This window comes from Moschus berezovskii, chromosome 15 (genome assembly GCF_049115385.1).
Source record: "Moschus berezovskii isolate FMDL1 chromosome 15, NW_MosBer_1.0, whole genome shotgun sequence".
Classification (NCBI taxonomy): Eukaryota; Metazoa; Chordata; class Mammalia; order Artiodactyla; family Moschidae; genus Moschus; species Moschus berezovskii.
The window spans coordinates 41308336-41380424 of NC_142474.1; the positions used below are offsets into that span (position 1 = coordinate 41308336).

At 41.8% G+C, this 72089-nt stretch overlaps 2 protein-coding genes and 1 long non-coding RNA gene across 6 annotated transcripts in view; all 3 read right to left on the reverse strand.

Moving 5' to 3' along the window:
- Nucleotides 1-224: 224 nt before the first annotated feature.
- LOC129559450 (aldo-keto reductase family 1 member C3-like) lies at nucleotides 225-15135 on the reverse strand. The gene is made up of 10 exons (XM_055431211.2): nucleotides 15031-15135; nucleotides 13926-14054; nucleotides 10431-10598; nucleotides 10037-10153; nucleotides 8723-8800; nucleotides 8180-8302; nucleotides 7264-7373; nucleotides 6219-6384; nucleotides 3851-3933; nucleotides 225-415 (listed from the first exon to the last, which is right to left on the reverse strand). The coding sequence occupies exons 2-10, from the start codon at nucleotides 14007-14009 to the stop codon at nucleotides 373-375; spliced, it is 972 nt and encodes a 323-aa protein (XP_055287186.2). The 5' UTR covers nucleotides 14010-14054; nucleotides 15031-15135; the 3' UTR covers nucleotides 225-372.
- Nucleotides 15136-31422: 16287 nt separating this feature from the next.
- On the reverse strand, nucleotides 31423-53226 carry LOC129559457 (aldo-keto reductase family 1 member C3-like). 4 transcript variants are annotated; one of them, XM_055431230.2, is made up of 11 exons: nucleotides 53082-53226; nucleotides 52477-52657; nucleotides 51368-51493; nucleotides 46282-46449; nucleotides 45863-45979; nucleotides 44075-44152; nucleotides 43536-43658; nucleotides 42588-42697; nucleotides 36165-36330; nucleotides 33691-33773; nucleotides 31423-31635 (listed from the first exon to the last, which is right to left on the reverse strand). In XM_055431230.2, the coding sequence occupies exons 3-11, from the start codon at nucleotides 51446-51448 to the stop codon at nucleotides 31593-31595; spliced, it is 969 nt and encodes a 322-aa protein (XP_055287205.2). In that variant the 5' UTR covers nucleotides 51449-51493; nucleotides 52477-52657; nucleotides 53082-53226; the 3' UTR covers nucleotides 31423-31592. The 4 variants fall into 4 exon arrangements, with proteins under 4 accessions (XP_055287205.2, XP_055287224.2, XP_055287200.2 ...); XM_055431249.2 differs by lacking the exon at nucleotides 52477-52657 and having other exon boundaries at nucleotides 53082-53225; XM_055431225.2 differs by lacking the exon at nucleotides 53082-53226 and having other exon boundaries at nucleotides 52477-53068.
- A 9607-nt stretch (nucleotides 53227-62833) lies between these two features.
- LOC129559438 (uncharacterized) overlaps nucleotides 62834-72089 on the reverse strand; it is a 9968-nt gene continuing 712 nt past the window's right edge. Inside the window, exons 2-4 of the long non-coding RNA XR_008686539.2 lie at nucleotides 68075-68215; nucleotides 65385-65482; nucleotides 62834-64325 (exon numbers count right to left, since the gene is read on the reverse strand). This is a non-coding gene — a long non-coding RNA (uncharacterized LOC129559438). The remainder of the gene's footprint in view (nucleotides 64326-65384; nucleotides 65483-68074; nucleotides 68216-72089) is intronic.

Sequence of the window (72089 nt, forward strand, 5' to 3'; positions counted from 1 at the left end):
AAAAAAGAAAAAAGAAAACCTGTAATTGAAGATCTTTTCTATTTGTAAATGAAAATACACACACATTTCAACAGGAAAATCATAAGGAAAAGGCACCAAATTTAAGTATTATTAAATGGGTTAATCACAGCTTATCTTTATTCTCTATCATTTCCTTTCAACTTTTGAAACTTTTTGTAATTACATTTTTTAACTATCACAAAAAAAGTATTCTTACTTTGAAGTCTTTATTGCTTCATAAACTTTATTTTTTTAAAGGAAAGGGAAATTTTCAAGCAGACAATTCATTTAAGCACCTCCACCAAGTACAAAAATCCTCTTCACAGTCCTAGAAGCAAGTAATTCTCAAAGAACCACAGTGAGAGCTGATTGTCAATATTCTTCAGAAAATGGATAGCCAGGCTGACCAACACCACTGAAAGAGAGGAGGAGGATTAACTTATTAAATCTGTCATGTTGTAGAAAACTGCTGCTCGATAGATGCAGTCAGGATATATTTGTCTAAATATATAAACACGTCCCTCATTCTCCCCCAACAAGCACACGTGCAGGTGTCTGCTCTGTGTGCACATGGCACCTGCACATCCAGTATCTACATTCACGTGTGATATTCACTCCACGGTAGTTTGAATCAGGTTACAATTTTTATGAGAGCACAAGACTTAGGGCTAACTGTGGAGGTCATTTCAGACACAGGTAGAACTTCTTCAGTCCCTAGTTGATGAGAAGGTGCACAGTGAACAGATTCGCTGTCCTTTTCCACACATCCATGGATGAGCAAATACTGGGCACTCCACACATACAGAGCGCCTCCATAGAGGAACTCGTCGTCTATAGGAGAGCTGCCATGTGCACCTGAGTAACCATACAGTTCACAGTGGGAGTACCACCTTTGTAATTTATAGATTAGTCAAACACTGGTTACGCAGTAATCACTATTACTCCTTTTTTCATTTTTCCTATGTTTCTACTTTTCTTTCAGCACTTACCTTTTTCAATTTGATTCATTAAAGAGTGCATTCTGAGCAATTCCAAGTATCAGGAGCCTGGCTCAGGTCATTACCTGAGCCCACAACAGAGTACAGAAAAGTAACTATCCACCTTTTTTTCAATTATCATGTCTTTTCTCAGAATCATGATAGCTATAAAAACAATAGGGAGAGTTTTGAAATCTTTCATTGGGTAACTTGCATCGACCCTGCACTGGCGATTCATTTCACATATGACAACATACATTTTTCAATGCCATTCTCCCAAATCATCCCACCCTCACCCTCTCCCACAGAGTCCCAAAGACTATTCTATACATCTGTGTCTCTTTTGCTGTCTGGTATACAGGGTTATCATTTGCATCTTTCTAAATTCCATATATATGCATTAGTATACTGTATTGGTGTTTTTCTTTCTGGCTTACTTCACTCTGTATAATAAGCTCTAGTTTCATCCACCTCATTAGAACTGATTCAAATGCATTCTTTTTAATGGCTGAGTAATACTCCATTGTGTATATGTACCAAAGCTTTCTTATCCTTTCGTCTGCAGATGGACATCTAGGTTGCTTCCATGTCCTGGCTATTATAAACAGTGCTGCAATGAACATTGGAGTACATGTGTCTCTTTCAATTCTGGTTTCCTCTGTGTGTATGCCCAGGAGTGCGATTGCTGGATCATATGGCAGTTCTATTTCCAGTTCTAAACAACCCAATTAAAAAAATGGGCCAAAGAATTAAACAGACATTTCTCCAAAGAAGACATACAGATGGCTAACAAACACATGAAAAGATGCTCAACATCACTCAGTATCAGAGAAATGCAAATCAAAACCATAGTGAGGTACCATTTCATGCCAGTCAAAATGGCTGCTATCCAAAAGTCTACAAGCAATAAATGCTGGAGAGGGTGTGGAGAAAAGGGAACCCTCTTACACTGTTGGTGGGAATGCAAACTAGTACAGCCACTATGGAGAACAGTGTGGAGATTCCTTAAAAAACCGGAAATAGAACTGCCATCAGTTCAGTTCAGTTCAGTTCAGTCGCTCAGTCGTGTCCGACTCTCTGCGACCCCATGAATCACAGCACGCCAGGCCTCCCTGTCCATCACCAACTCCCGGAGTACACTCAAACTGCATATGACCCAACAATCCCACTCCTTGGCATACACAAAGAGGAAACCAGAATTGAAAGAGACATGTGTACCCCAGTGTTCATCGCACCACTGTTTATAATAGCCAGGACATGGAAGCAACCTAGATCTGTCCATCAGCAGACGAATGGATAAGAAAGCTGTGGTACATATACACAATGGAATATTATTCAGCCATTAAAGAGAATACATTTGAATCAGTTCTAATGAGGTGGATGAAACTGGAGCCTATTATACAGAGTGAAGTAAGCCAGAAAGAAAAACACCAGTGCAGTATACTAAGGCATATATATGGAATTTAGAAAGATGGTAACGATAACCCTGTATGCGAGACAGCAAAAGAGACACAGATGTATTGAACAGTCTTCTGCACTCTGTGGGAGAGGGCGAGGGTGGGATGGTTTGGGAGAATGGCATTGAAACATGTATATTATGAAATGTGAAAAAAAAAAAAGAAATCTTTCATTGGATACAAAATCTTCATTTCACCAATAATTTGTTTATTCCCTTCTCTCTAAACTCCCTTCCAACATCTCCCTGTTTGATTAGCTCTCTGTCCCTTCAATCCTGACATCTTTCTGCAGTAATTAGGCAGCTGGAATTCAATGTTAGTGACTAAGTCAAAGTCAAGAGGATAGGGGTTCCCCAGGGGATGGACCCCTGATGGACAAATACAACACTGGTGTGAGTCTTGACTCAAGAAACCAGAGAAATCACACAATCTTACCTGAGTGTGTCCTGCTAAGCAGTCACTCACTGGAGGGTCAGTTAAACTCAAGATCTACTTGTAATTCAGTTTTCTGAGATAACAAGGATGAAGACATGGGATTTGTAATAGGGAAGAAAGGGCAGTGAAGAGATCGATTTGTAGGAAGCAGATGGTGTCTTGGTGGAGAAATTGCCATTAGGGAGAATGTCCACCACACACTTAGGGGACAGGGTGAGGCAGGCCCATGTGACATCATAACACTGATGGATGTTGGCCTTTCTAGGACCTTCGTCCATAGAAAACATCTACAATACATTTTATAGTTGTGTTGGGGTTAACATGATTGCAGGCTTCCTAGGTGGCTCAGTGGTAAAGGATCCATCTGCAAAGCAGGAGACATGGGTTTGATCCCTGAGTTGGCAAGATTCCTGGAGAAGGAAATGGCAACTCACTTCAGTATTCTTGCCTGGGAAATCCCAGGGACAGAGGAGCCTGGCGGGTTACAGTCCATGGGGTACCAAGAGTTGGAAATGACTGAGTGACTAAAAACAATGACAAAACTTGAATGAAATTTGTGATAGATTCATTATTATAGTTATTATTAATATAATAATTTTCCACTGATGTAGAAAGAAATAGAGATTTAACATGTTCACAGGACCCTGAAAGAATACAGGGCTGCAGGCACTGTGCCCTCTATGTTTCCTGGGTCCCACAACTTTGAAAGGAGGTACACCAGGCACAGGGATTAGGGGCACAAAGTAGTGAATTCACCACGATGTCAACTCAGGTGATTTTATTGATGGGCTGGTCTCTTGGTCAAAGACAGAGCCCTGGAGGAAACCTCTGGTATGAGGTCTGCAAGAAGCCCCTGGTTTACTCCTACTCTGGAAATCATCACTGTTTTCCTAGAATTAAGCTTTTAAAAAGTTAAGCTCTCCTGCTGACCTGCCTGCTACAGAAAACAGTATTTGTGGGAAACATCGGCAAGTCACTTACAGGTGAAAATCATAGTATCTTATATTTCTGTTGAGGTCATTGACTGCTTTCATGTCTTCTGGAGTCAGTTCAAAGTCAAACACCTGGAAGGAAAGAAGAATCACATTGACTTCTCCCCCAAGGAGCTGGCCTCACCCTGGGGATTGGAGGACTTTTCAGCTGGATGGAGACAAGAAGAGGGCATAGGGAAGCCATATCTGTCCTCAGCTTCCAGATGAACAAGTCTGGGACCTTCTGCTGAGTTCTCACCTCTCCCTTCCCACATATTCTCCTTCTCTGTCCACCTCACAAACATTACAGCACATCAGTTGCTTATCTTTCTAAGTAAATTACTTGAGACAAAAAACAAGAAATCTAAAATCGTTTTTTTACAAACACACTGCTTTTAGACACTCCTGACCTGATACCTGAACCTGAGTTGACATTAAACTTCTTGCCTCTCCCCAACATACCTTAAGTGTGACAGCATTCGGCTGAAGCAATGTGGGAAGCAGGCTCCCCTGAGAAAGCCTGTTCAGGAATCTGATATCAAACTACTCATTACCTATGATTGAATCTAAAAAAAACTATGTATATACCTTCCTGGAGAAAGTTATGAGAAGTGTTTAAACATTCAGTTCAGTTCAGTTAGGGAACAACAAATTATTAAAAATCCACATCATAACAATGAAATGGAAAGCTCAGTTTTGTAAAAAAATTCATTTTCTCTGAAGTGATCTCTTGTTTCAATGCAACATGAGCCAAAGACTTAAACACATATTCTGTTTGGAAGGTGGTATAGTGATACTGAATTTTAAATAAGAGAAGAGCTAGTCAAAAGCAGTCAAGACATCCTTAAAATAGAAGAACGAAGGCAATGGCAAGCCACTCCAGTACTCTTGCCTGGAAAATCCCATGGACGGAGGAGCCTTGTAGGCTGCAGTCCATGGGGTCGCGAAGAGTTGGACATGACTGAGTGCCTTCACTTTCACCGTACTGAAAAGCAAAACTTTTTACTTCAGTAACACAGTACAGAAATAGTTAAATAGAAAAGAGTGGGCAGAAATGTACTTATGGACCCTTGTTATGTGACAGAGTTGACAATGAAAACGTGGAAAATATGGACAGTTGTTGTTATTCAGTCACTTAATATGTCCGACTCTTTGTGACCCCAAAGGAAGAGATTTTTCCCCACTCACTGACTGAGAATCAAATCACTGTGCTGAAAAGAAGACTAGGTTAGTTGCCTTATTCTAGCCAATAAAAACTATGCAGAGAAGTCTTCAGGCCCCTCTGACAAGAGCCACAGTTCAGTTCAGTTCAGTTCAGTCCAGTTCAGTCGCTCAGTCATGTCCAACTCTTTGCGACCCCATGAATCACAGCACGCCAGGCCTCCCTGTCCATCACCAACTCCCGGAGTTCACTCAAACTCATGTCCATCGAGTCGGTGATGCCATCCAGCCATCTCATCCTCCATCATTCCCTTCTCCTCCTGCCCCCAATCCCTCCCAGCATCAGAGTCTTTTCCAGTGAGTCAACTTGTCACATGAGGTGGCCAAAGTATTGGAGTTTCAGCTTTAGCATCAGTCCTTCCAATGAACACCCACATCCACCTGCTAAAGCAGAACTGCCAAGCTGCTCAGCACTGAACTGCAAATGCACGAAACAGCCCAGCCTAGAGGACAACAGTTTAGCTGAGTGCAGGCTGATTTTCAAACCACAGATTCAGAATTACATAAATGAACTCCGCATTAAATCCCAAAACTGGGGAGAATTTCCTGTACAGCTAAGGGTACAATAATGGTCTCCTTCAAATAAATCAAAAGAGAAACAACCTAGCTAAAGTGGACAAAGTCTTGAAGAGAAACTTCACAAAGACAGAAACTCAAAAGGATTAAATGTATGAAGATAAAAACCTATTAGTATTCAGGGAAATACAAAATAAGACCACAATGATTTGGAAGCTAAAGATCGCTGCCATAATTTTTGTGTCCCCAAATTCACATGTTATGGTGTTAAAAATGGAGCCTTTGAGGGAGGAGTAGGTCATGATGGCAGAGCCTGCACAAATGAGATTTCAAGAATATCATACTCATATAAGAGACTTGGGAGAGCTCTGTTGCCCCTCCAACATGTAAAGGTACACGGAGAAGCCTGTGACCTGGAAGAGAGACCTCACCCAATCACACAGGGACCCTCATCTCAGATCTACAGCTTCATAACTGTGAGAAACAAATTTAATTTTTTTCACAGCCACTCAGCCTGTGGTGTTTTCATAGAGCAGTTCAAACAGTCTAAGAAAAATCACATGATGCAATTTTATCAATTGAGAACAGAGAAACTAAGATATTTTCCATAGGAGCCCTCTGCCCACAGCCCTGCTCATCACCTGCATGTTCTCTTTGATCCACTTCTTGTTGTTACCCTTGGCCAGAACCACAACTCCACGTTGTATCTGGTAGCGAAGGGCAACCAGAGCTGCTGTTTTCTTGTGCTTTTGGGCAATGGCAGAGAGAACCGGGTCCTCCAGGAGAACGGGGTGGTTTGGGTTCACCCTGCAAGGAATTTCAGAAACGCTGAGGAGCTGAGACTAAGTACGCAGTTTCTGAGGAGGCTTTTCACACAGACCAAGTAGGTCCACTCTAGACCAGTGCTTCCCAAAGTCTGGTCCAGGGACCGGCAGCATCAGCATCACTTGGGATCTTATTAAAATACAAATTCCATGGCTGAGCTGAAGACAAACTGAATCAGAACCTCAACTGTGTCACTTCCCAACTGTGTTTACAGAGCTCTGCAGGTGATTCAGAAGCACTATTGAGTTGAGACCAGAATGCCAAATTGTGGATTATTTTCTTTAATTCTCAGGGATTGTTTTTCTTCTACAGTCAAGGGCGTGAATAGAGAAACAGTAGGGAGAGCCCAGGAATTCTTCTTAAATTTCACTTTTTAAGGTATTGATAAAAATTGAGTAGTCTCAAAAATAAGAGACATTTATTTCATCATTATTTTTCTATAGATGTTCACAGAAATGCTTCAAATTGAGATATTTTTCTATCATGATATACCGAGCAGTTACATATTATCATCCCAATTTTAGATATAAGCTAAGTGAGGCTTCCAACATCTATCTTTACAAATGTGTTCATTAGTTAATAGTTCATAAGTAAATCATGACATCACCTTGTGTCTCTGCTCTCACCTGGGGGATTATACATAGATTTCAATCCAGACATTTGTTATTGATGAGTCTACAAGCTAATACAATGTAGAAAAATTGTCTGGGTGATGGGAAGATAAAAGAGAAGGATTAGTTTCATCCCACCCCTCTCTCCCCTCTGCCTATGAGAGTTATCTGAGTACTGTGTTATTTAAAGTATTTCATCAAAAATTGAATTTCAGGGAAACTCCCAGTTGTCTTCATTAGGATTCAATACCATTCTTTTACTCGTTGGGATCCCAGAGCAGCATAGGCAACAAGAACAATTTCATGTGACTTGCAGAAATCCAACAGTTTGCTCTGGTTGAGATAAGGGTGACATTCCACCTGGAGAATGCCCAAACAGAAGAGTGTCAGATTATATGCAAAGGCAATATTAATATGACAGAGAAAGACTAAAAGTTTTCAAAGGCTAAAGGAAAGACTAGAACATAAAATGAAAACTGGAAATGTCAACATTTACAGAGAAACAGAGAAAAGTGTATTTATTCAGTTAATTTTATGATAGACATGGATGGGAGAACCAGTCCAAGATTGAGTAATCAAAAGCTGTGCTCTACATTTGAGTTGATGTTCCTGAGTAAATATTTCATAAATTACTAGTATCACCTTGAGCCTTGAACTTCACCCTCAAACCTGGATGATTTTCATCACCTCCAACACATTTTTCTGAACTATGCTCCCTGTTTAAAACTCATGAATGCTGAGACACCAACACCAAGAATTCAGACATCAGAACCCTACACAAACCCTTAAAATCCACCTCAGCTGTTTTGACTCTTTATTACTTTACTTCTGATTCCATGTTTTCATCGTCTTCCTTCTTGTATGCAGTTCTCTTCAGGGCACATTCCCTCCATCTGCTCATCCTTTCATCTCAGGAAAACATCTCCTCCCTCTAGTTCTGGGTTCTACCCACAGTTTAGGAAGCAGGCATCCCACCTTTCCACCCAGACTTTTGTAAACAGAGATACTGTTACGGATTCTATTCACACCATTCAAAGAGGCTCTGCTCTCTAGAATCCTCTGTCCACAAAGGTCAGATGAACAGGAGGGGAGGACAGATAGACATCAGGCTCCAGGGTGAGAAGGAGGTTCTGAAGAACAAGAGGGAGAGGAGCCAAGCTGCTCACCTGGTTGCAGACAGGCTTGTACTTGAGTCCCGGCTTGTTCAGGATCTTCTCCAGCTGCTTGTGGTTGAAGTTGGACACCCCGATGGACTTGGTCAGCCCTGCGTCCTTACATTTCTCCAGGACCTAGGAGGGAGAGGTGGTGAGCAGTCACTCGGAATGGGCAATAGAATAAGAATAAATGCTGAAAAACATCAGTAATCACACTCATCCATCAAGAATTACCCGTGACTATCAAGAAGGAAAATCAGGAAGAAGGTCATGATATAAAAAGAAAAACTACTGCCCCTGCCTTAGAAAAACTCCAGAGAAGATATATCACATGGAAGGAAAAATATACCTGTCTACATTGTCCCAAATTCTCCTCCTCCATTCCTCTCTGTGAACATTTCAGCAATGCTTTCCTCCCCACAACTCCAGCATCCCTGCCGTTAGTTTTGTGAACTGCTGAGTCTGATGGTCCACAGCCCATTCTCACAGGTGGAAGAAATGAAGGAGGTTCCCCTCTTCTGGCTCCTCCCCTTGTTCTCTCCTCCCTGGACTCACCTCCCACGTGCGACAGAAATCCACTGAGTCAAATATCAGTTTTCCATTTTCATCTTTTGGGTATAATTCCTTCCCTGGCTGGAATAGAAGCACTCATTTTAGACATGTCACAAAATAATTTCTCTTCATTTAGCCAGGTTGCCAAGCACCAGGGATTAAACCTCCATCAGGTAGGTTTACAAATTTCTAAATATTAATATTTGCAAAGTGATTTGCATATATGGAATTGTCAGCAATACCTTCAGGAAGGAAACTTATTCCAATCTCTTACACTCAATATATGTTGTAATAAATACAATTTTTCTAGGTCCTAAAAGGGACTCACAGTGATTTCTCTGAATTTTGTCTGCTCCTTGTACTTGCCTATTTTGAAATGCCTTTTTGGACTGGGAATGGCAGTAAGTTACATGACATAATTTCCAGAATAAAAATTGCAGTCTTCATATGGCTAGATGTCAGGCTTTCTTTTCCCTCTGAACATCAGGTGCCCTAGGCTAGGGTTGTGAATCAGCAAGACTATCTTTAGGTGGATATGGAATGTGGACAATCCACACATGCTCTCGAATATTCATGACCATGAGCCTCAAACTGCCCCAAGGTCATATTTGCCACCAATGGAAAATGTTCAGTAAAAAAAATGAAGTAAAGCATGAGTAGTGTCCTGATAAGGGATAGAAAAAAGGAGACATTTCTGAACACTGCTGCAAATCCCCAAAATTCTCTGTGTCTGGGACTTGCCATCTACATAGTCCACTAAGCTATTTTGCATTAGATGGTTTGAGTTTATTTCTGTAACTTAAAATCAAGAGTTCTAAGTAAACCACCATTCTTAATGGTTAAGTGCAGTCTACAAACTTCATTGTGAAGACAGGAAAGAGTGTAGGCAATGTCTCCCAACTTCCTATACAGTTAAGAGATTTGACTTACCCAGAGGAAGCACCACCAAATTTACTCAACTCGAAAGAGTAAAAGATAAGATTAGCTCATCATGTTCAATGTAAGACAGTGTCCTGCTCACCACAGCTGCACCAAACTCTTGGTTCATGAAATCCCCAGACATTCAGGAGTCATAACAAGGACTGTGTGCAGAACTGGCTTTTATCTATTTCCTTCAGTTTTTCAGGCAGAGCCTCAGGTTATTAACTCCTTTCAAAAAACTCAGTAAAAAAATCACAAAGGATTATTTGGTGGATTCTACTCTAGTGTAATCATTCCTTCAACCTACTAAGAAAAATCTTTATTCAACTATCCATGCAAGTTGATGCACATTCTAACATAAGATATAACATTGATGTGATCACACAAATTTCTAACCTTCAGAGCCAGCGGATAATGCATAATATAGAGATCTACATAGTCCAGTTGAAGATTTTTCAGCGATTTTTCCAAGGCTGGTCGGACCAACTCTGGTCGAAGGGAAGTTAACCAAAGCTGCAAAGGTTGAAGAATGAACGTTGCATTAATAATACACTAGGTAATTTTTTTTTGAGGCTTGTGGGATATTACTTCCCCTACCAAGGATGGAATCCCATCTCATGGCAGTAAAGCACCAAGTAAAAAGCACTGAATTACAAGGGAACTCTAATACTTTAGGAATATACCAATAAGCATAGTTCCCCAAACAACTCTTCACCAAAGGATCCTATTATGTAATTGTCATCTGGGCACAATCACTTGCACACATGCACACACACAATACACACAGTACCTTTGAAGTGCAGAATATGTCTTCTCTCTTCACAGTGCCATCTGCAATCTTGCTTCGAATGACCTGGCCAATCTCCTCTTCATTTTGGTAGGCATGAGCACAGTCAATATGGCGGAACCCAACCTCTATAGCAAATGGGGTGAATTCCAGAGCTTCCCTCTTAGCAACCTACATAAGCAACAAAGGTAGAAGTTGAATATCCACATAAGATATTGCTGCTGCTGCTGCTGCTAATAAGTCACTTCAGTCACATCCAACTCTGTGCGACCCCATAGACAGCAACCCACCAGGCTCCCCCAACCCTGGGATTCTCCAGACAAGAACACTGGAGTGGGTTGCCATTTTCCTCTCCAGTTCATGAAAGTGAAAAGTCAAAGTGAAGTCACTCAGTCTTGTCTGAACCTCAGCGACCCCATGAACTGCAGCCTTCCGGGCTCCTCCATCCATGGGATTTTCCAGACAAGAGTACTGAAGTGGGGTGCTATTGCCTTCTCCAAAGATATTGCTAGGCACAAGCTTTGATCTTCTCAAGAATCAACTTTTTTCTGTGTCTTTGGTTAGTTCTGTATGTGTAGTGATGAACCCATGACAGTTTCCCTTAACATTCCTAATAAGTAATTAAATGAACACTAGCCAGGAACCCTTCAACTTCAGGTGATTAGTGGTTGATTGCTGGTATCAGAGGACAGGAAGACCACCTTTAGGTTCAGTGATTTGATGAAAGAACACAAAGGACTCAACAAAATGTTGTAGTCATGAATATAATTTATAATGTGAGGTATATGAAGCAAAATGAGCAAAGTTACAACGTGTCTGGTAAAAGTATCAAGAACCAAGATGAAAGCTTCTGAGACTTCTATCTACCAGTGAAGCCACACAGAATACACCCCAAAAAAAAAAAAAAAAAAAAACTTTATCTTTTCAAGGTGTACAATGTGATATTCTCATATAAGTTATTCTTGTTATTCACTTGCTCAGTCATGTCTGACTCTGCAACCCTATGGACAGCAGCACTCCAGATTTCCCTGTTCTTCACCATTTCCCAGAGTTTGCTCAAACTCATGTCCCTTGAGTCAATGATCTCATCAAACCATCACATCCTCTGTCTCCTCCTTCTCTTCTTGCTCTCAATCTTTCCCACAGTCAGGGTGTTTCCCCAGGAGTTGTCACAAGCATCAAGTAGCCAAAGTATTGGAACTTCAGCTTTAGCATCAGTCATTCCAAGGAATATTCAGGGTTCATTTCCTTTAGGATTGACTAGTTTGATCTGCCGGCTGTCCAAGGGACTCTCAAGAGTCTTCTCCAACATCACTGTTCAAATATATCGATTCTTTGGTGCACAGCCTTCTTTATGGTCCAGCACTTACATCCATACATGAACATGACTACTGGAAAAAACATAGCTTTGGCAATATGTACATCTGTGGGCAAAGTAATGTCTCTGCTTTTTAATATGCTGTCCAAGTTTGTTATAGCTTTTCTTTCAAGGAGCAAATGTCTTTTAATTTCCTGGCTACACACCATTCACAGTAATTTTGGAGACAAAAAAGACAGAGTTTGTCACTGTTTCCATTGTTTCCCCATCTATTTACCATAAAGTTATGAGACAGGATGCCACGATCATAGCTTTTCAAATGTGGAGTTGTAAGCCAGGTTTTTCACTCTCCACTTTCACCTTCATCAAGAGGCTGTTTAATTTCTCTTCACTTTCTGCCATTGTGGTGGTGTCATTTGCATATCTGAGGTTGCTGATATTTCTCACAGCAATCTTGATTCCAGCTTGAGCTTCATCCAGCCTGAAATTTCTCAGGATTGTACTTACTCATGTAAATATCCATTGTTAATAATTACTACAAGCAAGCTAGTTAACAGAACCATCACCTCACAAAGATACCTTTTGGAAGTGCTTGTAAGAAGACATAGATCTAGTCTCTACAAAATCTCATGATATAGCCCATTATTTTTAACTATAGTCAATTTGCTGTACATCAGGTCTCCAGAATTATGCATCTTATAACAGAAGGTTGTACCCTTGACTAATATCTTTCCATTTTTCCAAGGCTTGTCACCAGCTTCTGGTCACCATACCTCTACTCTCTCTTCTATGAGTATCACTATTTTAGATTCCATCTACAAAGAGATCATGCAGTATTTGTCTTTCTATTTCTGGCTTATTTCACTTAGCTTAATGTTCTCCCAGTTCTTCTGTGTGATTGCAAATGGATTAACTTTGACTTCAATGCTCAAGAATATTCCATTTCTTTTTATGTGATTCAGAATCTTTCCATTTCAAGGAGGTAGATAATTGGTGCAACAGACTTCTGCCAGGTCTAGTTCTGGTTTTTCTTAAATGCACGTACATTTGGGGATGGGCTTCACTGGTGGCTCAGATGGTATAGAATCCGCCTGCAATGCAGGAGACCTGGGTTTGATCCCTAGGATAGGAAGACCCCTGGAGAAGGGAAAGGCTACCCACTCTAGTATTCTGGCCTGGAGAATTCCATGGACTGTACAGTCTATGGGATCGCAAAGAGTCAGATACGACTGACTGAGTGACATTCACTTTCAGGGATGTACCTGGGAATGAGCCCATGAGCTTCAGTAACAACCCTGTCCCTTTCTTCTCCTCAAACCAGTGTGCTCTACGAAGTAAACAAGTTCGGTCTTCTATCCACAAAGTGTCTCTTAATAATTTTTCCATTTTATAAATTAGAATAGTGAGCCTCAAAGTTTAATTCCAGTCCCTTGTCACATCTACTCTAAAGACAAGATAGACAGCAAATTTTCTGGCTTGCAGTCTAGAGACTTGTCCACTAGCCCCTCTTATGACCAAGCACTGCAGACCATACTTTGACAAAAACACGTTACAAAACCCCAGGATACATTACAAAACCTGGCCTGTGAGATTGTATCTTATCCCCTCAAGTGATACTATAGTTCACATCAGAAGACGTTTCCAAGCAGAAACAGAAGCACAAGGCAAAACGCAGCTGGAGTGTTTCTTGCCTGGCACCAAGCAGGTATGCCATAGTAGAAAAGCCATTCTCTCCCTTAGTTTTCAGTCACCTCATCTTCAGGACCTTCCATCTCAAATACTTCTCTGGGTCATGTATTATTGGAAGCAGGAAAGAGCTCTTGAACTAATAAAATGTACAGAAAAACCTTGCAACTGCAGTCACCCACAAAGAAAAGCAGCTGACAGTCAGTGATCTTGACAACCGAGTCTCACCTCTTCTGCCAAGCTGGGAAAGAGACAGAAACTGGAGGGGAACCCAGACCCAGAGTAATCTACAGGTGAGCACAGTTTCATACCCTGATGCAGAGTGGAGATTTAATGCTCTCTCCTCTTTCATAGGGCATGGTTCTGGCCTGGTTAGTGGAACAATGTGATCCTCCCAGAGTCACACGGGAGCCCACTGCTTGACAACCCAAGTGCCTTTCACTCATGTTACTTCCACTACTATTTATATCTCAACCTACAACCACTACTCTTACCTCTGGAGGTGCATAGGTTCCAAATCCCAGGACAGGAATGAAGTGGCCATCATTAAGTTTCACTCTCTGGCTTTTGGGATCCATCGCCTATTTCTCCTCGGAGTAACCAGACTAATGTTTTTCTTCTTCCTTCACAGGTTAGGAATAACAGGAAGGTAACACCCAGCTGCACCATCCAATGTTAGCAGATATATTATAGGAGGAGCATGATTAAACCAGTTCCCATTGAGTAAGAACAGGATTGAAATCAGTTAGCTTGTTTGCTTTTTTTTTTTCCATCAGTAAAACACTATTATATAATAATGAAATGTGCTGAACTAATATTGACCATATGTTAGACTAGAAACTTCCACAAGAGCAATATTTTTTATTTTTCTATTGCAAAGTCAATCTCTATCAAACATCAGTTGAAACAACAGTCTTATAGTACAAACATACACGCATACACAAATCACACTATCTAAAAGTGTTTAATAAGCATTTTTGAAATGTTATCCTTTAAAAAAGAATCAAAATTTCAAATGAAAATAAATTTGCTTTTTTACATTTTCCACCAGCAAAATTATTATGCTTTACAGACCTGACTGGTGAAGTCCTGAACATATATGGAAACCAGACATTTTGGCAAAGTGCTTATTGGAGGTTAATTATTAATAGTTTTAGGATATCATGTGCAGTGTGCAAAGAGACTCTGAGTGTTAATACATTGTACTTAGTTATATAACTCTAATAGTACTCTCATAATGAAACAGACACATATTCTACATAATTTACTAACTGTTCCACATTAGTCATAAAATAAAAACCTATAAGCAAATTAAAATACAACAAATTTGGAAAGAGTAATCGAAATTGTGATGCACTTATAAATAGGAATATTGTGAAGACAAATAAAATTTAACATGTGTAGTGATGTCAGCAAAATGGTGATATGGGAAGACGGAAGTCTCCCATGGAAAGACAAGAAAAGAAAGAGAACGCAGCTGAAAAACCTCATAGGAGCTCTGGAAATCAGTCAAACAAAGATCTATAGCTAAAAAAGTGAACAGGCAACTAGGAAATATCCAGGACAGAATGACAGAAAATTTCATCATGTATTACTCACCTGTACCCTCCTCCTGCCTGGGGCAGTGCAGTCTTGATCAGTTCCAGTTGCCTCCCTCAAACCAGTATGATAAGAGAAAACCTTATGTGCAGTGTTCCAACCTACCTGGGGACTGTCTGGAGACTGGTGTCTGTTCCACTTATCTCTAAACTTAAACTGAAGAGCAGCTGGAGTGGCTATTACAGCTACAGAGGAACTATGTATTATATATACATGGACCCAAGGACAAAGGAATAAGGGTGGAGACATAGACTAGACCATGTATTAAAAAAAAAAAAAAAAAACCGTGAGTAGATCTGAGGTGTGGCTTTGGGGGACATAGGGCATTCAAAAACCTAAAAGCAATTCCTGGGCCAGGCACGATGATGACTCAGAAGTTACTGAGACCCCTTAGCTTTCCTGTTGGGATGATTCCAGGACTAGGAGCATGATAAGCAAACTAATGAAGAAAAGTCATGACAAGAAACAAATCTACCAAGAGCAAATTTTTACCTGCTGTTTCAAGTACCCAATGATGAACACAAACACACATAGGAATACACATGCACACACAGCAACACACACAGGAACATACACACACACATCTGGATGGGGCAGTGCACACTTATAAGGGATGGAATGAGTTTGGACCCAGCCATCAGAGTTCTGCTCCAGCACCTTGGGACCCACACAGCCCAGTAGGCTGGGGACACCCAGTGAGCACAGAAGCCTCTGCTCACACTTGACTTCTGTGTAGCCTCTCTCTCCCTTCCCACCAAGCGGTCAGCATGCCCTGGGGAAGGGGTGATGCTGTCAACATCAACTCCAGCTCTGCCCCAGATCCTCCAGGCATAAAGACTGCACAGGGACCTGTCCACACATGGACACCCCTGCAAGACCAGAACAGGTAAGTTTTTCACTTAATTTCGTAGGGATGTTTCCTTGGTGGCTCAGCTGGTGAAGAATCTGCCTGCAATGTGGGAGACCTGGATCAATCTCTGGGTTGGGAAGATCCCCTGGAGAAGGGAACAGCTACCCAATCCAGTATTCTGGCCTGGAGAATTCCATGGACTGTACAGTCCATGGCGTCACAAAGAGTCGGACACAACTGAGCGACTTTCACTTCACAGGGAGAGAGGAAGTTAAGCAAAATGAGAAGAGAGAGGAATTTGTTTGTGTCAAATGAAACAATAAACACCTGAAAAAAAATCAGCTATGAGATAGACATTGATAGTTTACCAATACAATTTACCGGAACTTAGAAACATAAGAAGAATGCTACCTTAACTAGGGAATAGAACGTACTAACATTCACAGTGTAGGGTTCCAGAAGCAGAAGAGAAGGGGAAAGGGACAGAAAATGTATCTGATGAAATTATGGCTAAAATTTTCTTAACCTGGAACTTCCCTGGTGGTCCAATGGTGAGGACTCTGTGCTTCCACAGCATGGGCACAAGTTCCGAACCTGACTGGGGAACTACTTACCAAAGGTGATTAAAATCATGATATGGGGATATTCCTGGATTACCTGGATCACTCTGGTATATTCACAAAGTCCTTGTACATGGGACCTGGGAGGGTTGTAGTCCAAGAGAAGGTGGGAAGATAGGAGCATTAGATAACAGACTCAAAGACACTGTGCACTGTCTCTGAAGATGGCGGAAGACTGTCCAAGACAGAAAATGAAGCGTTCTCTTGTTGTACAGTGACATAGTCGAGTATGACTCTTTGCACTGGGGTTTGCTCAAACTCATGTCCATTGAGTCAATGATGCCCTCAAACCAGCTCATCCTCTGTCACACCCTTCTCCTCCTGCCCTCAGTCTTTCTTGCATCAGGGTCTTTTCCAATGAGTCAGCTCTTCACATTAGGGTGAAAAATATTGGAGCTTCAGCTTCAGCATCAGTTCTTCCAATGAATATTCAAGGTCGTTTTCCTGTAGGATTGACTGCTTTGCTCTCCTTGCTGTTGAAGGGACTGAATCTTCTCCAACACCACATTTCAAAAGAATCAATTCTTCCGCCTTCTTTATGGTCCAACTCTCACATCTCTACATTACTATGGTACTGAAAAAAACATAATTTTGACTATATGAACCTTGGTGGGCAAAGTGATGTCTCTGCTTAATACACTGTCTAGGTATGTCATAGATTTTTTTTCCAATGACCAAGTGTCTTAATTTCCTGGCTGCAGTCATGGTTCACAACAATTTTGGAGGCCAAGAAAATAAAGTTGTCACTGTTTCCATTCTTTCCTCATCTATTTGCCATAAAGTGATGGGACTGGATAGGCTTCCAGGTGGTACTACTGGTAAAGAACCTGCCAATGCAGGAGACATAAGTGACATGGGTTCTACACCTGGGTCAGGAAGATCCCCTGAAGGAGGGCATAGCCACCCACTCCAGTATTCTTGCTTAAGGAATCCCATGGACAGTGGAGCCTGGCCAGCTACAGTCCATAGGGTCACAAAGAGTCTGACAGGACTGAAGCAACTTAGCATGCACTCACGCACCATGTGACTGATTGCAATGATCTTATTTTCTTGAATGCAGAAATTTAAGCCAGGCTTTTCACTCTCCTCTGCCACCTTCATTAAGAGGCTTTTAAGTTCCTCTTCGCTTTCTGCCCAAAAGGTGGAGTTATCTGCATAACTGAGGTTATTGATATTTCTCCCCTCAATCTTGATTCCAGCCTGTGATTCATCCAACCCTGCACTTAGCTTCATGTAGTCCACATATAAGTCAAATATGCAGGGTGGCAATATACAGCCTTGACGTACTCCTTTCCCAATCTTAAACTAGTTCATTGTTCCATGTCTGGTTCTAACTGTTGCTTCTTGACCTGCATACAGGTTTCTCAGGAAGCAGGTAAGGTTTTCTGTTATTCCCATCTCTTTAAGAATTTTCCACAGTTTGTTGTGATCCACACAGTCAAAGAATATCAAGTAGTCATGGAAGCAGAAGTAGATGTATTTATGGAATCCCCTTGCTTTTTCTATGATCCAAGAGATATTGGCAATTAGACAATTGCTTTCTCTAGTTTTTCTAAATCCAACTTGTAAAAGTTCTCAGTTCACATATTGCTAAAGTCTAGCTTAAAGTATTTTGAGCATTACGTTGCTAGCATGTGAAATGAGTGCAATTTGCAGTAGTTTGAACATACTTGGGCTTTGCCCTTTTTTGTGATTGGAATAAAAACTGACTTTTTCCAGTCCTGTGGCCTCTGCTTTGCTCTCCGAATTTGCTGGCATATTGAGTGCAGCATTTTAACAGCATCATCTTTTACGATTTGAAATAGTTCAGCTAGAATTCCATCCTGTCCACTAACTTTGTTCATAGTAATACTGACTAGACTTCACACTGCAGGATTCTGGCTAGAGGTGAGTGACCACACCATCGTGGTTATCCAGGTCATTAAGACCTTTTTTGTACAGTTCTTCAGTGTATTCTTGCACCTCTTTTAAATCTCCTCTGTTTTTCTTAGGTCCTTACTATTTCTTTCCTTTATTGTCCTCATGTTTACATGAAAAGTTCCCTTTGTATCTTTAAATTTTTTGAAGACATTTAGTCTTTCCCATTCTATTATTTTAGCCTATTTATTTGCATTGTTCACTTAATAAGGCTTTTTTATCTCTCCTCGCTGTTCCTTGGAACTCTGTCCTCAGTTGGGTATATCTTTCCCTTACTCATTTACCTTTCCCATTTCCTCTTTCCTCAGCTATTTGCAAGGTCTCACAGACAGCCATTTTGCTTTCTTGCATTTCTTTTTCTTCGGGATGGTTTGGTCACCACCTCCTGTACAGTGTTATAAACATCATTCATAGTTTCAGGCACTCTATCAATTTAATCCCTTGAGTCTATTAATAATTTCCATTATACAACATAAGGGATTTTATTTAGGTCATATGTGAATGGTCTAGTGATTTTCCTACTACAGGGAAGGAATACAGTCCCACTGGTTCCAAATAGAAAAAGGAGTACGTCAAGGTTGTATATTGTCACCCTGCTTATTTAACTTATATGCAGAGTACATCATGAGGAACCTGGGCTGGAAGAAGCACAGGATGGAATCAAGATTGCTGGGAGAAATATCAATAACCTCAGATATGCAGATGACACCACCCTTATGGCAGAAAGTGAAGAAGAATTCAAAAGCCTCTTGATGAAAGTGAAAGAGGAGAGTGAAAAGGTTGGCTTGAAGCTCAACATTCAGAAAACGAAGATCATGGCATCTGGTTCCATCACTTCATGGGAAATAGATGGGGAAACAGTGGAAACAGTGTCAGACTTTATTTTTTTGGGCTCCAAAATCACTGCGGATGCTGATTGCAGCCAGGAAATTAAAAGACGCTTACTCCTTGGAAGGAAAGTTATGACCCACCTAGATAGCATATTAAAAAGCAGAGACATTACTTTGCCAACCAAGGTCCGTCTAGTCAAGGCTATGATTTTTCCCGTGGTCATGTATGGATGGGAGAGTTGGACTATGAAGAAAACTGATCGCCGAGGAATTGATGCTTTTGAACTGTGGTGTTGGAGAAGACTCTTGAGAGTCCCTTGGACTGCAAGGAGATCCAACCAGTCCATTCTAAAGGAGATCAATCCTGGGTGTTCATTGGAAGGACTGATGCTAAAGCTGAAACTGCAATACTTTGGCCACCTCATGCGATGAGTTGACTCACTGGAAAAGAGTCTGATGCTAGGAAGGATTGGGGGTGGGAGGAGATGGGGGCAACAGAGAATGAGATGGCTGGATGTCATCACCGACTCAATGGACATGAGTTTGAGTGAACTCCGGAAGTTGGTGATGGACAGGGAGGCCTGGCGTGCTGTGATTCATGGGGTCGCAAAGAGTCAGACACGACTGAGCAACTGAAATGAACTGAACTGATCAGCAGAAATTGGATAAAAGATTTACTGAGTATGACCCTGCCTACCAGAATAAGACTCAGTTTTCCGCACAGTCAGTCCCTCCCATCAGGAAGCTTGCAAAACCTTTTTTCTTCATCCATCACATGGCAGACAGAGGAGTAAGAATTTTAATCCTATGGCCCTCAGAATGAAAACCACAATCACAGAAAACGAACCAAAATGATCACATGAGATCACAGTCTTCTGTAACTCATGAAACTATGAGTCATGCTGGACAGGGCCACTGAAGATGGGCGAGTCATGGTGGAAAGTTCCGACAAAATGTGGTTCACTAGAGAAGGCAATGGAAAACCACTTTAGCATTCTTGTTGTGAGAACCCCATGAACAGAACGAAAAGGCCAAAAAGATACGACACTGAAGGATGAACTTCCCAGGTCAGTAGGTCCCCAATATGCTGTTAGGGAAGAGGGAGAAATAGCACCAGAAAAAATGAAGAGGCTACGCCAAAGCAGAATTAACCTGCAGTTGTAGACATGTCTGTTGGTGAAAGTAAATTCTGATGTTGTAAAGAATAATATTGCATAGGAACCTGGAATGTTAGGTCTCTAATCCAGATAAACTAGATGTGGACAAACAGGAGATTGCAAGAGCAAACATGGACATTTTAGGAATCAGTGAACTAAAATGGACAAAAATGGGCAAATTTAATTCAGATGACCATTATATCTACTACTGTGGGCAAGAATCCCATAGAATAAAAGGAGAAGCCCTCATAGTCAATAAAAGATTTCAAAATGCAGTACTTGGGTACAATCTCAAAAATGACAGAATGATCTTGGTTCACTTGCAAGGGAAATCATTCAACACCCCACTAATCGAATTATGTGCCCCAACCACAAATGCTGAAGAAGCTAAAGTTGAAAGGTTCTGTGAAGATCTACAAGACCTTCTAGAACTACTCAAAAAAAGATGTCCTTTTCATCATAGGGAGCTGAAATCCAAAAGTAGGAATTCAAGAGATACCTGGAGTAACAGAAAAGCTCGTCTTGGGAGAACAAACAATGCAGGGCCAAGGCTAACAGAGTTTTGTCAAGAGAACACTCTAGTCATAGCAAACATCCTCTTTCAAAAACACAAGACATGTTCTCTAAGAGCTGGAAAAAGCAATAAAATAGATTGCCCCCTACAACTTCCAGAAAAGAATGCAGGCCTGCTGGCCTTTGATTTTAGCCCATTGATTTTTAATTTCTGACCTCCACAAATGTAAAATAACAAATTGGTGTGTCAAGCCACAAAATTTTTGACCATTTGTTGGAGCAGCAGAAGTAATTAATACAGACGTGGTTCAAGTCAACCCACCTCTGTCTGCTGCATCATAGGTTTTCATCTCTCTGCTAGATTGTTCCTCTGACCTTAGAGACAGTTGGTCATCTTCCCCAACTGGGAGCCTTTTCCACTTTCTTCAGCAACTGCCCAATTCCGTGGTCCTCATTACAGCAAAGTCTTTGAAAACTGTGTATACTCTATTATTGGTCTCTTCATGCCATTTCTTGAACTCTACTCAGGGTTTCCTTTTACCACTCTTATCAAAGCTGCACTTGACCTGCCAAGGTTAACTGTCAAATCCAGTAGTCATTTTTCAGTCTTCTCTTACTTGTCCCTTTAGAAGCATTGAACTCTTCTTTCCTGCAATCATTTACTTCACATGCCTTCTAAGAACAGTCCTTCCCACCTCACTAGCCTCTCCTTTTCAGACTCTTTTGATGGTTCTTTCACTTTAAAAAAAAAATACCCAGCTTCTTTTTTTTAATTAATTAATTAATTTTAATTGGAAACTAATTACTTTACAATATTGTAAAGGTTTTTGCCATACATTGACATGAATCAGCCATGGGTATACATATGTCCCCCTGTCCAGAACCCCCCACCCACCACCCTCCCCACCCCATCCCTCTTGGTTGTCCCAATGCACTGGCTTTGAGTGCCCTGTTTCATTCATCAAGCTTGGACTCGTCATATATTTCACATATGGTAATATACATGTTTCAGTGCTATTCTCTCTAATCCTCCCACCCTTGCCTTCTCCCACAAAGTCCAAAAGTCTGTTCTTTATATCTGTGTCTCTTGCTGTCTTGCATGTAGAGTCATCATTAGCATCTTTCTAAATTCCATATATCTGCGTTAATATATTGTATTGGTGGTGTTCTTTCTTTCACAGCTCCAATTTCAGTGCTTGTAACTGGGTTATTCGTAATTTCTATTTCTTCCTGGTTCAGTCTGGGAAGATTGAACTTTTCTAAGAATCTGTCCATTTCTTCCAGGTTATCCGTTTTATTGCCATATAGTTGTTCATAATACTCTCTTACAATCCTCTATATTTCTGCACTGTCTGTTATAACCTTTCCTTTTTCATTGCTAATTTTGTTGATTTGATTCTTCTCTCTTTTTTTCTTGAAGAGTCTGGATAAAAGTTTGTCGATTTTATTTATCTTCTCAAAGAACCAGCTTTTAGTTTTATTAATCTTTACTGTTGATTCTTTTATTTCTTTTTCATTTATTTCTGCTCTGATCTTTATAACTTCTTTCCTTCTACTAATTTTGTGGGGGGGGGGGGGGTGTTCTTTTTCCAGTTTTTATAGGTGTAAAGTTATGTTGTCTATTTGATGTTTTTCTTGTTTCTTGAGGTAGGATTGTATCTGCTTTAAACTTCCCTTTTAGAACTGCTTTGCTGCATCCCATAGGTTTTGAGTTGTCATGTTTTCATTGTCATTTGTTTCTAGAAATCTTTTGATTTCCCTTTTGATTTATTCAGTAACCTGTTGATTATTTAGAAATGTATCATTTAATCTCCATGTGTTTGTGTTTCTCACAGTTTTTTACTTGTAACTGATATCTAGTCTCATAGTGTTGTGGTCAGAAAAGATGCTTGATATGATTTCAATTTTCTTAAATTTACTGAGCCTTGACTTGTGACCCAAGATGTGGTCTATTCTGAAATAAGTTCTATATGCACTTGAGAAGAAGGTGTATTCTTCTGCATTTGTATGGAATATCCTGAAGATAAATGAGATCCATCTCATCCAATGTATCATTTAACACTTATGCTTCCTTATTAATTTTCTGTTTTCATGATCTGTCCATTGGTGTGAGTGAGGTGTTAAAGTCTCCTACTATTATTGTGTTGCTGTCAATTTCTCCTTTTATGTCTGTTACTGTTTGTCTTAAGTATTGAGGTGCTCCTTTGTTGGGTGCATAGAAATTCACAATTGTTATGTCTTCCTCTTGGATTGATCCCTTGATCATTACATTGTGTCCTTCCTTATCTCTTGAAATATTCTTTATTTTAAGGTCTATTTTGTCTACTGTGAAGATTGCTACTCCAGCTTTCATTTGCTTTCCATTTGCATGGAATATATTGCCATCCTCTCACTTTCAGTCTATATGAGTCTTGAGGTCTGAAGTGGGTTTCTTGTAGACAGTATATATATGAACCTTGTTTTTGTATCCCTTCAGCCAATCTGTGTCTTTTGGTGGAGCATTTAATCCCTTTACATTTAAAGTAATTATTGATATATATGCTCCTATTGCCATTTTCTTAATTGTTAGGGTTTGATTTTGTAGATCTTTTTCTTCTCTTGTATCTCTTGACTATATAAGTCCTTTTAACATTTGCTGTAAAGCTGGTTTGGTGTTACTGAATTCTCTTAACTTTTGCTTGTCTGAAAAGCTTTTGATTTCTCCTTCAATTTTGAATGAGATCCTTTCCACATAGAGTAGTCTTGGTTGTAGATATTTCCCTTTCAGTACTTTTAAAATATTCTGCCATTCCCTTCTGGCCTGCAGAGTTTCTGCTGCAAGATCAGCTGTTAAACATATGAGGTTTCCCTTGTATGTCACTTGTTGCTTTTCCCTTCCTGATTTTAATATTCTTTCTTTGTGTTTAATCTTTGTTAGTTTGATTAGTATGTGTCTTGATGTGTTTCTCCTTGGGTTTATCCTGTATATGGGACTCTTTGTGCCTCTTGGACTTGATTGACTGTTTCCTTTTCCATGCTGGGGAAATTCTCAACTATAATCTCTTCTAAAATTTCTCATATCCTTTCCTTCTCTCTTCTTCCTCTTGGACACCTATAATTTGTATGTTGGTGCATTTGATGTTGTCCCAGAGGTCTCTGAGACTATTCTCAGTTCTTTTCATTCTTTTTACTTTATTCTGCGCTACAGGAGTTATTTCCATTTTATCTTCCAGCTCACTGATTCGTTCTTCTGCTTCATATAGTCTGCTATTGATTCCTTCTAGAGTATTTTTAATTCCAGTAATTGTGTTGTTTGTCTCTATATGTTTATTCTTTACTTCTTCCAAGTCTTTATTAATTGATTTGTGCATTTTCTCCATTCCATTTTCAAGGTTTTTGATCTTTACTATCACTATTTTGAATTCCTTATCAGGTAGTTTGCCTATTTCCTCTTCATTTATTTGGACTTCTGTGAAAGTTTGTTCCTTCATTTGTGCAGTGTTTCTCTGCCTTTTCATTCTTTTTTTTTAAACTTATTGTGCTTGAGGTTTCCTTTTCCCAGGCTTCAAGGTTGAATTCTTTCTTCCTTTAGATTTCTGCCCCCTCCCAAGGTTGGTGCAGTAGTCTGTGTAATCTTCCTTTACAGTGAGATTTATGCTGGTTTTGTTGTTGTTGTTGTTTGTTTGTTTTTCCTCTGATGGGCAAGACTGAGTGAGGTGGTAATCCTTTCTGCTGATGATTAGTTTTGTATTTTTGTTTTGTTTGTTGTTTGGATGAGGTGTCCTGCACAGAGTGCTACTGGTGGTTGGGTGATAACAGGTCTTGTATTCAAGTGGTTTCATTTGTGCGAGTTCTCACTATTTGATACTCCCTAGGGTTAGTTCTCTGGTAGTCTAGGGTCTTGGAGTCAGTACTCCCATGCCAGAGGCTCAGGGTTTGATCTCTGGTCAGAAACAAAGATTCCACAAGTGGTTTGATATGGCATTAAGTGGGATTAAAGTACATATCTAAAAATGAGAAACTGAAGATGAACCCCAGACAAATGAGAGTTATAAAATTATGTAAATAATAATTCAAATGATGGACTATACACATATACTTATACATCCATAAGCAAAATCAAGAGAGTCCAACAAAAATAAAGTATGATTGATTGACCCAGCAAACAAAGGAAACCAAAAATTATATCTACAAGTTGAAAACAAAACTAACTAAAGCACAAACTGGAAAACAAAACTAAAACAAGGTGTCAAGTGGGGAATAAAGCAATGAAAACAAAACTAACAAATATGTTGAGAGGAAACGAAAGAAAGAATAGATAAGCAAAGCTAAATAGATATAGATGAAGAAGATTTCTGTACATTAAAGATTAACTGCAAGGGGGAAAGCACAGTAGGAAAAGCAAACAAAAGAAGGTTTTAAAAAATTTAAATGAGAAAAAGAAAAAACAACAGAGGGAAGAGGAAAGAGAAAAGAAAAATTCAACAGAACTGCAAAAGCCCAATATACAGGCAGAGGTTTATAAGAACAATAAAAAGTGTGATTGAAAAAAAAAAGAAACCAACTCAAAAGCTTAATCAGATTTCATTCAGTTCAGTCCAGTTCAGTTCAGTCGTTCAGTCATGTCCGACTCTCCGCGACCCCATGAATCACAGCACGCCAGGCCTCCCTGTCCATCACCAACTCCTGGAGTTCACTCAAACTCATGTCGACAGAGTAGGTGATGCCATCCAGCCATCTCATTCTCTGTCGTCCCCTTCTCCTCCCGCCCCCAACCTTTCCCAGTCAACAACTACAACAAGGATGGGCGGAGGGACAAAAATACAAAAGAAACCACAGAACAAGTCAAAACATCAGAATAATAAATGTTTTTCTTGAGTCACTGCTATCAGGATCCTTTCCTTTATTTCAAGTCACAGTCCACCTCACCTCCCTAGGATGCCCCCCAACACTGTGCTGGTCTCTGGACCTGCAGTGGGGGCAGTTCAGATTCTAATTGGTCCTACTCCTGTGTGTTCTTGCCTCCAATTTTCACAGCTATCAGAGCTAGTGTGTTTTCTTTTGTGGGAGCTCTCAGTGTCCTTTTATATATTCCATAGACACAGAGTCTGCGTAGTTGGTTGTGTGGACTTAATCTGCACCTTATACAGCTGGTGAGAAGGTTTAGGGCCTTTTCTTTAGCTACACTGCCCCTGGGTTTCAATTATGGTTTTATTTCCACCTAAGCATGTGGGTCGTCCACTGGGATATACTCCTGAGGCTGCCCTGGAAGACTTGGGTTTGTCCCAATGAGGGCCAGGTGTGGAGGTGGGGCAGCTGCTTGGGTAACAGGGGTTCTGGCAGCACCAGATACTCAGGAGAGTTGGCAGCTAGGGCATCAGGAAATATAGTGCTCTAGATGGGTATGGCTTATATCTTTCCATTTCTCCTTTGCTTTTCGCTTCTCTTCTTTACACAGCTATTTCTAAGCCCTCCCCAGACAGCCATTTTGCTTTTTTGCATTTCTTTTCCATGGGGATGATCTTGATCCCTGCATTCTGAACAATATCACGAACTTTCTTCCATAGTTTATCAGGCACTCTATCTATCAGATCTAGTCCCTTAAAACTATTTCTCAGTTCCACTGTATAATCATAAGGGATTTGATTTAGGTCATATCTGAATGGTCTAGTGGTTTTCCTTACTTTCTTCAATTTAAGTATGAATTTGGCAATAAGGAGTTCCTGATCTGCTACTGGAGGTGATGGAATTCCAGTTGAGCTATTTCAAATCCTGATAGATGATGCTGTTAAAGTGTTGTACTCAATATGCCAGCAAATTTGGAAAACTCAGCAGTGGCCACAGGACTGGAAAAAATCAGTTTTCATTATAATCGCAAAGAAAGGCAACGACAAAGAATGGTCAAACTACCGCACAATTGCACTCCTCTCACATGCTAGTAAAGTCATGCTCAAAATCCTACAAGCCAGGCTTCAGCAATACGTGAACTGTGAACTTCCAGATATTCAAGCTGTCTTTAGAAAAGGCAGAGGAACCAGAGATCAAATTGCCAACATCTGCTGGATCATGGAGAGTGCAAGGGAGCTCCAGAAAAACATCTATTTCTGCTTCATTGACTATGCCAAAGCCTTTGACTGTGTGGATCACAATAAACTGTGGAAAATTCTGAAAAAGATAGGAATACCAGACCACCTGACCTGCCTCTTGAGAAACCTGTATGCAGGTCAGGAAGCAACAGTTAGAACTGGACATGGAACAACAGACTGGTTCCAAATAGGCAAAGGAGTACATCAAGGTTGTATGTTGTCACCCTGCTTATTTAACTTATATGTAGATTACATCATGAGGAACGCTGGGCTGGAAGAAGCACAAGCTGGAATCAAGATTGCTGGGAGAAATATCAATAACTTCAGACATGCAGATGACACCACCCTTATGACAGAAAGTGAAGAGGAAGTAAAGAGCCTCTTGATGAAAGTGAAAGAAGAGAGTGAAAAAGTTGGCTTGAAGTTCAACATTCAGAAAACTAAAATCATGGCATCTGGTCCCATCACTTCATGGGAAATAGATGGGGAAACAGTGGAAACAGTGTCAGACTTTATTTTGGGGAGCTCCAAAATCACTGCAGATGCTGATTACAGCCAGAAAATTAAAAGACGCTTACTCCTTGGAAGGAAAGTTATGACCCACCTAGATAGTATATTAAAAAGCAGAGACATTACTTTGCCAACAAAGGTCCGTCTAGTCAAGGCTATGGTTTTATCAGTGGTCATGTATGGATGTGAGAGTTGGACTGTGAAGAAAGCTGATCGCCGAAGAATTGATGCTTTTGAACTGTGGTGTTGGAGAAGACTCTTGAGAGTCCCTTGGACTGCAAGGAGATCCAACCAGTCCATTCTAAAGAAAATCAGTCCTGGGTGTTCACTGGAAGGACTGATGCTAAAGCTGAAACTCCAATATTTTGGCCACTTCATGCGAAGAGTTGACTCACTGGAAAATTCTCTGATGCTGGGAGGAATAGAGGGCGGGAGGAGAAGGGGACGACAGAGAATGAGATGGCTGGATGGCATCACTGACTCTGTGGACATGAGTTTGAGTAAACTCCAGGAGTTGGTGATGGACAAGGAGGCCTGGCGTGCTGTGATTCATGGGGTCGCAAATAGTCGGACATGACTGAGCGACTGAACTGAACTGAAGTGTGGCAACCAGTATTGTGCAATCAGTTCAATTCAGTCGCTCAGTCGTGTCTGACTCTCCACAACCCCATGAATCACAGCACGCAAAGCCTCCCTGTCCATCACCAACTCCCGGAGTTCACTAACTCATGTCCACAGAGTCAGTGATGCCATCCAGCCATCTCATTCTCTGTCGTCCCCTTCTCCTCCTGCCCCCAAACTTTCCCAGCATCAGAGTCTTTTCCAGTGAGTCAACTCGTCGCATGAGGTGGCCAAAGTATTGCAGTTTCAACTTTAGCATCAGTCCTTCCAATGAACACCAAGGACTGATCTCCTTTAGAAGGGACTGGTTGGATCTCCTTGCAGTCCAAGGGACTCTCAAGAGTCTTCTCCAACACCACAGTTCAAAAGCATCAATTCTTCGGCGATCAGCTTTCTTCACAGTCCAACTCTCACATCCATACATGACCAAGGGAAAAACCATAGCCTGGACTAGACAGACCTTTGTTGGCAAAGTAATGTCTCTGCTTTTTAATATGCTATCTAGGTGGGTCATAACTTTCCTTCCAAGGAGTAAGCGTCTTTTAATTTCATGGCTGCAATCACCATCTGCAGTGATTTTGGAGCCCCCAAAAATAAAGTCTGACACTGTTTCCACTGTTTTTCCATCTATTTCCCATGAAGTGATGGGACCAGATGCCATGATCTTTGTTTTCTGAATGTTGAGCTTCAAGCCAACCTTTTCACTCTCCTCTTTCACCCTCATCAAGAGGCTTTTTAGTTCCTCTTCACTTTCTGCCATAGGGTGGTGTCATCTCCATATCTGAAGTTATTGATATTTCTCCTGGCAATCTGGATTCCAGCTTGTGCTTCTTCCAGCCCAGCGTTCCTCATGATGTACTCTGCATATAAGTTAAATAAGCAAGGTGACAGTATACAGCCTTGACGTACTCCTTTTCCTATTTGGAACCAGTCTGTTGTTCCATGTCCAGTTCTGACTGTTGCTTCCTGACCTGCATACAGGTTTCACAAGAGGCAGGTCAGGTGGTCTGGTATTCCCATCTCTTTCTGAATGTTCCACAGTTTATTGTGATCCAGACAGTCAAAGGCTTTGGCATCATCAATGAAACAGAAATAGATGTTTTTCTGGAACTCTCTTGCTTTCTCCATGATCCAGCAGATGTTGGCAATTTGATCTCTGGTGCCTCTGCCTTTTCTAAAACCTGCTTAAACATCTGGGAGTTCACGTTTCACATATTGCTGAAGCCTGGTTTGGAGAATTTTGAGCATGACTTTACTAGCATGTGAGTTGAGTGCAATTGTGCAATACACTCCAGTATTCTTGCCTGGAGAAACCCCTAATAGAAAAGCCTGGCAGGACATACTCCACAGGGTCACAGAGAGTTGGACATGACCAAAGGGATACCATGTGCATAGACACAAGACTTTTTAGCCTGTGACAGCTCTGCCCCAGTGAGGGGTGAGCTTGAAGGTGGCAGAGCTGCTTGGGTTGTGGGGACCATGGTGGCGCCAAGTGTGCAGGGATACAGACTGCCTCAGCCACTGGAGTATTGGCCCTATCAGAGTCTTTTTTTGAACCTCTGGTACCTGACGATCAGAAGGCCTCTTTGTCTAGTCTTTGTCCATAGCTCAGCCCGTTCAGGCACTTAGAGGGCTCCCTTTCCTGGGGTCCTTCTCTGTTATTCCATGCATCAGGCACATAGAATGCCCCCATGCCAGTGCCCCGACTTCCTGCCCTGGGCTGGGGTCCTACTCTAGATCAGCACATCAGGCACTTAAAGGGGCACTCTGGGTGGGGTCCTCCTCTGTAGTTCCCTGCCTCAGGTGCTGGATGGGTCAGCCTCTCTATTGTTCAGCTGCCCATGCTGGTGTGTGGGGAGAAAGAGGCTATGGTGATGGCTCCATCCCCTATGCGTGACTCAGCAGTATTGCCTTGCTTCCATGTCTGCCTGGCTTTCCTCCAAGGCATTTCCCACCACAATCTCCTCCCTCACATCACCTCATCTGTCTCTCCACAGAAGCCCTTGCCCTGGGATTGCTCCACAATCCTTAAGCTCCATCTCCCAGCCACTGTGCCTTCTAGAGGACTTGCATCCCTGTGCGGGGTATGTATGGCTGCGACAAGAACTGTCTGATTTTCATTCTCTTCAGGCTGCCACAGATCACCTGTTTCACACTCACCCTTAAATGTTTCTCCTCTGACTCAGACAATTGCCCCACTGTGGGGATTGGACCCCTGCTTCCGTTCCCCCACGTGCTGAAGGCAGGTCCAGTCCTACCAACACTCCAGTTTTTCCCTCTAGTTCCTTTGCTCTACGGAGTTTTGTGTGGTTCCATATATTCTTTTCTGCTGGTCAGGTCCTCCTGTCCGCTCTCAGCTGGTGTTCTGTATGCACTTCTATGTCTGAAGGTGTATTCCTGATGTATTCTAGGACAGAGTTGTACTCCACGTCCACTTACTCATCTACCATCTTGGTCCTCTACAGAGTGACTTTTTAAAAAACATCAGCTCATGTAACTACTATTCTCAAAACCCAAAATGTAATTCTCCATTTCTCTCAGAGTAAAGTCCTTTCAAAAATCTATATGACACAGACTCCCATTGTGTCCCCACAGTGGAGACACATGGCCCCACTGGCTCTCTGGCCTTCTTTTCAGCTCCTCTCTCCCCAACTCACTGAACTCCACCCACATCAGCTGATTTGCTGGCCCTTAAATATTACATGAATACTCATACTTCCTTGACTAGCATTTTCTATTCCAGAGAATGCTGGGAGCACTATCTCTATGTTTCAAGGTTCTTTCTTGTACAAATGAGAAGTTGTGTGGGATGAAATGTAGTTGGCTCCTCTGCCTAACAAATGTACAGATATGAGAGAGATTGTGTAGAAATGTCTCCTACAGGAACTTACCCATTTCTAACAACTAAATACTCCTGATTTTGTTCACAGTCTCAGCCTCCACTAGACTATCAACTCAATAATTTCTCATTTTAATTAATATCTATTGATAAAACAATTTCTAGGCAGACAATTAAGAAATTAAATGAATAAGATTTGCTGCCTTAGTAAGCAAAACATAATGCTGGATTCGTAAATCGTATTTTTAGCTTACCAAGATAATTATACTAAGATAAAAAATAAGCATACAACCTGTAGATTGAAGATTCCTTCTCTTTGTAAATAAAAACTCACATTTGTATTGGAAAATGCATCAAAGTATTATTAAAATGGTTAATCACAGCTTATTTTTGTTTCGATCCTTTGCCTTCTATTTCCTAATTTTCTGTAATTTATATGTATTACCTTAATTATCAGAAAAAAAGAAGTATTCTTACTTTGAAGGCTTTATTAATAGTTTCATAACATGTTAAATGTTTTAAAGGGAAAAGCAAGCTTTCAAAGTTTCAGACACTTCATTTAAGCACCTCCAAGTACAAAAATCTTCTTCACCACCCTAGAAGCAAGACATTTTCAAAGAATCACGGTGAGAGCTAAGAGTCAATATTCTTCAGAGAATGGATAATCAGGGTGACCAACAGCACTGAAAGAGAAGGAGAAGGATTCATTTATTAAATCAGCCATGTTTTCATAGAGAACATTATTCTGTGAATGTGGTCAGGATGGGCTAAAACTCTAAATCTACAAGCAGGTCCCTCCTTCTCCCCTGACAAGCACACATGAAGATGCCTGCTCCATGTGCACACAGCACCTGCACGTCCAGTCCCAACATTCACATGTGATATTCACTCCACAGTGACAGGTAGTTTGACTCAGGTTACAATTTATACAAGAGCACAAGATGTAGGACTAACTGTGCGAATCATTTCAGACACAGATGGAACTTGTGTCCCTAGATGAGGAGAAGAATCACAGTGAACAAATTAATGCTCTTTTTCACACATCCATGGATAAATAGATACTGAGAACCCCAAAAATACAGGGTGTCTCCATTAAGGAATTTTTCATCTGTTGAAGAGCTACTATGTACAGCTCAATAATTGCACAGCACAAAGTGGAATCATTCTTTTCTTATTTTATAATATATTAAAACACTGGTTATTCAGCAATTAGTATTACTGCTGTTTTCCTTTTATCCATGTTTGTACTTTTCATTCTAATGTGTCCTTTTCAATTCAATTCATTATAAAGTATATTTTTACTAATTCCATGTTCCAGGAGCTGTGCTATTGAGTTGAGCCCACAAAGATAGGCATTCACAGCCTAATGAAGGAGAACATAGAATTAAAAAGCCTTTGAGAACTTAAAAGCCTTTGAGTACAGAAGAGGAGCTTTCCATGTTTTTTCCATGTATCATATCTTTTCTTAGAATCATGATATAGCTTTGCAACAACTGGGGCAGTTTTGAGATCTTTCACTGAAATCAAATCATTTTGCCAATAATTTGTATTCTCATTTCTCAAAACTCCCTTCCAAATTTCTATTGTGTCTCTTCAATCCTGATCTCCTTCTTCAGTAATTAGGCAGCTGGAGTCACATGTTAGTGACTAAGTCAGAGTCCAGGTGATAGGGGCTTCCAAAGGGATGTACCCCTGATGGACAGAAGCTAGAGTGGGGTAAGTGTTGACTCAAGAAACCAAACACCCAGCCAATCTTACCTAGGCGTGTCCTGCTAAAGACAAAGAAGTCATTCACTGGTAGGTCAGTTAATGACCTACTTGTAATTCAGTTTTGTGAAATTATAAGGATGAGAAAATGAGAGTTGGAATAGGGAAAAAGGCCAATGAAGAGATCAATTTGAAATAAATGGATAATGTCTTGGAGAAGGAATGCCCATTAGGGAGAAAACCACCAGCCACTTAGGGGAGGGGGTGGAAGTAGACCCCTGTGACTTCTGAGCACTGATGCACATTGGCCTGCCGGGATCACCTCCAGAAAAACATTAACATGACATTTAACAATTGCACATGGGCAAACATCAACACGGGCTTCCCAAGTTGTTCAGTGGTAAAGGATCCCACTGCCCAGGAAGAAGACATGAGTCCAACCCCTGGGTTGGGAAGATCCCTTGGAGAGGAAAATGCCTGGGAAATCCCACGGACAAAAGAGCCTGGTAGACTACAGTCCATGGGGTTGCAAAAGAGTCATACAGGACTTCACAACTGAACAACAACAAAACATGAATGTAATGCATGATGGATTCATTATTATATAGCTATTATTAATATAATCCTTTTCCCCTGATACAAAAAGAATTAAAGATGAAACATGTTCACAAGTCCCTGAAAGAATAGTGGGCTGCAGGCACTATGCCATTTGTGTTTCCTGGGTCCCTCCGCCCTGAGAGGAGGTACACTAGGCATGGGGATTAGGGACACAAAGTAGTGACATCACCATGATGTCAAAGCTGGGGATGCTACTGATGGGCTGTCCTGGGCCCAAGTCACATTTCTGTTGGTCAGAGACGGAGCTCTGGAGGAAACCTCTGGTCTGAGGTCTGCAGGAAGCCCCTGGTTTACTCCTACACTGGAAATCAGGACTCTCTTCCCAGAATTAAGCTTTTGAAAAGCTTAGTTCTCCTGCCGACCTGCCTGCTACAGAAAATAGTGTATGTGTGAAATATCTGCAGGTCACTTACAATAGTATCTCGTTATATCTTATATTTCTGTCAATGCCATCAATTGCTTTCATGTCTTCTGGACTCAGTTCAAAGTCAAACACCTGGAAGGAAGGAACAATCACATTAACCTCTCCCCCAAGGAGACAGCCTCCCCCCTAGGGACTGGAGGACTTTCCAGCTGGATAGAGACATGAGGAGGAGACAGGGAAGCCATGTCTGTCCTCGGCTTCCAGAAGAACAACCTTGGACCCTCTGCTGAGTTCTGACCTCTCCTTCCCACACCTTCTCCTTCTCTATTCAACTCACTAACATTACAGTGCATCAGTCCCTTATCTTTCTAAGTGAATCACTTGTGACAGAAAACAAACTAAAATCTTATTTTTCCAAATACATTACCTTTGGACACTCCTGACTCAATACGTGAACCTGAGCTAACATTAAACTGATTAACTCTCCCCAACATGCCCTAAGGGTGACAAAATTCAGCTGAAGCACTGTGGGAAGGAGGCTCCCTGTGAAAACCTATTCAAGACTCTGATATCAAACTATTCATTATCTATGACTGAATCTAACAAAAACTTTATGTAAGTGCGTTTGTAGAGAAAGTTATAAAAAATGTTTAACATTAAAGAACACCTAGATAATTAAAAATTCACATCATATTCATGAAATGGAAAGCTCAATTTTGTAAAGAAGTTCATTTTCTCCAAATGATCTAGTGTTTCAATGCAACATGAACCAAAGACTTGAGCATGTTTTCTTCCCTGGAAGTTGGTAGAGTGATACTAAATTTTCAATAAAAGAGAGCTAATCAAAAGCAGTCAGGACATTCTTAAAAAATAAAAAATTATCATTCTGAAAAGCATACTTACTTTCCACTGTAATAACACGGTGCAGAAAACAGACTAGCTAAATAGAAGAGAGACACCAGAAATGTACTTCTGGACACTTGATATATGACAGAGTTGACAATGAAAATCTGTGAGGAAATATGGAACTTTAGGTTTAAATTTAAATATGTGTAAATGTATATGCATCTATTTTCATATTATCTTAGATAATCAGTTCCAGCTAGATTACACAACTAAATTTAAATGGAAACATGGAAACAATTGATCAGGGGACAATTTCTATTCCCCTTGACTTGGCCTAACCTGTAACCTGTGGCACTGAACAGTGGTATTTCCCAGAAGTGCTGAGCCAGATCTGAGCCCAGACAGGAAGAGGATTTTTTCCCTAATCACTGACTTGGGATCACAGCACTGTGCTGAGATGAAGACCCAGTCAGTTGACCACAGTCTAGCCAAACATATATGAAAAACTACGCAGAGAAGCATGCAGGCTCCTCTAACAAGAACCACATCCACCTGCTAAAGCAGAACTGCTGAGCTGCTCTGCACTGAACTGCAAATGCATGAGAGAGGCCAGCCAAAGGACAAGAGCCTAGTTGAGTGTAGGGTGATTGTCAAACCACAGAATCAAGAGAAACATAACTGATCTCTACATTAAATCCTGAAATTCGGGAGAGTTTTCTGTACACCTATGCCTAGGGGAACAATATTGATCTCCTACACAGAAGTCAAAATAAGAACAACCTAGCTAAAGTGGACAAAGTCTTGAAGAGGAGCTTCTCCAACGCAGAAACTCATGGGGAGTAAATGTATAAAGATCAGGGAAATACTCTGTTTTCCCCTCCCCATGTTAAGGTACAAGAAGAAGCTTGTGAACTGGAGGAGCACCCTCACCCAACCAAATGGGCCCCCTGACCTCAAGACCCCAGCTTCATAAAAATTGAAATATTTTCTCAGTCACTAAATCTGTAGTATTTTGTTATGTCCAAACGGCCTAAAAAATTCACAGTTTCATCAATTGAGAACAAAGAAAATAAGATGTCATTTGTACAATGTGACAGAATAAATTGCAGAAGTAATACTGGAAATAAATCTCTGTTATCTGTCCAACGTTGGCTCAGATGGTAAAGAATCTGCCTGCAATGCAGGAGACTCCAGTTCAATTCCTGGGTTGGGAAGATCCCCTGGAGAAGGGATACGTTACCAACTCCAGTGTTCTTGGGCTTCCGTGGTGACTCAGTAAAGAATCTGCCTGCAATGTGGGAGACCTGAGCTCAGTTCCTGGGTTGGGAAGATCCCTTGGAGGAGGGCTTGGCAACCCACTCCAGTATTCCTGCCTGAAGAATCCCCATGGACAGACCAGCCTGGCAGGCTACAGTTCATGGGATTGCAACGAGTCAGACAAGACTGAGCAACTGAGCACACACATCTGTTCAACGTTAACCCTCTCCAGCCATGCCACCTTCCCTGTTGCCACATCAGGAGGAGAAAACTACCAGGAATACACACAAGACATTCATGCACAGGGAAGAACAGGTGACTTGTCTTGGCCCAAGGAAAGTCATGAGAGACGGACAAAGAATGACCCTAGTGAAGGATATTCCTTAGGAACCCTCTGCCCATAGCCCCACTCATCATCACCTGGATGTTCTCTTTGATCCGCTTCTTGTTGAAACTCTTGATCAGAACCACAACCCCACGTTGTATCTGGTAGCGAAGGGCAACCAGAGCTGGGGTCTGCTTATTCTTTTTGGCAATGGCACAAAGAACTGGGTCCTCCAAGAGAACGGGGTGGTTCTCGTTCACCCTGGAAGGAAATTCAGAAATGCTGAGGAGCTGAGACTAAATTCTCAGTTTCTAAGGAGGCTTCTCAAACAGACCAAGTAGGTCCACTCTAGACCAGTGCTTCTCAAAGTGTGGTCCAGGGACCAGCATCAATAGTATCACCTGGGATCTTGTTAGAAATACAAATTCCATAACAATTATAAATATTTATGCACCCAACATAGGAGCACCGCAATATGTAAGACAATTACTAACAAGTATGAAAGGGGAAATTAACAATAATGCAATAATAGTGGGAGATTTTAATACCCCACTTACATCTATGGATAGATCAACTAAACAGAAAATTAACAAGGAAACACAATCTTTAAATGATACAATAGACCAGTTAGACCTAATTGATATCTATAGGACATTTCACCCCAAAACAATGAATTTCACCTTTTTCTCAAGTGCACATGGAACCTTTTCCAGGATAGATCACATCCTGGGCCATAAATCTAGCCTTGGCAAATTCAAAAAAGTTGAAATCATTCCATGTATCTTTTCTGACCACAATGCAGTAAAATTAGATCTCAATTATGGGAGAAAAACTATTAAACATGCCAACATATGGAGGCTGAACAACACGCTGCTGAACAACGAACAAATCATAGAAGAAATCAAAAGAGAAATCAAAATATGCATAGAAATGAGTGAAAATGAAAACACAACAACCCAAAACCTCTGGGACACTGTAAAAGCAGTGCTAAGGGGGAAGTTCATAGCAATACAGGCACACATCAAGAAACAAGAAAAAAGTCAACTAAATAACCTAACTCTACATCTAAAGCAACTAGAAAAGGAAGAAATGAAGAACCCCAGGGTCAGTAGAAGGAAAGAAATTGTAAAAATTAGGGCAGAGATAAATGCAAAAGAAACAAAAGAGACTATAGCAAAAATCAACAAAGCCAAAAGCTGGTTCTTTGAGAAGGTAAATGAAATTGACAAACCACTAGCCAGACTCATCAAGAAACAAAGGGAGAAGAACCAAATCAATAAAATTAGAAATGAAAATGGAGAGATCACAACTGACAACACAGAAATACAAAGGATTATTAGAGAATACTATCAGGAATTATATGGCAATAAAATGAATAACCTGGAAGAAATGGACAAATTCCTAGAAAAATACAACTTTCCAAAACTGAACCAGGAAGAAATAGAAAATCTGAACAGACCCATCACAAGCACGGAAATTGAAACTGTAATCAAAAATCTCCCAGCAAACAAAAGCCCAGGTCCAGACGGCTTCACAGCTGAATTCTACCAAAAATTTAGAGAAGAGCTAACACCTATTCTACTCAAACTCTTCCAGAAAATTACTGAGGAAAGAAAACTTCCAAACTCATTCTATGAGGCCACCATCACCCTAATCCCAAAATCTGGTAAAGACCCCACAAAAAAAGAAAACTACAGGCCAATATCACTGATGAACATAGATGCAAAAATCCTTAACAAAATTCTAGCAATCAGAATCCAACAGCATATTAAGAAGATCATACATCATGACCAAGTGGGCTTTATCCCAGGAATGCAAGGATTCTTCAATATCCACAAATCAGTCAACGTAATACACCACATTAACAAACTGAAAAATAAAAATCATATGATTATCTCAATAGATACAGAGAAAGCCTTCGACAAAATTCAACATCCATTTATGATAAAAACCCTCCAGAAAGTGGGAATAGAAGGGACATACCTCAACATAATAAAAGCTATATATGATAAACCCACAACAAACATTATCCTCAATGGTGAAAAACTGAAAGCATTTCCCCTAAAGTCAGGAACAAGACAAGGGTGCCCACTCTCACCACTACTATTCAACATAGTTCTGGAAGTTTTGGCTACAGCAATCTGCCGGGAGCCAGCGAGGGAAATCCTACCCATGGCAAAGGTCAACTGGGGAAGAGGCCTGACGGGCAAAGGCTAATCAGGACTCGAGGAGCCCCCTGGACTTACCTGAGCATCTACCCCAAAGAAAACTGGAGTCTGACTGCTTTACTATCTTACGCCTCTTACCAAGTCCTCTAATACTTACGGGGGCTTCCCCCCAACCACCTTTCTCTGAAAACATTAATTCAGAACTGTAGTTTAAAAGTTCTCCTCGGCTTAATAGGAGTGTTCCGACCCAAGCCCCTCTGATAGCTTTCTAACTTGCATGACAAGTTTGTCCGGGCTCTTACAACTATGAGTGTGACTGTTTATAGCCTCCCAGCCATGCAAGGACAGAAAGCCTAATATTCTAATATACAGGAATCTGTTAAAGAAGTTAAAATCATTAGAGTAGTACTAAAAAAGATTTCATTGTTGAATCAATGCTTGCTGCAAAGTTTCCTCTATCTATTGTATCCTTGGGAATATATTAATCACATATAGAGAATATAAGTAGTAACCTTTGATTTAACCACATCAGATCTTAAGTTAATAAGTTCCTTTCTTGCAGCTCACTACACCGGTGCCTTATAGGAATGTAACTTTGTTATGCACCTAACTTTAGGAAAGTCACCTTAAAAAAAAAGGGTCTTTTACTTGCTAACTAACCTATTGTCAGGAGAAGAGGGCCATAAACTGTTAGCAGGCCCCCTGGCCAGAAGATGATGTAAACCATCTAAAAACTTTTATCACACAAAAATAAGCCCTGATCCTGATAAGGGTCAAGACTGCTGACCCCACGCGATTTTGGTGTGAATCTATACCTCCCTTTCTCTGTTTCTTATGCGCATAACTTAGGGTATAAAAGCAGCACTGGAAAATAAAGTTTTGGGCCTTGCTCACTGAAGCTTGGTCTCCCCGTGTCGTTCTTTCTCTCTTTCCATCCTTTTCTCTATTCTCCTTTTTCTGGTTGAGATCCTTGGAGCGCTGGGCCCTCTGCGTTTACTTATCTGCCTGGGCTTCTAAGACTCACTCGAGGGGGTGCCCTGGTGGGGTGCCTCCGGCGATTCGAGAGGGCGCCTGTGGCCTACGTAAACAGAGCAAACCCCATGCTGGGGTTTTATTGGTTTCCAGCGTAAACCAAGGAATCATCAGCCCCTGTCTCTCTCTCTCTCTCTCTCTCTCTCTCTCTCTCTCTCTCTCTCTCTCTCTCTCTCTCTCTCTCTCTAACGCCGACGCCGTTCATTCCGAGGATACCCTGGGTCATATCGGGGCTGGACCCCGATAGCAATCAGAGCAGAAAAAGACATAAAAGGAATACAAATTGGAAAAGAAGAAGTAAAACTTTCACTGTTCGCTGATGACATGATCCTCTACACAGAAAACCCTAGAGACTCTACCAGAAAACTACTAGAGCTAATCAATGATTACAGTAACGTTGCAGGATATAAAATCAACACACAGAAATCCCTTGCATTCCTATACACTAATAATGAGAAAATAGAAAGAGAAATTAAGGAAACTATTCCATTCACTGTTGCAACGAAAAGAATTAAATACTTAGGAATATATCTACCTAAGGAAACAAAAGACTTGTACATAGAAAACTATAAAACACTACTGAAAACAATCAAAGAGGACACTAATAGATGGAGAAATATACCATGTTCATGGATTGGAAGAACAAATATTGTAAAAATGAGTATACTACCCAAAGTAATTTATACATTCAATGCAATCCCTATCAAGCTACCAAAGATATTTTTCACAGAACTAGAACAAATAATCTCACAATTTGTATGGAAATACAAAAAACCTCGAATAGCCAAAGCAATCTTGAGGAAGAAAAATGGAACTGGGGGAATTAACCTGCCAGACTTCAGGCTCTACTACAAAGCCACAGTCATCAAGACAGTATGGTACTGGCATAAAGACAGAAATATAGATCAATGGAACAAAATAGAAAGCCCAGAGATAAATCCACGCATCTATGGACACCTCATCTTTGACAAAGGAGGCAAGAATATAAAATGGAGAAAAGACAGTCTCTTTAACAAGTGGTGCTGGGAAAACTGGTCAGCCACTTGTAAAAGAATGCAACTAGAACACTCCCTAACACCATACACAAAAATAAACTCAAAATGGATTAGAGAGCTAAATGTAAGACCAGAAACTATAAAACTCCTAGAGGAGAACGTAGGCAAAACACTCTCCGACATAAATCACAGCAGGATCCTCCATGACCCACCTCCCAGAATATTGGAAATAAAAGCAAAAATAAACAAATAGGACCTAATTAAAACCAAAAGCTTCTGCACAGCAAAGGAAACTATAAGTAAGGTGAAAAGACAGCCTTCAGAATGGGAGAAAATAATAGCAAATGAAGCAACTGATAAAGGATTAATCTCCAAATTATACAAGCAGCTCCTGCAGCTCAATTCCAGAAAAATAAATGACCCAATCAAAAAATGGGCCAAAGAACTAAACAGACATTTCTCCAAAGAAGACATAAAGATGGCTAACAAACACACACAAAAATGCTCAACATCCCTCATAATCAGAGAGATGCAAATCAAAACCACAATGAGATACCATTTCACACCAGTCAGAATGGCTGCTATCCAAAAGTCTACATGCAATAAATGCTGGAGAGGATGTGGAGAGAAAGAAACCCTCTTACACTGTTGGTGGGAATGCAAACTAGTACAGCCACTATGGAGAACAGTATGGAGATTCCTCAAAAAATTGGAAATAGAACTGCCATATGATCCAGCAATCGCACTCCTGGGCATACACACCGAGGAAACCAGAATTGAAAGAGACACGTGTACTCCAATGTTCATTGCAGCACTGTTTATAATAGCCAGGACATGGAAGCAACCTAGATGTCCATCTGCAGACGAATGGATAAGAAAGCTTTGGTACATATACACAATGGAGTATTATTCAGCCATTAAAAAGAATACATTTGAATCAGTTCAAATGAGGTGGATGAAACTAGAGCCTATTATACAGAGTGAAGTAAGCCAGAAAGAAAAACACCAATACAGTATACTAACACATATATATGGAATTTAGAAAGATGCAAATGATAACCCTGTATACGAGACAGCAAAAGAGACACAGATGTATAGAACAGTCTTTGGGACTCTATGGGAGAGGATGAGGGTGGGATGATTTGGGAGAATGGCATTGAAACACGTATGTTGTCATATGTGAAACGAATCACTAGTTCAGGGTCAATGCATGTTATAGGATGCTTGGGGCTGGCATGCGGGGATGACCCAGAGGGAGGATAAAGGGAGGAGGGAGGTGAGAGGGGAGTTCAGGAGGGGGAACTTATGTAAACCCGGGGCAAATTCATATCAATGTATGGCAAAACCAACCAAAATAATATTGTAAAATAAAAAAAAATAAAAATAAAAAATAAAAAAAATAAAAATAAAATTTTTTTCCTTAAAAAAAAAAAAAAAGAAATACAAATTCCATGACTTAGTTGAAGACAAACTGAATCAGAACCTCAACTGGGTCACCTCCCATTCTGTGTTTACAAAGGTCTGCATGTAATTCAGATTCATGATTGAGTTGAGACCAGGACTGCCAAACTTGTGGAATTTTTCCTTTACTTCTCAGTGATTGTTTTTCTTTGATAATCAAGGCCATGAGTAGAGAAAGAGAAGAAAAATACCAGGAAATTTTTTAATGTCACTTTTCTAGGCTTTGATAAAAACTGAGTAGTCCCAGAATGACATTTATTTCATCATTATTCTCCTAGAGATGTTTACATAATTAGTTCAAATTGAAATTTTTTCTAGCATGATAAACCTAGGAGTTACATATTATTGTCCCAATTTTAGACATAAGGTAAGTGAGGTTTGCAACATCTATTTTTATAAATGTATTCATAAGTTAATAAGCAAAATCATGGCATAAGCTTGGGTTTCTGGTCTCAACTTGGAGATTATATACAGATTTTAATGTAATTGATGAATTTACAAGCAGGAGACTTGAGTTGGATCCCTGAGTCAGAAAGATCCCCTGGGGAAGGGAATGGCTAACCACTTCAGTATTCTTGCCTGGAAAATCCCATGGACAGAAGAGTTTGGTGGGCTACAGACTATGAGGTATTATAGAGTCAGACATGACATGCAACTAACTCTTTCACAAAGGCTAATACAATGTAAAGTAGCTGTCTGAGTGATGGGAAGATAAAAGAGAAGAAATCAGTCCATCCTTCCCCTTTATTCCCCATGCCTATGAGAGTTATCTCCAGACCACTGAGTACTGTATGATTTAAACCATTTCATCAAAAACTGAATTTTAGGTGAACACCCTGTTGTCTTCCTTAGGGTTCATTACCATCCTTTTACTCTTTGAGATCCCAGAACACTATAGGCAACAAGAACAATATCGTGTGACTTGCAGAAATCCAACAGTTTCCTCTGCTTGAGATAAGGGTGACATTCCACCTGTAGAATGCCAACAGAGAAGAGTGTCAGATTATATGGGAAAGTAATATTAATACAACAGATAAAATTAAAAGTTTAAAAAATTCTAAAGGAAAAACTATAACTTAAATGTAAACTTGAAATATCAACATCAAGATAAAAATAGAGAAAAGTGTGCTTAAAAGTTAATTTTATGATAGACTTGGATGAGAGAACCATTCCAAGCTTGAGTAATCATAAGGTAAGCTCTACGTTTGAGTAATGTTTATGAGTAAATATTTTATTGACTGATAATATCACCATGAGCCTTTAACTTCAGCCTTTCACCTGGATGACTTTCATAGTTTTCAGCATATTTTCGATACTGAAGACCCAGAAAAGCTGAAACACTAAGACTAAGGATTCAGCCATCCAAACCCCACACAAATTTTAAACCAATATTATCTGATTTATCTTTCTTTACTCCCCATGCCATGTTTTCATGGTCCTCCTTCCTGTCCACAGTTCCCTCCCAGGCACTTTTAACATCCATTTCTGTACACCCTTTAGGCTCAGGTAAACACCACCTTCCTCTAAGTTCTAGGTGACAAGTCTAAACCTTCTTCACCTCCTTTACCTTTCCTCAGTCTCCACCACAATTTAGCACGACCCCCTCCCCAGCTGTTCCACCCAGACTTTATCAAACAGAGATACCACTGTGGGTCCTATTCACAGTATTCCATCTATACAGAGGCTCTGCCCTCTAGAATATTCTGTCCACAAAGGTCGAATGAACAGGTGGGGAGGACAGACAAACATCAGGCTCCAGGGCAAGAAGGAGGTTGTGAAGAGCAGGAGGGAGAGGAGCCAAGCTGCTCACCTGGTTGCAGACAGGCTTGTACTTGAGTCCCGACTTGTTCAGGATCTTCTCCAGCTGCTTGTGGTTGAAGTTGGACACCCCGATGGACTTGGTCAGCCCTGCATCCTTACACTTCTCCAGGGCCTGGGGAAGAAGGAGAGGGTGAGCAGTCATTTAGAATGGGCAATAGAGCAAAAATAAATGCTGAAAAATTATCTGTCAACAGGGTCACCCATCAAGAATTAGCATTGATTATCAAGAGGAAAAAAGAAGTTGTGACACAAAAACAACAATTACCATTTCCTCCTTAGAAAAATCCCTGAGAAGACACATCGTATGGAAGGAAAGAGATGCCTGTCTTCACTGTCCCATATTCTCCTCCTTTGTTCCTCTCTGTGAGCATTCCAGCAATGGTTTCCTCCCAAAACCCCAGCATCACAACCCTTAGATTCATGAACTGCTGAGTCTGATGGTCCACAGCCCATTCTCACAGGTGGAAGAAATGAAGGAGGCTTCACCTCTCCTGGCTCCTCCCCTGATTTTCTCCTCCCCAGACTCACCTCCCACGTGCGACAGAGATCCACTGAGTCTAACATCATTTTTCCATTTTCATCTTTTGGAAGTAATTCCTCCCCTGGCTGGAATAGAAGTAGTCATTTTAGAGATGTCACAAAGTAATATCTCTACATTTAACCTGGCTGCTTGGCACCAGGTAGTAAACCTTCGTGAGGTAGGTGTTATAATATTCTGGATACTAGTACTTGCAAAGTGATTTGCCTATATGGAGTTGTAAGCAATGTCTTTAGGAGGGAGGCATATTCTAATCTCTTACACTTTATATATATATATGTTGTAATAAATATGTTTTTCTAGGTCCTAAAAGGGAATTCCCATGACTTTTGTGGATTTTGTCTGTTCCTTATACTTTTCTCTTTTGAAATGCTTCTTTTGAGCTGGAAAAGGCAGTAAGTTACATGACATAATTTCCAGAATAAAAATTTCAATCTTGATATGACTAGATAATCAGACTTCCTTTTCCATCTGAGCATCAAATGCCTTAGGGCAAGCATGTGAACCAGCAAGGCTCTCGTTAGATTGATATGGAATGTGAAAGATCCAGACATGCTCTCAAACATTCATGACCATGAGCCTTGAGCTGCTCCAAGACCATATTTGCCAACAGTCGAAATTGTCACCAATGTTCAGTAAAAATAAAGCAAATCATGAGTAATGCCATGATGTGCATGTGTGCTAAGTTGCTTCAGTCGTTTCTGATTCTTTGTGTCCCCATGGACTGTAGCCCACCAGGCTCCTCTGTCCATGGGATTCTCCAGGCAAGAATACTGGAGTGGGTTGCCAGACTCTTCTCCAGGGGATTTTCCCAACCCAGAGATCGAACCCACATCTCCAGCAGCTCCTGCATTGCAGGCAGATTCTTTACTGATGAGCCACATGGAAAGCCTCCAATGTCATGATAAGAGATACAAAAAATAGACATTTCTGAAGAGTACAGCAAATCCTTAAATCTATCCATGATTGGACTTCCCATCTGCATAGTCCTCTAAGCTATTTTGCATAGGATGGCTTGAGTAGATTTCTGTAACTTAAAATCAAGAGTTCCATATAACAGTTTTTTGTTGTAGTTTCATTGTGGGTTTGTTTTTGGTTTTTGTTTTGTTTTGGTTTGTCTTTTTTTTGTCTCAGGTTTGTGGGATCTTAGTTCCCCAAACATGGATTGCACTCCTTCCCTCAACTCAACTTGCCTCAGCAGTGAAAGCATGGAGTTGTAACTACTGGACTGCCAGGAAATTCCCATCTACATAATAATACAGTTCTTAAAGTCTAAGTGCAGTCTACAAACTTCATCATGAAGACAAGCAACAGTGTAGGTAAGGTTTCCCAAGTCCCTATGATGTCTGCTAGTTTTAGACCCATCCAGATGGAGCACCACCAAATCTGCTCAACTCGAAAGGGTGGAGGAGGAGAACTCATCACATTTGATGTAAGATTGTGTCATTGCTCATCATGGCTGCACCAAACTCTTGTTTCATGAAATCCCTAGAGACTCGGGAGTCATATTCAGGAGTCATGTGCAGAACTCACCTATTTCTATTTCCTCAAGTTTTTAAGGCAGACACTGAGAGATTCTTTAACTCCTTTCCCCGGGAGGTGTGTAAGGGATTCAAAGAAATTCAGTAAAAAGATGATCATGAATAATTATTAGGGGGATTCTACTCTAGTGAAAACCTCCCTAAAACCTACTAAGACAAATCTTAATTCAACCATCCATGCAAGTTGATACACACTCTTAAAAAAGTAAAATAGAAGCAATCACACAAATGTCCAACCTTCATGGCCACTGGGAAATGAATAAGATAGAGATCAACATAATCCAGTTGAAGATCTTTCAGTGACTTTTCCAAGGCTGGTTGGACCAAATCTGGTTGAAAGAAAGTGCACCAAAGCTGCAGAGATTAAAGAATGAAAGCTGTGTTAATAATACTTCAGGAAAATTTTTTTGGGGGGAGGGGGGCTTACCACATGGCTTTTGGGATATTACTTCACTGACCAAGGATTGAACCTGGGCTCATGGCAATAAAGCACTGAGTCTTAACCATTGGACCACCAGGGAATTCCAATACATTAGGAATGTAATAATAAACATGGGTCACCAAACAACTCTTTACCAAACAATGATCCTATTATACAATAGTCACGTGGGCACAATCAGTTGCCCACAGGTGCACACACACAACACACACAGCACCTTTGAAGTATAGAAGATGTCTTCTCTCTTCACAGTGCCATCTGCAATCTTGCTTCGAATGGCTTGGCCAACCTGCTCTTCATTTTGGTACACACAAGCACAATCAATATGGCGGAACCCAACTTCTATAGCAAATTTGGTTGCCTCCAGAGCTTCGCTCTTAGGAACCTACATGAGCAACAAAGGTAGACCTTACATATTCACATGGTTAAAAGATTGCTAAAGCACAAGCTTTAAGCTTCCCAAGATTCAACTTTTCTTTGGGTAGTTCTGTAAGCATGGTGATGAACCCATGACAGTTTGCTGAATGTTCCCAGTCAGTAATTAAATAGACACCCAGGAACTCATCAACCCCAAGCAATTAGTGGTTGATCACAGGTATCAGAGGACCCAAAAGCCACCTCCAGGTTCAGTTATTTGCTGTTAGAAACCAATGGGTTAAATATAAAGTTGTAGACATGGATAGGATTTATACTGTGAGATTTTTGAAGCAAAATCAGCAAAGGTATAAGATGTACAGTAAAAGCATCAAGAAACAAGCTGGAAGCTTCTAAGACTTCTGGCTACCACTGAAGCCACACAGAATACACACACACAAAAAAAAAACTGTATCTATTCAAGGTATACAAAGCGATATTTTCATATAAGTGCATGCATGCTAAGTTGCTTCAGTCATGTCCAACTCTTTGCCACACTATGGCAACCATAGCCCACCAGGCTCCTCTGTTCAAGGGATTCTCCAGGCAAAAATACTAGAATGAATAGCCATGCCCTCCTCCAGAGGATCTTCCCAACTGAGGGATTGAACCCTTAACCTCTTATGTCTCCTGCATTGGCAGGTGGGTTCTTTACAACCAGCACCAGGTGGCACTAGTGGTAAAGCAGTGTTCGTGACCTTGTACAGGAGACAGGGATTAAGAACATCCCCATGGAAAAGAAATGCAAAGAAGCAAAATGGCTGTCTAGAATTGATGTTTTTGAACTGTGGTGCTGGAGAAGACTCTTGAGAGTCCCTTGGACTGCAAGGAGAGCCAACCAGTCCATTCTAAAGGAGATCAGTCCTGGGTGTTCATTGGAAGGACTGATGCTAAAGCTGAAACTCCAATACTTTGGCCACCTCATGCAAAGAGTTGACTCACTGGAAAAGACTCTGATGCTGGGAAGGATTGGGGGCAGGAGGAGAAGGGGACGATGGAGGATGAGATGGCTGAATGGCATCACTGACTCGATGCACATGAGTTTGAGTGAACTCCGGGAGTTGGTGATGGACAGGGAGGCCTGGCGTGCTGAGATTCATGGGGTCGCAAAGATTCGAACACGACTGAGCAACTGAACTGAACTGATCTGAGTGATATTCACAATCAAGCTACCAGGAGATCCATTACATCACATAGCTAACTTTAGAGGGTGTTTGTGAGAACACTAAAGATCTGCTCTCTTAGCAAATCTCAAGATAGAATCCATTATTATTAACTGGAGTCACCATGCTGAACATCAGGGGTTAAGACTTATTCATATCAAACTGATATGAAATGATACTATGATACCATGAACTAATGGGAACAAGGTTTAGGGGGTCTTAGTGCGCTAATGGGCTTCCCAGGTGGTTAAGTGGGTAAAGAAACTGCCTACAATGCAGGAGACACTGGAGATATGCGTTCGATTCCTGTGTTGGGAAGATCCCCTGGAGAAGGGCATGGCAACCCACTCCAGTATTCTTGCCTGGAGAATCCCATGGACAGAGGAGCCTGGTGAGCTACAGTCCATGGGGTCGCAAAGAGTCGGACACGATTGAAGCAACTTAGCATATTTCAAACTGAAGGTCCGTCCCTTTGACCAACATCTTTCCCTTTTTCCCAACCTTGTCCTCAACTTATGGTCACCATTCCTCTACTCTCTTCTTCTGTGAGTTCCACTTTTTTAGATTTCACCCATAAAGAGATCATGAAGTATTTGTCATTCTATTTCTGGCTTCTCTCATTTAACTTAATGTTCTCCAGGTTGATCTGTGTGGTTGCAAATGGCAGGATTAACTTTGTTTTTAATGCTGCATAATACTCCATTTCTTTTTATGTGATTTCAGAATCTTTCCTGTTTCAAGGAACTAGATAATTGGTCTAACTTCCCTCTGTTGGGTCTAGTCCTGGTTTTTCTTAAATACTCAGGTGTTCGGGACTGTACCAAGGAATGAACCAGTGAGCTTCAGTATAGCCTGGTCCCTTCCCTCCCCATCCCACTTTGCACTACAAGGAAACAAGCCCTATATTCTGTCTTGAAAGGGTCTCTGAATATTTCTTTCAGTTTTATAGATGAAGAAGTGAGACACAAAGTTTAAGGACCAGTCAGCCCCTTGTCACAGCTGCAAACTCTAAAGACCAGATGGACAGCAAACTTTCTGGCTTCCAGGCTAAAGACTTGTCCACTAGCCCCTCATGTCCAAGCACTGAAAACTATACTTTAATAAAAAGACACTGCAAAACCCAAGAATATATTACAAAGCCTGGCCTGTAAGACTGTAGCTTATCCCCTCAAATGACACTGTAATTCCCATTAGAAGAAATAGTTACCTAAAGAAACAAAAGACATATATATAGAAAACTATAAAACACTGGTGAAAGAAATCAGAGAGGACACTAATAGATGGATAAATATACTGTGTTTGTGGATTGGAAGAATAAATATTGTGAAAATGAGTATATCACCCAAAGTAATTTATAGGTTCAATGCAATCCTTATCAAGTTACCAATGGTATTTTTCACAGAGCTAGAACAAATAATTTCACAATTTGTATGGAAATACAAAAAACCTCGAATAGCCAAAGCAATCTTGAGAAAGAAGAATGGAGCTGGGGGAATCAACCTGCCAGACTTCAGGCTCTACTACAAAGCCACAGTCATCAAGACGGTATGATACTGGCATAAAGACAGAAATATAGATCAATGGAACAAAATAGAAAGCTCAGAGATAAATCCATGCACCTATGGACACCTTATCTTTGACAAAGGAGGCAAGAATATTCAATGGGTAAAGACAATCTCTTTAACAAGTGGTGCTGGGAAAACTGGTCAACCACTTGCAAAAGAATGAAACTAGAACACTCCCTAACACCATACACAAAAATAAACTCAAAATGGATTAAAGATCTAAATGTAAGACCAGAAACTATAAAACTCCTAGAGAAGAACATAGGCAAAACATTCTCCGACATAAATCACAGCAGGATCCTCCATGACCCACCTCCCAGAATATTGGAAATAAAAGCAAAAATAAACAAATGCGACCTAATTAAAATTAAAAGCTTCTGCACAGCAAAGGAAACGATAAGCAAGGTGAAAAGACAGCCTTCAGAATGGGAGAAAATAATAGCAAATGAAGCAACTAACAAAGCATTAATCTCAAAAATATACAAGCAACTCCTTCAGCTCAATTCCAGAAAAATAAATGACCCAATCAAAAAATTGGCCAAAAAACTAAACAGACATTTCTCCAAAGAAGACATACAGATGGCTAACAAACACATGAAAAGATGCTCAACATCACTCATAATCAGAGAAGTGCAAATCAAAACCACAATGAGGTACCATTTCACGCCAGTCAGAATGGCTGCCATCCAAAAGTCTACAAGCAATAAATGCTGGAGAGGATGTGGAGAAAAGGGAACACTCTTACACTGTTGGTGGGAATGCAAACTAGTACAACCACTATGGAGAACAGTGTGGAGATTCCTTTAAAAACTGGAAACAGAACTGCCATACGACACAGCAATCCCACTCCTGGGCATACACACAGAGGAAACCAGAATTGAAAGAGACACATGTACTCCAGTGTTCATCGCAGAACTGTTTATAATAGCCAGGACATGGAAGCAACCTAGATGTCCATCTGCAGATGAATGGATAAGAAATTTGTGGTACATATACACAATGGAATATTACTCAGCAATTAAAAAGAATACATTTGAATCAGTTCTAATGAGGTGGATGAAACCAGAGCCTATTATACAGAGTGAAGTAAGCCAGGAAGAAAAACACCAATACAGTATACTAACGCATATATATGGAATTTAGAAAGATGGTAATGATAACCCTGTATGCTGCTGCTGCTAAGTCGCTTCAGTCATGTCCGACTCTGTGCGACCCCATAGACGGCAGCCCGCCAGGCTCCCCCGACCTCGGGATTCTCCAGGCAAGAACACTGGAATGGGTTGCCATTTCCTTCTCCTGTATATGAGACAGCAAAAGAGACACAGATGTATAGAACAGTCTTTTGGACTCTGTAGGAGAGGGTGATGATGGGAGATGGGTTGGATGATTTGGGAGAATGGCACTGAAACATGTATATTATCATATGTGAAACAAATCACCAGTCCAGGTTTGATGCATGATACAGGATGCTCAGGGCTGGTGCATGGGGATGACCCAGAGGAATGCTATGGGGAGGGAGGTGGGAGGGGGGTTCAAGATGGGGAACACATGTACACCCAGGGTGGATTCATGTCAATGTATGGCAAAACCAATACAATATTGTGAAGAAATTAGTTTCCAATTAAAATAAATAAATTAAATTAAAAAAAAAAAAAAAGAAGTAGTCAAACAGAAACTGAAGTACAGGGTAAAACACAGCTGGAGTGTGTCTGGCCTGGGACCAAGCAGACAGCCCACAGTAGAAAAGCAATTCTCTCCCATTAGTTTTCAGCCATCTCATCTTCAGGACCTTTTACCTCAAATATTTCTTTGGGTCATGTCTTTTTGGAAGGAGGAAGAAGCTCTGGAACTAATAAAATACACAGAGAAACCCAACCATTGCAATCCCCCTTGGAGCAAAGCAGCTTACAGTCAGTGTTCTCAACACCCAAGCCTCACCTCTTCTGCCAAGCTGGGAAAGAGATGGAAACTGGAGGGGAACCCAGAGTAATCTGCAAGTGAGCATAGCCTCAGACCCTAATGCAGAGTGGAGACTGGATGCTCTCTCCCATTTCACAGGGCATGGTTCTAGCCTGGTTAGTGGAACCACGTGACCCTCCCAGAGTCACCCAGGAACTCATCCACTACTATTTATATCTCAACCCCAAACCACTACTCTTACCTCTTGAGGTGCAAAAGTTCCAAATCCCAGGACAGGAATGAAGTGGCCATCATTAAGCTTCACCTGACTTTTGAGATCCATTGCTTGTTGCTCCTCTGACTAAGCAGAGTAGTTTTTTTCTTCAACCTTCACAAGTTATAAATAACAGAAAGGTAACACACCAGCTGCACTGTCCAATGTTAGCACATATATTATAGAAGGAGTAGGATTAAACTCACACACATGGAGTAAGAAGAGGATTGAAGTGAGTCAAACAACTTGTTTCCTTTTTTAATCCGTATAACCTTAAGTATTATGTAATGATGAGATTGCTGAACAATTATTGACCATATGCCAAACTTCCACACAGCAATTGTTTTTCACTTTTCTATTATGAAGCCCAATCTCAATCAAACATCAACTGAAACAACTATCTTTCAGAACAAACATACACACATAAACAAATCACACAAACTGTAAGTGTTTAATAAGCATTATTTTAATGTTACCTCTTAATAAAGAATCAAAACTTCAAATGAAACTAAATTTGTCTTTTTACATTTCCCACCAGCAAAATTATTTGCTTTACAGATCTGACAGTGGTGAAATCCTGAACAGGATACGGAAACCAGACATTTTGGCAAAATACTTATTGGAGGTTAATTATTAATAGCTTTAGGATACCATGTGCAGTGTACAAACAGACTCTTGAGTGTTTATACCTTGTACCTAGCTATATAACTTCTAGAGTACTCTCATAAGGTAACTGATACATAGTTTACATAATTTACTATCTTGTACAACATTTTTCAAATGAAAAAAGAAAAAAGCCTATAAAGAAAAACCTATAAAAAACTGACAAATTTGGGACAGAAAAGGAAACTGTGATGCATTGATACTTGGGGACGTTGTGAAGACAAATAAAATTTAACACGTACAGTGATACCAGCAAAATGGTGAGCTAGGAGGACTGATTTCTCCCTTGGAAAGGCAAAAAAGAAAGAGAAGGCAGCTGAAAAACCTCATAGGAGTTCTGGGAAACAGTCATAGATCTACAGCAAGAAAGTAAACACACAACTAGGAAAAATTCAGAGTAGAATAGTAGGAAATTTCATCATGTATTTACTCACACGCACTCTCCTCCTGCCTGGGGTAGTGCAGTCTTGATCAGCTCCCAGTTGCTCCCTCAAACCAGAGTGATCACAGAAAACCTTATCTGCAACCTACTTCGAGGCTGCCTGGAGACTGGTGTCTGTTTCACTGAGCTTACACTGAAGAGCAGCTGCAATGGGTATTACAGCTGCAGGGGCACTATATAAGGGGCCAGGGACAAAGGAATAAGGGTGGAGACACAGACTATATCATGTATTAATAAAATCCTGAGTAGAACTGGGGTGTGGATTTGGGGAGATAGTAAGGCATTCAAAAACGGTCATAAGTACACTGGATTCAAAAAGCCACCCAGATGCTGACTCAGAAATGAACTGAATCGCCCTAAACTTTCCTGTTGGACTGATACAAGGACTAAGAGCATGCCAAGTAAACTAGTGAAATCAGGACAAGGAATCAAATCTACCAAGAGTGAGTATTTGCCCGTTGTTTCAAGTACCCAACTATGATCACATACACACATACAGGAACACACACACACAGAGAGACACACACACAGGAACCCACCTACACAAACACACACAGGAACACACACTCAAAGGAACACTCATACAGGAACACGCACATATCTGGATGGGGCAGGGCAGCCATCACAGAAGGGCCTGAGGAGCAGGGTCCGGGGTTCTGATGGTGTGCCAGGGTTTCACCACATGCACAGCCGCCCGCACCAGGGGCTGCTCCAGCAGGCCTTCCTCCAGCTCTGCCACCCTCTGGGGCAAAGGAACCAGTGCTGGGAGTGGCGGGGGGCGGGGAGGGGGTGCACACTTACAGGGGGTGGAACCAAGTTAAGGCCAATGGTCAGGACTTCTGTTCCAGCACCTTGGGACCCGCCCAGCCCAGTAGGGTGGGGACAGCCACAGAGCACTGGAGAAACCAGTCCTCACACTGGACTCTGGCCCTAGCCTCCACTTCCCCCTCCTACCAACTTAAAAGTTGCCAGCAGACCCTGGGAAGGGGTGACCTCTAACCAGCTCAGCTCCAGCTCTGCCCCAAAGCCTGTGGGCACACAGACTGCATAGAGACACATCTGCGCAAGGACACCCCTACAGGACTAGAACAGGAAACTTTTTCAACTAATTTCATAGAGACAGAGGAAATTAAGCAAAATGAGAAGACAGAGGAATTTGTCTCAAGTGAAACAATAAGTAAAAACACATGAAAAACTCTGGTAATGATACAGAGATTAATAATTTACCAAAATAATCATTTATCAGAATTCAAAACAGTAATAAGAATGCTTCCCTAACTAGCAAATAGAACACAGTAACAATCACAGGATAAGGGTTTCAGGAGGAGAGAGAGAGGAAAAGGGACAGAAATGGATGTGATGAAATTATGGCTAAAAATTTTCTGAACCTGGAACTTTCCTGGTAGTCCAGTAGTGAGGACTCTGTGCTTCCACTGCATGGGGCATGGTTCTGAACCTGGTCAGGGAACTACTTAACAGAAGTGATTAAAATCATGAGATGGCAGATGTTCCTGGAATACCTGGATCACTCTGTCCTTATATCACAAAGTACTTATACATGGGACCTGGGAGGGTGAAAGATAGGAGGATTCAGTTCAGTTCAGTTCAGTTCAGTCGCTCAGTCATGTCCGACTCTCTGAGACCCCATGAATCACAGCACACCAGGCCTCCCTGTCCATCACCAACTCCCGGAGTTCACTCAAACTCATGTCCATAGAGTCGCTGATGCCATCCAGCCATCTCATTCTCTGTCATCCCTTCTCCTCCCGCCCCCAACCTTTCCCAGCATCAGAGTCTTTTCCAGTGAGTCAACTCGTCACATGGGGTGGCCAAAGTATTGCAGTTTCAGCTTTAGCATCAGTCCTTCCAATGAACACCCAGGATTGATCTCCTTGAGAATGGACTGGTTGGATCTCCTTGCAATCCAAGGGACTCTCCAGAGTCTTCTCCAGCACCACAGTTCAAAAGCATCAATTCTTCTGTGCTCAGCTTTCTTTATAGTCCAACTCTCACATCTGTACATGACTACTGGAAAAACCATAGCCTTGACTAGACAGACCTTTGTTAACAAAGTAATGTCTCTGCTTTTCAATATGCTGTCTAAGTTGGTCATAACTTTCCTTCCAAGGAGTAAGCATCTTTTAATTTCATGGCTGCAATCAGCATCTGCAGTGATTTTGGAGCCCAAAAAAATAAAGTATGACACTGTCTCCACTGTTTTTCCATCTATTTCCCATGAAGTGATAGGACCAGATGCCATGATAGGAGGATTAGACAAGATCAAAGATTCTCTATCTATGCGCTATCGCTGAGATGGCAGGAGAGTCTCCAGGATGGAGAATGAAGTGTTCTCTAGGAGCTGGAAGAGGCAACAAAATGGATTTTCCCCTGAAACCTCCAGAAAAGAAAGCAGGCCTGCTGGTACTTTGATTTTAGACCACTGAACCAGCTTTTGAATTTCTGACCTCCATAAATGCAAACTAACACATTGGTGTTGTTTCAAGTCACAGAGGTTTCAGTCATTTGTTGGAGCAGCAACAGTAACTAATACAGATGTGGTTCAAGTCATCCCACCTCTATCTGCTTCATCATAGGTTTTCCTCTCTCTGGGGACTGTTCCTCTGATCTCAGAGGCAGGTGGTCAACTCCCTCAACAGGGAATCTCATCTCTTGATTTTATTTTCATCTCCAGCGACTGCCAAATTCCTTGGTCCTCATTACAGAAAAGCCTTTGAAAACTTGGCACCATTTCTTGAAACCACTCTACTCAGGGTTTGCCTTCACCACTCTATCAAAGCTGCACTTGACCTTGCCAAGGTTAACTGCCAAATCCACTGGTCAGTTTCAGTCTTCTATTACCTGTCCGCTTGGAAGCATTGAATTCTTTTATCCTTCAAACATCTGCTTCACGTGCCTTCTAAGAACAACCCCTCCTACCTCATTCAACTCTTCTTCTCTGACTCATTTGCTGATTTCTCCACTTAAAAAAAAAATGCTTTCTTAATGCTGGGTCTTCATGAAGCTTGACTTCTCTGTCTACACCACTCACTGTTTAATATGATATCTCTGATTGTCTATTTTCATGACATTAGGTGGCAACTAAATTTGATAAGTCACAAATATAAATATTGTCTAAACTTTTCCTCTAATAGACTTCTATGTCCAACTGTATGTATGCATCTTCACTTGGGTACCTAAAGGCATCTCAAAGATACAGATCTATAATTGAACTTATAATCTTCCCACAAAAGTGTGCTCCCCCACATTGTCTCCATCTGAGAAAATGGCATCTCCTCTTCCTGTTTCTTAACTACAAACACCTGGAATCAACTTTGATTCCCCTTTACCTCTCCCTGTATGTCTAACATGTCAGTCTAGTTAATGCTGCCCCTAAAATATATCCCTATTCTAACACCTCTGACCACATTTACTGCTCCTTCTGCAGTCCAAGCCAACGTCATCTTTTACCTAGATTCCTACAGAGTCCTAAAAGAGGGCTCTTTTTCCTCTTTTGCTTCTCAACAACCAGAGTGATTCTTTAAAAAACATGTCAGTCAGCTCATGTAACTACTATGCTCAAAACCCAAAATATCATTCTCCAATTCTCTCACAGTAAAGTCCTTTGAAAAGCCTACATGACACAGACTCACTAGCCCCACTGGTTCTCTGGCCTTATCTTCAACTCCTGTCTCCCCACCTCACTAAACTCCACCCTCATCAGCCGACTTGCTGCCACTTCAGTGTTACATGAATACACTTCCTTCCTGGACTTAGCGTTTTCTGTTCCTGAGTAATGAAGGGAGCCACTGTCTCTATGTTTCAAGGTTGTTTCATATACAAATGAAAAGTGTGGGATGAAGAGTAACTGATGGCTTTGCCTAACAAATGTACAGAAACAGGAGGGATTGTGCACAATTATCTCAACAGGCCCTTACCCATTTCTAACAGCTAAATTCTCCTGATGTCATTCACAGTTTCATTCCCCACTAGACTAATGATTCAGGACATTTCTCATTTTACTTATTAATATTTATTGATAAGGGCTTCCCTGGTGGTTCAGAGGTTAAAGCGTCTGCCTCCAATGTGGGAGACCTGGGTTCGATCCCTGGGTCGGGAAGATCCCCTGGAGAAGGAAATGGTAACCCACTCCAGTATTCTTGCCTGGAGAATCCCATGGACGGAGAAGCCTGGTAGGCTACAGTCCATGGGGTCGCAAAGAGTCGGACACGACTGAGCGACTGAACGGACAGAACGGAACGGATTTATTGATAAAACAATATCTTACTAAAGTATGTTCAATCAAGTTTTCATGAATAAACAGCAAAATACATAAGTACTCATCAAAATGCTGAATATGGCAGACAAAAAATAAATTACGTGTGAGTAAGATGTGCTGTTTTACAGGAAGCAAAATATAACACTGCATTTTTTAAATCCTATTTTTAGCTTATCAAAATACTTACGCTAAGTAAAAGAGTATGTATACAACCTGTGGATTAAAGATTATCTCTATTTATAAACAAACACACACATACACACATTTATCTAAGAAAAGCATAAGGAAACAGAACCAGAGTTTTGTTGTTGTTCAGCCACTCAGTCGTGTCCAACTCTTTGCAACCCCATGGACTGCAGCATGCCAGGCTTCCCTGTCCTTCACCATCTCCTATAGTTTGCACTAAAGTTGCTGCTAAGTCACTTCAGTCGTGTCCGACTCTGTGCGACCCCATAGACAGAAGCCCACCAGGCTCCCCCGTCCCTGGGATTTTCCAGGCAAGAACACTGGAGTGGGTTGCCATTTCCTTCTCCAGTGTGTGAAAGTGAAAAGTGAAAGTGAAGTCGCTCAGTCGTGTCCAACTCTTCACGAGCCCACGGACTGCAGCCTACCAGGCTCCTGCATCCATGGGATTTTCTAGGCAATAGTACTGGAGTGGCTTGTCATTGCCTTCTCCACCACTAAAGTTAAGTATTATTAAATAGATTAATCACAGTTTATCTTTATTTTCTATCCTTTTCCTCAACTTTCCAAATTTTCTGTAATTTACCTGTATTATTTTAATCATCAGAAAAAATGAGTATCCTTACTTTGAAGTCTTTTATTTCATAAAATGTTTTTTTAAAAAAAAATAGGAAAGGAAAGCTTCCAAAAGTTCAGACACTTCATTTAAGTACCTCCTCTATGTACAAAAACCCAGCTCTAGAAGCCAGAAATTTTTGAAGAACCACAGTGAGAGTTGAGAGTCAACATTCCTCAGAGAATGGATACTCAGGGTGACCGATGCCACTGGAAGAGAAAGAGGTGGATTCATTTATTAACTCTGTCATGTTGTCGAAGAGAGGCTTTATCTGGATGCAGTATGGATGGGCTAAAAACTAAATTTACAACCATGTCCTACCATCACCCCCACCAAGCATACATGCGGGTGTCTGCTCCACGTGCACACGGCACCTGCATGTCCAGTCCCCACATTCACGTGTAATATTCACTCCACAGTGACAGGTAGTTTGACTCAGGTTACAATTTACAAGAAGGCGCAAGACCTAGGACTAACTGTGGAGATCACTTTAGCCCCAAGTAGAAGTTTTGACACTAGATGATGAGAAGGATCACAGTTACGGAATTTGCTGCTCTTTTTCATGCATCCATTCAAAAAAAAAAATTCAGCACCCCTAAAATACAGGGTGTCTCCAGTAAGGAACTTCTAATCTATTGAAGAGATACCACATACACTTGAATTATCATACAACATAAGTGGGATTATTATTTTCTTAATTTATAGTTTAGCAAAACACTGGTTATTCACTAATATGCATTACTAAAATGAAGATTTAGTTTGCATTTAGATTGCAAACTAAATCATTTTATTACTAATTCTTGTTCCCTTTTCTCTGAATATGTTTTCTGCAGGCAGTTTAAAGTCAAACACCTGGAAGGAAGGAGAATCATATTAACCTCTCCCCACAAGGAGCTGGCCTCCCCCAGGACTGGAGGACTTTCCAGCTGGATAGGGACAAGAAGAGGGGACAGGGAAGCTGTATCTGTCCTCAGCTTCCATCTGAACCAACCTGGGATCCTCTGCTGAGTTCTCACCTCTCCTTCCCACACCTTCTCCTTCTCTGTCCACATACGCAAAGAAAGGCTTGCCATGCCTCAATTCCAAACATTTCTAAGGAAATTGCTTTAGACAGAAAAATCCTTTTTTTCCAGATAAAGAGATAGTTGGACCATCTGGACAGTCTACCTGCACTAGACCAAACTTTACACAGGTTTTTCCTTCCACATGTCCCTCAATAATTTGGCACAGCCTTGAACTTAAGCAAGTTGGTGGGGAGAGCAACCTCCCTGTCAGGCCCCTCCAATGCTCTGCTGACCTCAGGAAAGAGCTCTCCCTGATCAGTCACAGCCACTCCTACCCCAACACCCTTCCCCTTCTAGTTGTGTTCACCCTTCCCTAGAAAAGTCTTTCCATTGATCTGAGATACCTCTGTCGCAGCCATCACCTCCTCCTAGAAAAACCTGCTCTGTTGCCACCTTGTTTCCATCAGCACTGTGAATACTTATCCTAAAACCATGAGCTCCAGCCCATATTCTTTACAATGCCTATAACTTTGCCAGGTGAGGTTAATCACTTTCTATTGTGTGCCCTCACATTATTATAGCCCCTATTAATGCAGGTCAAAAATCCCCATAAGTGAAATTAAACTTATAAGGAGCTTGTGCTAGATAAAACCTCTAAGGATTGTTGCTTCATGTTACAGTTATGTTATGCTTCCCCACCCAGTATTTGTACAGTTTGATATCTTAGAACAAACCACAGAACATAACACTGCATTTATCTTATTATTATCAACCCATCCCTCTGGGTGGTTAAGGTCAGAATTCTGCCTTGATTCTGTTATCCCATATAGTTAGTATTTATTCCAACCGTCTATCAGCTCTAAATTTGATGAGTATGCCCTTTACATTTCCACTGTTAAAAAATTAGGAGTAAGTTCGGGTCATGAGAAAATTCTCTCCATCAGTGTTGATAGCCTTGAGTACATCACATTTGTTGAAGACCCCTTGCAAAGTTTATCTGAATTTTGACCTAAATGCTTTGTTGAAAGCAGAGGTACAGTTTCTTCCTGCCTTCCTGATTCACTAGCTGAGGGACATTGTCAGTAAAAGAGAATAAATTAGCCTCTTCCCTGGTAAAGTCATACTAGGCTCTCATGCTCCCTGCCTCTTTTAAAAGGTCTCACAAAACTTGCATTTAAATAGTATCCTGAAATACCTATGGAGATTACTATCACACCTTATGGCTAATAGTTTTCAGCAGCCAGCTTCCCTTTGTAATTGAGAAGAAATGTATCTTTTCTTCAGGCATGTCTCTCCTCTAAGGTATCTCAAAGGCCACCACTGAGATGGATGCTCTCAAGCAACTCCTGGTCCACAAGAGGGGTACTGGGCACACAGGGAGACACCCCCTGTGATACCCAATTTCACCGACTGGTAGTCATGACTTTGTGAAATACCCTGTCCTTGAGGATGGGTAGTACTTATGACTTGCTTCTAACCAATAGAATGTAATAAGGAAAAGGAATATGATCGCCATTATCAGGTTTTACAAGACTGTGTCCTCCACCTCAAACAGCAAACTCTAGTGTCCTCCCAGTTTGCAAACTTCAAGAAAATAAGTGGCCAGGTTGAAGAACTTGAAAAAGATGCAAAGCTGATTTTCCTCAACAACACAAGGAATTTTGGGTGAGTGGACGGCCTTGTGGAAGTCACGGGAAGGCACTGGGTGGTGACAAGTTTGAAAGAATCAAACTCTACCTGAATGAACAAAAGTTTTATTTTACCATAAATAAAACTTTCTTTAAAAGTAAGCTTTCTTTATCTTCACTCTGAGTGTTTCTCAAAGACTCTCATATTCTGCTGCTTGTTATGGTGGAAAGGGGCTTCCCTGGTGGTTCAGATGGTGAAAAACCTACCTGCCAATACAGGAGGTGCAGGTTTGATCCTTGGGTCGGGAAGATCCCCTGGAGAAGGGAATGCCTACCCACTCCAGTATTCTTGCCTGGAGAATCCCATGGACAGGAGAGCCTGGCAGGTTACAGTCCATGGGGTTGCAAAGAGACACGACTGAGCAACCAACACTTTCACTTTTCAAGATGGAAAGTCTCAGTTCAGTGCAGCAGTTTCAGCTGGGTGGACCAATGGCCCCTGAGCACAGCAACCTGTCGCTTTCCTGCAGGAAGTCTCAACGTTGACATCTGTGGGACAGTGAACCCAGCCCTCAGGAGGACAAGGTGGACCAGATTGAATGTCCTTTTAAGGGACCATCATACATTTCCAACTGCAGGGTCTCAGAAGTGCTACACTTATAAAAAAAAAAAAAAAAAGCAATGCTTATACACAGAAATATATTTACACAAGGACAACTCTTAACTCTTTCTCTCTCTCACACACACACGCACACACAATTTCCAATCTGTTCTCCCTAAACAGCCCTTACTATGGCCATAGGTCTTTGCCTCTGTGCGCAGCTTGGGGAGGTAAAGAAGATGAAGGATCTACCCTTTCTGACCCTCAACTAGTTAAATACATATATACAGGTGGTGCACCCCTCTTTCATGTCATTTTTGGGGTAATATGTGCTACTTCAAGGACTGAAATTTGTTAACTGCCTTTGTTTCATCTGGTTTTCATGCCAAATGCAGACACACTTTATGATAAACCTTAAAAACCTAAGTGCAAGTGAGACCCTTGGTCAGTGGCCCCACCCCTGCCTTCTGGGAAGCTGGACACTGGTTGTGAAAACACTGCAAGAGAGATCCAAGAAATAGAATGATTTTTAAAGTAATAGTCCTCATTTTGTGAGCTCCTTTCCATCTAGTGGGACCAAAAGAGAACCTGTTGGCTCAGAACCTGTGCAGACATCCCAGGGCTGTGCTTCCATAGCTTCTACTGTGCTCTAAAAATCTTTGTTCACTGTGAGTCAGCAATATTTTTGAAAGAGGGAGGGGTGATGTTTTTGACCGCAAGGAGGCAGAAATTTCAAGGTACTAAACAAACACAGGCAAGTCCAAGTTTCACTCTTCTGTTTTCTCAGAATGTAATGCCAGGTACTAACTGAAAATGTCCATGAACATTAACCCTCAATAGGAAGGTGGGGTTCCTCAACTGCCCAGTTCTTCTGGGGTCCAAGACTGGCATTGCTTCCTAAGTGAGATAAACATGGGAAGGAGAGAAGAGTCCCCACGCCCATGTCAGCAGAGATAACCGGACAGCACCCACCCTGGGGAGGACTCAGGAAGGAGAGATGGTTCTATGTCCTTTATTATTTCACTGAAGGTGGAAATTCTAAGCCCATAGTGACCTCCAATGGCAATCTTCTCTGACCTCTCACGGAACAGTGATAGTCAAACAGTCATGTTTGAGGAAAAGTTATAAAGAAAATCTCGGACTAACCCAGGAAATTCCTCTCCACACATGTAGAAAGAAACAGTTTTGTTATTGAGTATGCATTAAACCAAGCTGCAGTGACCAATAATTTGCTAATGAGATTATAAAGACAGGATGGAATCTCATCCCTTTATATATTCAGATATATATTCTGAAATATTCTGATATATATTTTATATATTCAACAGATATGGTCTCAAGATAACTTTGTCCTCAGATGAGATAATATAACATTTGGTATGCCTTATTTCATAGTTTAATCCTAAACTGACCTGGACATTGGGGCAGCCATCTGTGCTAGTTAATTGTCTTTATCCCAAGGAAGAATGAAGCCTCTGTGGCAACAGGCAATTATTGTTTGGATCAAGGTTCCCAGAGAAATAGGAACCTCTTTTCCCTGATGTTTATATTTCAAAGATAAGGCTCCCAGTCCTTTAAGAAAAAATTGCAAAACTGACAAAACTTTATCTTGACTAACAAATATAAAGAGGGCCAGCAGAGTAACATCGATCAGCTGAGCTGGTCCTGGTTCAGGGCCCAAAATTTGGTATTGATTAAATATAGACCTCCTCTGTGTTCCACTCAGTAAAGCCAGGACACAGGGTTATGTGAACTTGACAGTGACCAATACTTTGGCCATCTGATGCGAAGAACAGACTCATTGGAAAAGATCCTGATGCTGGGAAAGATTAAAGGCAAGAGGAACAGAGGACAACAGAGAATGAGGTGGTTGGATGGCATCACCAACTCGATGGACATGAGTTTGAGCAAGCTCCAGGAGCTGGTGATGGACAGGGAGGCCTGGCATGTGGCAGTCCACAGGGGTCACAAAGAGTCGGACACAACTGAGCGACTGAACTGAACTGAAGACAGTGACCAGAGTAAGAGAACTGCTGCTGCTGCTGCTAAGTCACTTCAGTCGTGTCGACTCTGTGTGACCCCATAGATGGCAGCCCATCAGGCTCCCCTGTCCCTGGGATTCTCCAGGCAAGAACACTGGAGTGGGTTGCCATTTCCTTCTCCGATGTGTGAAAGTGAAAAGTGAAAGTGAAGTCGCTCAGTCGTGTCCGACCCCTAGCGACCCCTTGGACTGCAGCCCACCGTTAAAACTTGCTCCTGCTGAAATGCAAGAGTTCTTCAGCATTCACAATATTCAGGCCACCTTTGCCAAATGTTGGGATTAGCAACATTCCTGTGGCTTAAGTGTCCTCACTGGAATGAGGTAAACAATGAATCTGTCTTAACAACAAACACCCTTGCTGTGTTTTTTTTTTTTTTTTCTTTCCAGGCTGTGCATGCAAGAACAAGCCTAAGAGTTTTGAAATTTGTTTTTGAAGGGCTACATTCTCAGATCTTGCCCTGGCACTCGACAACCATCTTCTCTGAAAGAAGGACATGGATTTTGTTTGATTTTTTGTTTTTGTTCAGTCACTAAGTCATGTCCAACTCTTTGTGACCCCATGGACAGCAGCACACCAGGCTTCCCTGTCCTTCACTATCTCCTGGAGTTTCCTCAAACTCATGTCCATTGAGTCAGTGATATCATTCATTGGTGCCAAACAATGGTGATGCCCTTGTTTGTTTTAATTGGAGGATAATTGCTTTACAACATTCTGTTGGTTTCTACTACACCATGAATCAGGTTGTATATACATATGTCCCCTCCCTCTTCAGCCTCCCTGTCCCCCCAATCCAGGACCTAGATTTTGAAGTGCTGTGGGAGGGCAACTCTGTAGCCTCCACTCTCTTCAACTTGGGGACGCTGGAGGGAAAAACCTACAGGAAGAAGAAACGGAGCACAAGCTTGTCCTCTCCATTGGCAGGAACCCCCGGTGCAGGATTGAATGGTACAGAGTGACCTCTACAACTTGCGTGCCAACCCCAGGAGAGAAACCTCCAGGCCAGAGGCCAGCTTGGGGAACAGCCTCGGGGGAGACACATAAGGGGACAGGGGAGGAATCAGAACCTGAAAATAGGCCGAGCAGGTTTTCCCCCACAACACGAGGAATTCTAGGTGGGTGAATGGCCTTGTGGAAGTCAAGGAAGGGGCTGGGTAGTGACAAGGTTGAAAGAACCAGCCTTTACTTGCGTGAACCAAAGCTTTGCTTTACCACAAAATCTGTTTCTTCTTTACTCTGAGTGTTTCTCAGAGTCTCTCATAACCTGGTGCTTGTTATGGTGAAAAGTTTCAGTTCAGTGCAAGCGTTTGAGCCAGGTAGACCAATGGCCCCTGAGCACAGGAACTGGGTGGTTTCCTGCAGGAGGCTTCACCGTTGGCATCAGTAGGACAGCAAGCTCAGCCCTCTGGAGGACAAGGTGGACCCTGACTGAACATTCCTATAGGGGACCACCGCACACTTCCAACTGTAGGCTCTCAGAGGCCTTACATTTATCTGAAAAAAAAAACAACAACAACAACAACATTTATACACAGAAATATATTTGCACAGGGAAAGATTCTGCTGAACACAACTCTTAACTCACACACACACACAGAGGCATACACACAATTTCCAATCTGCTCTCCCTAACCAGCCCTTACTATGTCCATAGGTCTCTGCCTCTGTGAGCAGCTGGGTGAGGGAGAGAAGATGAAAGATCTACGCTTTCTGACCTTCAATTATCTAAATACATTATTTACAGGCAGTGCACCCTTCCCTCCTGCCATTTTCGGGGTAATATTTGCTACTCCTAGGACTGCAATTTGTTAATTGCCTTTATCTCATCTGGTTTCCACACCAAGTGCAGACACACCTTATGATAAATCTTAAAAACCTAAGCGTACCAAGAGACTCTTGGTCAGTGCCCCCCACCCCCCCGCCTCCTAGGAAAACGCACACTGGTCATGGAAACGGTAGAAGAGAGATGCAAGAAATAGAATAATTTTTAAAGTAGTAGCCTCCATTTTGACAGCTCCTTTCCATCCAATGGTACCAAAAGAGGGAGACTGTTGGCTCAGAGTCTGTGCAGCCGTCCCAGGGCTGTGCTTCCATCCCTCTATCCTGCTCTAAAAGTCTTTGTTCACTGTGAGTCAGCAGTATTTTTGAAAGAGGGTGGGGTGCTATTTTTGATAGTAAGGAGGCAGAAACCTCAAGACGCTAAAGAGTTTCACTCTTCTGTTTTCTCAGAAAGCAATGCCAGGTTCTAATCAAAACCGTCCGGGGACTCTGGCTCTCAATAGGAAGGTGAGGTTCCTCAACTGCCCAGTGGTTCTGGAGGTCAAGGTGGTGCCCTCAACAGTCCTATTGTGCTGTCCAAGAGCTTTGTTCACTGTGAGTCAGCAGTATTTTTAAAAGAGGGAGATTAGAGAGCTAATGGCACAGAAAAGCTTTTGGATGATCACGCTTGGTAACCATGAATGCTTTAAGGAGGACTGGTGTGGAGAAACCTCTGCAGGGTGTGTTTTCATAGGAACCTCTTTAAGCAACTTGAACGTTTTATGTAAACATTACCTGTTGGTCTTCTTATTGTACTCCATGCAAACAGAACAGAACACCAGATTATGTAAGAATGTGCACTGGATGCATCACTAGGTAGTTAAAGCTTGCTCCTGAGGAAATGCAAAAACTCTTTTAGCACTGAACCTTGGGATTAGTACAGATGGGGCTGCAGAAGACGTCAAAACTGGAATTCAGTTAGGCAAATACTTACTGAGTCTCTCCTACGTCCAAAACACTGTTCATAATTTTTTTTTAGGTCATGCACATAAACAAGCCTAAGAGTTTTGCAATTTACAGAACTATATCCTCGAATCTTGCCCTGGATCTAAAGTGACAAAACCTTCTTTGCAAAAAAAATAGAAATAATTGTTGCTGGATCTTGAAGCCCCTGTGCTGTGTGCTGTGCTTAGTCAGTGATGTCCAACTTTTTGCGACCCCATGGACTGTGGCCCACCAGGTTCCTCTGTCCATGGGATTCTCCAGGCAAGAATACTGGAGTGGATTGCCATGCCATCCCTCCAGGGGATCTTCCCAATCCAGGGACCCAACAACCCTCGTCTCTTGCATCTTCTGCATTGACAAGTGGATTCTTTACCACTAGTGCTGCTGCTGCTGCTGCTAAGTCACTGCAGTCGTGTCCGACTCTGTGTGACCCCATAGACGGAAGCCCACCAGGCTCCCCTGTCCCTGGGGTTCTCCAGGCAAGAACACTGGAGTGGGTTGCCATTTCCTTCTCCAATGTATGAAAGTGAAAAGTGAAAGTGAAGTCACTCAGTCGTTTCCAACCCTTAGCGACCCCACGGACTGCAGCCTACCAGGCTCCTCCATCCATGGGATTTTCCATGCTACTTCAGTTTAATTCAGTTCAGTAGCTCAGTCACGTCCGACTCTTTGCAACCCCATGAACCGCAACATGCCAGGCCTCCCTGTTCATCACCAACTCCCAGAGTCCACCCAAACCCATGTCCATTTTGTCAGTGATGCTATCCAACCATCTCATCCTCTGTCGTGCCCTTCTCCTCCTGCCCGCAATCTTTCCCAGCATCAGGGTCTTTTCAAATGAGTCAGCTCTCCGCATTAGGTGGCCAAAGTATTGGAGCTTCAGCTTCAACGTCAGTCCCTCCAATGAACACCTAGGACTGATCTCCTTTAGGATGGACTGGTTGGATCTCCTTTCACTCCAAGGGACTCTCAAAAGTCTTCTCCAACACCACAGTACAAAAGCATCAATTCTTCAGCGGTCAGCTTTCTTTATAGTCCAACTCTCAGATCCATACATGACCACTGGAAAAACCATGGCCTTGACTAGATGGACCTTTGTTGACAAAGGTCCTAGTGCTACTTAGGAAGCCCAATATTGAATATACCTACTCTGAAGAGTCTCTTTTTCTGGCAAAGCAACCACTATCACTTTAGAAATTCTTTATACTAAAATTTTAATACTTTCATGATTCACATTGACTTTTTCTAGGCTATGCTGCATTTCATTAGTTGCACATTCCTTCACATAAAATGAAACCAAAGTGCATCTTAAAATTTATAGTATGCCATTGTCTAATGAACAGAGTTTTTTCGTTCTTAGGTAGAATATCTTAGTGTATCATACAACTGTCTACATCTTAGATTTGAGGAATGACGGTACACAAGGTGGAGCATCACTAACCTCTGCAACATCCAGCTTTGCAAGGCATGCATCCCGGAGCTATTTAATATCATCAGTCATGACTGTAAATCTGTATTCATACATAAAAATGCGTATGAATTCTTCAGAGAGGACTTCCCTGGTGTCCTGGGTCGGGAAGATCCCCTGGAGAAGGAAATGGCAACCCACTCCAGTATTCTTGCCTGGGAAATCCATGGACAGGGAAGCCTGGTGGGCTACAGTCCATGGGGTCTGTGAAGAAGGTGAAGACTAAGACTCCACCTTCCAGTGCAGGGGATATGGGTTTGATCCCTGGTGGGAGGGCTAAGATCCCACATGCCTTACCACCAAAAGTCCAAAACATAAAAAATAGAAACAATACTGTAACAAATTCAATAAAGAGTTTAAAAAATGGTCCACAGGATGAAATTTTTTTTAAAAAAAGGGAAAAAATAGTCTTCAGAGGGGATATAACACAGAGCTCCATGCTGAAAAGTGAAGAGGTCTTAGAGTGGATTAAATGGGTGGCCCCCAAAAGTTCTGCCCACCCTATAAATGACATATTTCAGGAAAAGGTCTCTGCAGGTGTAATTAAGTTAAGGATCTTGAGATGAGATCATCCTTCATTATCCAAGTGATCCACAAATCTAACAATGTGTGTTAATCACTCAATCCTGTCCAACTATTTTGCGACCCCATGGACTGTAGCCCAGCAGGCTTCACTGTCCATAGATTTCCCAGGCAAGAATACTGGAGTGGGTAGCCATTTCCTTCTCCAGGGGCTCTTCCCAACCCAGGGATCAAACCCAGGTCTCCTGTGTTGCAGGCAGATTCCTTACCATCCGAGCCAACAGGGAAGCCCTACGTGTCCTTGTAAGAGACAGAAAAGAAGACAAAGAGAGAAGAGGAGGCTGCAAAAAGATGGGGGCAGAGACCAGAGTGATGCAGCTGCAAGAGGCAGTCCCTGAGGACAAGAGGCAGGAGGGATTCTTCCCCTGGAGCCTGTAGGATGAGTGTGCCCTTCGTGCCCCACAAGTGAAGACAACAGATATTTCCAAACCTTTGAGCTCTTCCAGTCGATGTGAATGATTCTAAGTATCCCTTGATGAGACCCTCATCTATCGTACTCTGTCTTAGATTCATGGTCAAAATCCCTATCGCAAACTCTCGCTCCATAGCCACAGGCAGAACTCAGAGCATCCTGGGAGGAAAGAAGAGTTTGAGTACATTGAAGATGTTCATCCTGGAATATACAAAGATGACGCATTGACAGCAAATCACTTTAAATGTTGGAGGTTTTCTTATACGGTCTCCTGTTACTCAACCCCACTTGGGACAAGATCAGAAAGAGCTTATTTCAGGTGGAAGGACACAAGGAAAGTGATCCTGGCCCACTTTGCAAAGAAAAGTTCTGCACCGTCCCTTCTAGGGTTAAAAGGTTGGTGGACGCCCCCCTCCCCTCACCAGCCCTCCAACTCACATGCCTCTCTGGGAATGCTAAGGGATCCTCCAGTCCAAACAAACTATGACATTAAGCAACTCTCATGCTCTAAAGAGATAAACAGCCTTCACTCTGCTGCGAACCTCATCACTAATATTTGCTCAAACAAACCAAAAGAAACGTTCAAGCTAGAGTCTAGCCGACGTGGACTTCTCAACACTTTAGCCAATGCTTCCCCCTGGTGTGTGGCCGAGACATTGCATGAGCCCTGGTTGTGACCATAAATAGCAGACAAGAGTTTGAGGAAAACCTAGAGACACTTTCAAACTCCTGTCAGCCAGCTTATTCCACAGACAAGGAAACTGACAAGACCTGGGTTTCCCCGTGGTTCCCACAGGCAAGGCTGGTGGAGGTGATGGGACTTCAGGATGCCTGTCTCCCATCTTTGCTGCCTGATCAGATAACAGCTGGTCAGGGCAGGCCAGGTAACAGTGACCCAGACTGCCCTGCTCCCCATTAGGCTTTGGGAAATTCCACAAACCATCAAGCACAGTATTCTTCTTCGCCCCCCCAGGAATTTATAATTGAAAACAGAGAATATGATGACAAATCTCAGGGTGGTTCAGTCGGTAAAGAACCTGCCTGCCAATGCAGGAGATACAGGTTCAATCCCTGAATGGCAAAGATCCCCTGGAGAAGGAAATAGCACCCCACTCCACTATTCTTGCCTGGAGAATCCCTTGGACAGAGGGGCCTGATGGGCTACACTCCATGGGGTTGCAAAGAGTCAAACATGTCTTAGTGACTAAACAACAACAAAGACACCTGTGGATTATGAGATAATAAAGATGTTTTGTTAACTACTAAAGAGACACAGGGCTTCCATGATAGCTCAGTTGGTAAACGATCCACCTGCAATAAGAAAATGGCCTCTCCAAAATGTCCACTTCCTCATCCCAGAAACTTACAAGACGTTTAATATATATAGTTAAAAAAAGGTGGGGGGGAACTTGGAAGGGACTTCCCTGGCAGTCCAGTGGTTAAGACTTCACCTTCCAATGCAAGGGGTGCAGATTTGATCCCTGGTCAGGGAGCTAAGATCCCACATGGCTTAGGACCAAAAAACCAAAACGTAAAACAGAAACAATATTGTAACAAATTCTATAAAGACTTTAAATATGGCCCACAGTTAAATAGTTTTTTTAAAAGGGTGGGGGAGACTTCCCTGGTGGTCCAGTGGTTAAGACTCCATGCTCCCAGTGCAGGCGATCTGGGTTCAATAACTGATCAGAGAACTAGATCATGCATGCCACACTAAGACCTGGTGAGGCCAAATAAATAAATAAAATTTTTAACAAAAGACTTTGGAGGTGTAAGCTAAGGATCTTGCGATGAGAAAATTGTCCTGGATTATTCAGGTAATCCCCATATATAATCACGAGCCTCCTCATCAGAGGACAGCAGAGAGCAGACCCAGAGGGGCCATGTGACAACAGAAGCAAAGACGGAAGCAGGGGAATTGCTAGCTTTTAAGACAGAGGAAGAAGCCAGGAGCCCCGGAGGGTAGGCGGCTTCCAACAACTAGAAACATCTAGGGAACATTCTCCCCTAGGAGATCCCAAAAATTTGCAGCCCTGCAGACCCGTTCTGGGTGTCTGTCCTCCCCAACAGTAGGATGAATCTGTGTTGTTCTAATCCATCAAGTTCATGTTAATTGGTTACAGCAGCAACAAGAAACCAATAGAAGTGAGTATCAGTAGTGTTGGTCTTCTGCAATCCTGTGTATTCTTACTTTATTTTCTGGATTTAAAAACATTACCAAGATAAGGAGACTTCCCAGGTGGCACAGTGGTAAAAAATCCACCTCCCCATGCAGGAGACACAAGTGTTCAATCCCTGGGTTGGGAAGATCCCCTGGAGGGAGGGCAGGGCAATCCACTCCAGTATTCTTGCCTGGAGAATCCCATGGACAGAAGAGCCTTGTAGGCTACAGTCCATGGGGTCGGGAAGAGTCAGACATGACTGAGCAACTGAGTACGCAGATGAAGAGGGCCCATGGGCCTCACTCAACTTGCCATATATCCTGAGGTGTGTGTTAATGTTGGTATACTTGCCAGGGATCAGTGGTCAGGGCCAGGCTGGAGACTCAGACTCAATAACTGGAAAAGGTTCGCTTTTGGAAAACACTGCTGAGAGAGGCAGTTGGCCCTGGCCAGGGTGTCCTGCACACTCTCGCCAGATGTACTGGTGGTCTCACCACTCTTTCCCAAGGCTGTTTCTCTGGCTGTGTTCACAGCAAACCGTCTTCAGGATGGAATGACGTCTGTCCACTAACAGCAGGCTGATTCCTTTCGCTGCCAAGGTGGTGAATCCTCCAGGCTCAGTGCACACCCCCTGTGTGTGGGAATCCCTCCAGGCCCCCAGAAGGTCAAAGGAGCTGACAGGTCAGGCCAAACAGGAGAGAGAACAGACCACATGATCTGACAGCATGGAGGTCACTGGTGTCCTTAAGAAGAAGGATTTCATGGGGTCAAGGAGAAGAAAGCTCCATGGGAGTGGATTTAAAAGAAGATGGAAAGGGAGTAGAGATATTGGACATTGGATATTTCCTGTTGTTGTTTCTGGCCACACCACTCAACACGTGGGATCTTAGTTCCCCAAGCAGGGATTGAACTCATGCCCCCTGCAGTGGAAGTGCAAAGTCTTAACCACTGGACCACCAGAGTAGTCCCAATATTGGATATTTTCTAGCACTTTTGCCAAAAAGAGAAATGAGAAAATGAGAAACTCTCTTGCTTGCTCTATGCAAAAGTGAAGTAGCTCAGTCGTGTCTGACTCTTTGCAACTCTGTGGACTATAGCCTACCAGGCTCCTCCCTACATGGGATTCTCCAGGCAAGAATACTGGAATGGGTTGCCATTTCCTTCTCCAAACCTGCTCAAAAATAACAGTTTCTCTATTAAGAGTTGTATAACCACACACCTGTGGGAAAAATTCGTGCATACCACCTTGGTATGTTAACCGTAAGATATGTACCTCTTGAGGGAAAACAAGGTCTCAGGCCAAAGCTAGGCCACAGGCCCCTGATGCCACACTACCGTCACTGGCCAAGCTGGTGGCTAAACCACATTCCACGGCCAGCACATGGAGATCTTTGTTTGATTGCCCCTTAAAGGAAATTCTAAGTGCAGTACAAAGACTTAGAGTGGCAGATGCTAATCAGTTAATATTCCCCAACACCAGGAAGAAATTAAAACAGCAGCAATTAACTGTCTTGACCTTGGAGAGGCTGTTAAATGGTATCAAGTTCCCTATTAGTTCCCACAGCTCATGAGAGAATAACACTTACCAACCTGCCTTCTTACGCTTGCTGGACCCACAGGGTTTCTTTGCTGATCAAGATGCTCATACCAGTAATAAGCATATTTTAAGAGTTGGCACCAGTGGCAAACCAGCTGATCACCTCATCACCTTCAATGCCAGGAAGTAGGCATTGAAGTTTTCTTTGTACCAGGAAACTATCCTTCCTACTCAAATACACCAGTGTTCTATGGGCTTTCCAAGTGTCTCAGACAGTAAATCTGCCTGCAATACAGAAGACCAGGGTTCAATCCCTGGGTCAGGAAGATTCCCT

Excerpts from the sequence above, each read along its gene's own strand:
- LOC129559450 (XM_055431211.2), bottom strand. The coding sequence starts at position 14,009 with ATGGATCCCAAAAGCCAGAGAGTGAAACTTAATGATGGCCACTTCATT. Across the intron at positions 10,599-13,925 it reads GAACCTATGCACCTCCAGAG|GTTGCTAAGAGGGAAGCTCT; the intron begins GTAAGAGTAGTG and ends TTGCTTATGTAG. Across the intron at positions 10,154-10,430 it reads ACATATTCTGCACTTCAAAG|CTTTGGTTAACTTCCCTTCG; the intron begins GTACTGTGTGTA and ends CAACCTTTGCAG.
- LOC129559457 (XM_055431230.2), bottom strand. The coding sequence starts at position 51,448 with ATGGATCTCAAAAGTCAGGTGAAGCTTAATGATGGCCACTTCATTCCT. Across the intron at positions 44,153-45,862 it reads ATTTCCCAGTGGCCATGAAG|CCAGGGGAGGAATTACTTCC; the intron begins GTTGGACATTTG and ends CTTCTATTCCAG. Across the intron at positions 36,331-42,587 it reads TCTCAAAGAGTAAAAGGATG|GGTGAACGAGAACCACCCCG; the intron begins GTAATGAACCCT and ends ATTTCCTTCCAG.